This window comes from Haliotis rufescens, unplaced genomic scaffold (assembly GCF_023055435.1).
Source record: "Haliotis rufescens isolate VD_foot unplaced genomic scaffold, xgHalRufe1.0.p SCAF_1, whole genome shotgun sequence".
NCBI lineage: Eukaryota > Metazoa > Mollusca > Gastropoda > Lepetellida > Haliotidae > Haliotis > Haliotis rufescens.
In genome coordinates this window covers 68,654,356-68,726,444 of record NW_025963779.1, presented here as the reverse complement: position 1 = coordinate 68,726,444, position 72,089 = coordinate 68,654,356, and the positions used below count along the sequence as shown (strand labels likewise).

The following is a 72,089-nucleotide window of genomic DNA, read 5'->3' as shown; positions in this document are numbered from 1 at the left end:
CACCCTGAACACATGTACACTCTGAATACATATGCATTCTGAACACATGTACACCCTAAACACATATACACTCTGAACACATATACACACTGAACACATGTAAACCCTAAACACATATACTCCCTGAACACATGTACACTCTGAACACATATACATTCTGAACACATGTACACCCTGAACACATATACACCATGAACACAAATACACCCTGAACACATGTACACTATGAACACATATACATCCTAAACACATGTACATCCTGAACACATATACATCCTTATCACATATACACTCTGAACACATATACACTCTGAACACATATACATCCTTAACACATGTACACCCTGAACACATGTACACTCTGAACACATATACATCCTGAACACATATACACTCTGAACACATATGCACCCTGAACACATGCACACTCTGAACACATATACACTCTGAACACATATACATCCTGAACACATGCACACCCTGAACACATATACACTTTGAACACATATACATCCTGAACACATGTACACCCTGAACACATGTACACTCTGAACACATATACATCCTTAACACATATACACCCTGAACACATATACACTCTGAACACATATACATCCTTAACACATATACACCCTGAACACATGTACACTCTGAACACATATACATCCTTAACACATATACACCCTGAACACATGTACACTCTGAACACATGTACACCTTGAACACATGTACACCCTGAACACATGTACACTCTGAACACATATACTGCCTGAACACATGTGCACCCTGAACACATGTACACTCTGAACACATATACATCCTTAACACATATACACCCTGAACACATGCACATCCTGAACACATATACACTCTAAACACATATACATCCTTAACACATATACACCCTGAACACATGTACACTCTGAACACATATACATCCTGAACACATATACACCCTAAACACATGTACACTCTGAACACATATACATTCTGAACACATGTACAGCCGGAACACATATTAACTCTGAACACATGTACACCCTAAACACATATACACTCTGAACACATATACATTCTGAACACATATACTTCCTGAACACATCTACACCCTGAACACATATACATCCTGAACAAATATACATCCTGAACACATATACATCCTGAACAAATATCTTACCTGAACACATATACTGCCGGAACACATATACACTCTGAACAGATATCCACCCTGATCACATATGCACCCTGAACACATATACATCCTGAACACATGTACATCCTGAACACATGTACACCCTAAACGCATGTACACCCTAAACATATGTACACCCTAAACACATATACACCCTGAACACATATACACCCTGAACACATGTACACCCTGAACACATGTACACTCTGAACACATATAAACCCTGAACACATATACACTCTGAACACATGTACGCCCTGAATACATATACACCCTGAACACATATACACCCTAAACACATGTACACCCTGAACACATATACACCATGAACACATATACACTCTGAACACATATACACTCTGAACACATGTACGCCCTGAACACATATACACCCTGAACACATATACACCCTGAACACATTTACACCCTGAACACATTAAAACCCTAAACACATGTACACCCTGAACACATGTACACCCTAAACACATGTACACCCTGAACACATATACACCCTAAACACATATACACTCTGAACACATGTACGCCCTGAACACATATACACCCTGAACACATGTACACCCTGAACACATATACACCCTGAACACATATACACCCTGAACACATATACACCCTGAACACATATACACCCTGAACACATATACACTCTGAACACATGTACACCCTGAACACATATACACACTGAACACATATACACCCTGAACACATATACACCTTGAACACATGTACATCCTAAACACATATACACCCTGAACACATATACACCCTGAACACATATACACTCTGAACACATGTACACCCTGAACACATATACACTCTGAACACATATACACCCTGAACACATATACACCCTGAACACATGTACACCCTGAACACATATACACCCTGAACACATGTACATCCTAAACAAATATACACCCTGAACACATATACACTCTGAACACATGTACACCCTGAACACATATACACCCTGAACACATGTACATCCTAAACACATATACACCCTGAACACATGTACACCCTGAACACATGTACACCCTGAACACATATACACCCTAAACACATATACACCCTGAACACATGTACACCCTGAACATATAAACACCCTGAACACATATACACCCTAAACACATATACACTCTGAACACATATACACTCTGAACACATATACACCCTGAACACATGTACACCCTAAACAAATGTACACCCTGAACACATATACACCCTGAACACATATACATCCTGAACACATATACACCCTGAACACATGTACACCCTGAACACATATACATTCTGAAAACATGTACTGCCTGAACACATATACATCCTGAACACATATACATCCTGAACACATGTACACCCTGAACACATATACACTCTGAAAACATGTACTGCCTGAACACATGTACACCCTGAACACATGTACAGCCTGAACACATGTACACCCTGAATACATGTACACCCTGAACACATATACATCCTGAACACATGTACACCCTGAACACATATACACCCTGAAAACATGTACTGCCTGAACACATGTACACCCTGAACACATGTACACCCTGAACACATGTACACCCTGAACACATGTACACCCTGAACACATATACACCCTGAACACATGTACACCCTGAACACATATACACCCTGAACACATATACACCCTGAACACATGTACACCCTGAACACATATACACCCTGAACACATGTACACCCTGAACACATGTACACCCTGACCACATGTACACCCTGAACACATATACACCCTGAACACATATACATCCTGAACACATATACACCCTGAACACATATTCCCTGAACACATATATTCCCTGAACACATATATTCCCTGAACACATATACACCCTGAACACATACACACCATGACGAAAGGTACAACGCATTATACTAATGCATACATAGAGTTAACTTCTTCAATCTGACGACGATCGTGATCGTGAACGACATTGCTCAGGTATGTCGCTCTGCATGAAATATGTTTGTACTCAAAGCTTGCATCTCCGTCTTCATACATTAAAGTCGTCTTTGTAAAAGTATAACGGGCCTTCATTCACTGCAAGGCTAATATTGCTCGGTGGTCATTCAGTTGTTATATAAGATAGCTGCGCGATAAATCGCCAAGAACAATGAAGAACGAAGCGTGGTTTATTTCACGATAAACCATTGTTCTGTCATGACGTCATTTCTGGAGATACGAATATGCGCTCGCAACTTGGTGACGTCGTACATTGGAAAACGTCATTTTTGAGAAGGGAGTGTTCCCCATAGATGTGGCTGGGCAACGAAGATAAGCGCCATCGCATCCAAAAATATGCGGAAAATACTCACCTGTGCATAAAATGGACCTGTCCGACATGGCAAAGGTCGGATTCTATTGAGGGATTCTATTCAATACGGATACATATGTTTTAAAGCTTGTACATTGAATCATCATTCTTAAAGAGGCTGTACATAATACTGATATCGCATATAAGAAATAAACGTCTGCGCCTCTCATGGTTTATTCTCCCTGCAGCGTTTTATTGTACGATAAACAACTCCCATTCGTCGTTTATTTCTTAAAATACTTTGAAGGGCGAGAGGTTCATTGGCATGAACATGCTCGCTGTCTTCATCCACTTACCACTGTTTTTGGATGCATCTTGTAATCAGACTGAAGCCACCCCTTCTCCCATGTCGACTCATCTTGCAAACTCTTTAAAGCCTGTATGTTTGTAAAATTATTCAAAAGAATTATATAAATGATATATTTATATCCGTAATGTAAGACAGTAAATAAATTTAATTGCAATATTTATACATGTACTTATCATTTGTACATTTTGTATATATGTCCCAGGTAATTATTACATTAGTTTCTAATAGAAATGTGTCCCTTTGAGGATAAACTTGTCCGGAGCTCCCATGTTCACCATCAGGGGTGTAATAAGAGGACACAACAACGTAATGTGATCTGTTTGGAGTGGGTGTTCACAGTGTGCTTGTGTTTGACGCGAACATTTACAAAAAGCTCGAAGTTAATTCAAATAATGTTCAATGTTGAAATTATCGCCTTTGACGGATGTGATTTCCGATATGTGGTAAGGTACACGTGATTCTAATTGTGAAAAAATACGTACACGAGATTCCTCCAAATAGACATTTTCCGGAGAACATTCAAATTTCACGCCACGTCGCACTGTAAGGATCAGGTTCTAAAGCCTAAGGGGACTTGTGGCGGATGGGGTTGGGGTTGGGGGTGGGGGTGGGGGTGGGGGTGGACTGGGATCAGTAGGTGCTGTCTGATCACAAGGAGGAAGCTCGGTACGTCTGATGTATTCAGACACTTTAGTGTGAGACTCCTTTTCACTGGTGGAACACTGTAATCATGAGACCAATCCCACATGCTGCGTGTCAGAAGCATATTTCTCGTGCCATCGTGTTTAGTGACATGATATGGACAATACTATATTATTCGTGAACTAAAGACACACATACTACAGTTACCGTGGGAGAGAAATGAAACATATTCTAAATACATAATTGAAAAAGACCCGGTGAGTAGGCGGTAGGTGATGATGCCCCAGACACAGCCTCATGCATGTCGCAGACCCTGTGCAGTCAAACTGAACGCATAGTCAGGAACTAAGCGCATGTGCATTGCGTATTTATATATTGAATTACAGTGTCTACATAGTGAACATTCGCCATCAAAGTCACCTCTGTGTATTTATAGTCGAGTCAGTAGTCTGTCGTTATATCCATAAAAGTGACACCTAAATAAGCCGGAACCCGTGATTCCGACCAGAGCATTTGTTTGAATCAAATCCGGGCATCACTAAATGCGCTATCCTGTTGGAGTTTCTGGTCCATCACTTGATTGTCTGGTCCATCGCGTGATTGTCTGGTGTCTGGTACTGCTGAACGGCGTTAGGCAAAACCCCACAAACTTTTGTTGGGAATTATGTGATTCGCGAACACCTGGTATCATCACTGATTTTGAATCATCCATTCATGTCATTTTTACCACTACTTTTTGCCTTTTAGGCATTATCTGTTTCAGGGGATAATCGAACATGACAAGTCTCTGGTATAGACGTTTTATATGAACCCGAACTATTATAATCTTTACATCTCCCAACCGGATATATATCTTTGATGATTTTCAGAGGGTTAGTATTAAGTTTTTTACATTGATTGATACACTTGTATGAATTAAAACTGGTCGATATAGGTATGCCGTGTGTGACGAATATAAATTGAACGCAATACTACCTGTCCTCTTGCTACTTGCCGAGCTTGCGGTAAATGTCAGACAGCTTAAGAACAAACTATATGGCTGATTGCACAGATAATCCTCTAACTTTTACCAAAATTATAATGCTTTGGCCCAACAGTTGGTGACAGAAAAACAGAAAGTGTATCTACTATTGATTCCTTTACATTTTAATTCACATTCTATGATGTGATTTGGCACATTCTATAAATAGATATATGAAAATGTACAATATGTATTTCATAAATACATAATACATATTAAGAAAATGAACATATAATATGTCATAAGTAACTTAATACACTAAACATTTAGGTTATAATTAGGTTTAAGAAAATTTCATTTCATAAGTTTAATAAGAACGTTACCTTACACGGGTCATGTCATAAGTTTAATAAGAACGTTACCTTACACGGGTCATTTCATAAGTTTAATAAGAATGATACCTTACACAGGTCATTTCATAAGTTTAATAAGAACGTTACCTTACACGGGTCATTTCATAAGTTTAATAAGAACTTAACCTTACACGGGTCATTTTATAAGTTTCTTATTACAAGCCAACTTAAGCAAATGTCCCACCGCATCAAGGTACTGAATTGGGGAGATCTGGTCTTATTGCAGTTGCGTTTTGATTCTGTTTATTCAGGCCACGCTGATAACTTCACTTCGTTGTTGTTGCTTTAAGTGTTTAAGAGGTCGCCTTCTGCCTTCGCAATTTCGGTCACTCTTTGGGACTCACGTGTAGGAGTAGGGTACATATATCTATTGTGAGTGTTAGTGATATTTTGTATCGATAACATTTCCATATTCGTATTGACATGATTCGTTTTTTTATTTTTAGAATTTGATAGAATTTCTTTGGCTGCTCTGTTTATATACGTTCGAGAAGGTGTCCATCACTAAACAATTTAGTTAATTCGGCGTCTCTTGGCTTTAGATGATCTACGACAGATAGCGGATCCAACTGCATTTCTTGTTTTAACCGAGCCCGGGCTTGGCCATGGTCTGGACATTACGCTTTAATTACACTTCGTTGTTGTTTCAGATGTTTAAGACAGACAGACAGACAGACAGACAGACAGACAGACAATAGTTTATTAACGTCTCACTCCTGTACATACATAAAACACCTTTATACAACCTGACATAGATAAAATGTACAGAACCATTCAATAGAATTATGAGAGACGAATTATCACAGAATTTATACATAAATGATATAAAGATGATATAGTAAAAAGTTATCCATATAAAAGATGTTTTCTACGATGTTTTCTAAGAGGTCGCCTTCTGTCTAAGCAACTTCGGCTGACCTGCCTCTCTTTGGGACTCATTTGTGTGAGTAGGGTACACGTATCTATAACCGAGTCTGGAGTGGGCCATGGTCTTGACATTCCAATAACAAATGAGCAATGGATTCAGGTTGATTGCAAGATGGACATACCTTGTCACAGTGTGATTGTTACCGAGTCCGAGGCGTGAGATGGCTATTTCAACTTTCAACTACACCTCAAGACAGGCAACACTTATATGCGTTCCTGGAGATTTTTGTGTAATGACTATTTACACGAGTAGAGGAGATTTAAAACATTAAAGGAACCATAGTACTGGATTCACAAATTAGGTGTTACAATATTTAAACATGGCCTAACAGTGATCAAAGTCTAAGTTAAAGATTATAATCTGTGCATAATCAAATAAAGAGATTTAAAACTTTAAATGGAACAGAGAAGTGGATTCGGAAATATGAACCAAAAGGTTTTTGTTAAAATGATATGGCCTAACTAACTGACCTACGTCTTAGCTTGGATTACATTTATGTATTGTTAACTCCCAAAGCTTTCTAATATTTCCACTTAGTCAAGTTTGGGACAGTCCCATTTAGATATGGGCGTTGACCTTATTAATCCCTACTCCACTGTCTGACAGATGGTACACGGGAGTCAACCGAGCTTGCCTTCGTTTCCACTTGCGGAAAAGCACGATAGATACCGAGTCAGCACTGACCCCTTTCCGTAACCTGTTCCGCGAAGTGGCACGAATGACCTTGATACGTGTCACCCATGTGTAGGTGTGATACCCACTACGCTCCAGATCTTGTTGGCAAGATATTATTGAGCTTAGCAGGAACGTTTTTGGTTCTCGTTTTACCCTGGTGATAACCATCTCTTAATGCAAGACTTCACTCGAATGTAATCTGGTTTGTTTGTCATCTTCACACGGATGTACCGTCATGTAAACGCGTGACAGGGTACGGCAAAACATCTTACCATGGTGTACATGGTCTAGATAGTTGCTTCTGTTTAACTCTTCGATAATTAGATTTTAAAAGGGGCGAAATAATTTCAGTTGTGATTTTGAATTACGATACTCAGACAAAATTAAATTGAGCTTAATTAAATCGTGGGGATGCCGGGTTTGATTTGGTACCCAGCCTTGGCTAGCAGTACAAGGCAACTTAATAGATCAGGCTCGGTGACAGTGTGCCATCGTACCCCGACAGCGTGGATCGTTGCTCACAATATCAATCACTGGTTTGTCTGGTATACTTTTACAGGCCGCCGTCAACAGCTGATTTACAGCCGAGTGCAGTTTGAAATAGCACACAAACAAGATTTATTAGCTCGATACGTTGTTGATTTCCTAGACGTCGCATTTCGCTCATCTTCTCGAGGCAAGAGAGTTAACAGACTATAAAGTCCAGTTTCCAACCTTGCCGAACTAGGCTGGTATTATGGAATTACAATTTGGCTGTACTAACGAGAAATCGAAAGTCGGTTCGTTAACTGTTGTGCAGATTTCGGTCGATTGCAGGATTTGCAAAGCATGCGCACCGCCTACTCGTTGTCAGCAGATATTTTCCAAATCTTTTCATGTTTTTAATAAGGTGCTCACGTGATTTGATGCATTTCGCGATGTAAGACACGTTTTATCAAATATATATCTTGATTATCGATCAGATCGTCCTGACCGGGCGCCACCATTTTGTGTGAAGCAAACGCAAGTGATACGAGAGGTGGAATCTGATTGGTCCATAGGAGAGGCTTAGACGGGACATAGCCACTGGTGGCGCTACGATGGAGCCCAGTAATTCCAGCCTAGTTCGGCAAGGGTGGAAACTGGACTTTTAAAGTCAGTTAACTCTCTTGCCTCGGGAAGATGCATTTCGCTATGCCGAGATCCATCCCTTAGTCGTTCCGGGAACCGCATATCGTGGATTCAAATGCCGGAATCTGTGGTCCCGATTACGATACTCGGTCTGTCAACGCCATATTCATTCTGTCACCTTCACCTTTCCTCCCATGTGAAGCTGGCATATCGTGCTATTGCTGAAATAATGCACTACCTCCGCGGTCTTGTTGATAGGGCATCTGCCGGTCAGCCGAAGGTCGGAGGTTCAATCCCCGGCCGCATCATACCAAAAAGCTGGTACTTGTAGTTACCATGATTGGTGCTCGAAATTGAGCGGTATTCTTGTTAAACGGCGGCATGGTTTCTTACTGGGCTAGCGCGATTATATAAAACTGGCATTTAGTATTAATCCGGGCTAGTACAAGCAGTCACGCACGCACGCACGCACGCACGCACGCACGCACGCACGCACGCACGTAACGGTTACCCCGTTTTACCGTTGTAAAAATGCTGCTTTCTAGTTAACACAGTGTCAGTTTTGAAAGTGTAATGAACGGTTTATACATATGAATACCATGAGTGAGTGAGTGAGTGAGTGAGTGAGTGAGTGAGTGAGTGTGTTTGGTTAAACTCCTCTTTCCATTTCAGGTACATCATGAAGTATCAACTGGAAGTCATGCCGGTCTTTGACGCTTACCATTTTGGTGAAACTAAGGAACACAGGTACAGTGCCGACAAACCTGGAAACAATCATGGAGAAATCTCAGCAAAACCAGGCGAAATTTCAGATCTTGGATTCGAACTCACGATCAATCGTTTCTGGAACGCCTACAGAACGCCTTTGAAGACTGGACCGCCCATGCCAACCTTGGCGAACACAGAATGTGTAATATGTAATAATTTCAATAATTTATTAGTTAATCCAAAATGACATTCTTATGTAACGGGTGAGGAATAATTCATTTGTTCCGGTAATTTTGTTTGGTGTATGTATTGATTCAATGCTGAATTAGATTGATAACAAGTCATAATAACTTGACCGAATTAGCTCTCTTTGAATGTCTTTAACGTCGCTTTGAACAGTATGCCAGTTATATCACGGCGTGTCAGCTTAATGTGGGAGGAAAGCCCGAAGTGATGCAGGTCTCAGACGTTTACCACTTTGGTGATACCCATGAGCACCGGTATGGTGCTGAAAACCTAGAAACATAAGCGGGGCGGATTTAAGCCAACGATCATAGGTTCCTGGCATGCACAGGGGACGCAACTCTTCACAACGAATTGCGACTGAGCCATTTTGCCCCTACTATATATAAAGAACACATTCATGTAGGTTCGACCGACACAAAATCACATAGCGACTAGAAGTTCATTCAGTATACTCGTGGACTAAAGTATTTTTGTTGTTCTTGTTTTTTGCAAGTATGTATTATCATTTTAAGGTGTGTGAACGGGTATCTTCTTCTTGGAATTCCACCCGGATATCGTTTAGCGTTCCCTGTAACAACATTGTTATCGCCGTCAACACATACTTGTGGATTTCATGGACTGTTGAACTTTTATTGTCGTTGATAGCCGGGTAGATATATAAATAGCATCCGTGTAACCTTTAGTGTTACGACGCTGTTAATCACCGTCTTTGATGACAAATGTGAATAGTGGTTGCGGTCTAACTAACACTCGTTAGTTTCTTTACTCTTGTGTACACGTATTGCCTCTGGTGACAAATACATAAAATGCATACAAGTTTATCGTTATCACTCATACATTGACAAATACTCTTACATTTAATCTAAACTTGACATAATTTAACAAAAATCTTATCTACAGTAATCGGTGGAATACTTTCAAAATTCAAACACGAAAAGTATATGTCGCATTGATTGTTTGAACAGCCGCGATCAGAAGTGCCTTGTTGATATATGACATGGCATTAAAAGTTAAGTTACAAATAAAACTTGTTTACATGTCTAACTGTTTCATTAATTGACGGATCGCCTCCGTGGTCTAGTGGTAGAGCGTCCGCCCGGAAAGCGGAAGGTTCGAGGTTTGGTCCCCACCCGCGTCATACCAAAAAACATTTAAAGATGGTACTTGTCGTTACCCTGCCTGACGCTCGGCATTAAGGGGCTAAAACAAGGACTGGTCGGCTCGGAGTCAGTATATTGTGTCTGAGTGGGGTATTCATGTTAAACTGCGGCCTTGTATCTCAGTGAGCTAGCACTATAAATCGGCATCAGTCCGTTCTAGTACAAGCAGCCACACACACACACACACACACATATGTGCATGCACGTCGCTATATAAGTGCAATAATCTTGAACGCGACGTTAAACTCCATTTCACCTCACCATTAATTGACAATCTTTCACGGTATTATTTGTACACATAAAACTAAAATCTTTTTTCAAATAACATGAAAAATTGAAAGATAACAGTGAACGGTGAACAATATGGTGATATGTATTATACATTCAAGGTGTGTGAACTTGAATAATTATTAGTTATCTCGGTTTCTTGGAATCACACAAATACCCGGATGTCGTTAGGTGTGGGTGGGGTTGAGTGGGGTTGGGGTGGGGGTGGGGGTGGGGTGAAGTGAGATGAGGACTTATCTCGAATTACTGATGACTTGATCTTTTCATTGAATGGTTCTGATATCTGAGTAAACATGTATTTTCGACAGTCTCAAAGGATCCGTGTTAAAGAGGGATTATACTCTGGGATCTAGCTAGAGTCAAGGTCTAGACGATGTAGTTACTGTCATATCTCTTCATAAATATGACGCTACCTCTGGGTGGATGTGACGCTATCTTTAACTGAATGTGACGTTATCTCTGGATGAATGTGACCTTATCTCCGGATGAATGTGACGTAAACTCTGGATGAATGTGACCTTATCTCCGGATGAATGTGACGTTAACTCTGGATAAATGTGGCGTTAACTTTGGATAAATGTGACCTTATCTCTGGATGAATGTGACGTTATCTCTTGATAAATGTGACCTTATCTCCGGATGAATGAGACGTTAACTCTGGATAACTGTGGCGTTAACTTTGAATAAATATGACCTTATCTCTGGATGAATGTGACCTTATCTCTGGATGAATGTGACGCTATCTCTGGATGAATGTGACCTTATCTCCGGATGAATGAGATGTTAACTCTGGATGAATGTGACGTAAACTCTGGATGAATGTGACCGTATCTCCGGATAAATGTGACCGCATCTCCGGATGAATGAGACGTTAACTCTAGATAAATGTGGCATTAACTTTGGATAAATGTGGCGTTAACTCTGAATAAATGTGGCGTTAACTCTAGATGAATGTGATGCTATCTGTGGATCAACGTGATGTTAACTCTGAATGAATGTGACGATATCTCTGGATCTACGTGACGATATCGCTGGATGGATGTGACGATATCTCTGGATCTACGTGACGATATCGCTGGATGGATGTGACGATATCTCTGGATCAATGTGACGATATCGCTTGATGAATGTGACGTTATCTCTGAATCAGGATGACGTTATCTCTGAAACAATGTGACGTTATCACTGGATTAATATGAGTGAGTGAGTGGGTCAGTGAGTAGAGGATTATGCCGCTTTTAGCAATATTCCAGCACTATCACGGCGGGGGACACCAGAAACTGGCTTCACACGCTGTACCCATGTGGGGACTCGAACCCGGCACTGGATCATTGTGACGTTAGCTCTTGAAGAATATGACTTTCTCTCTGAATCAATATCATATAACGTTTCCCCTAAGTCAGTGTGACGTTGTCTCTGAATCATTGTGAGGTTAACTCTGGATAAATGCGACACTATCTTTGGATCAAAGAGGTCAATATTATCTTCTAGATTGATCTACACCTCAGGGTTAGCAGTGAACCAAACTGTTTTTTTAACGACTTCAATAAACCTTTGCTGGGGTTGTCAGTTTGCTCGATCGAGTTGCCACTGTCAACCAGTGCCATGTAGACATGGTTACTCTTTCATAGTTGCGTCCTTCAGGTGAGCAAGATCGTGGTCCAATTCCCATTTTGCCTTGATCCTGTTTCAAAGTTTGTCAGCACCATATCCGTTCTCGTGGGTTTTACGGCATGTCCATTCCCATGGGTTTCAACAACAGGGGTTTCCTCCCACATGAAACTGACATGCCGTCATTAACTAAAATACTGTGATAAACCATACTCACTCACTCACTCACTCACTCACTCACACACTCACTCACTCACTCACTCACTCACTCACTCACGCATTGAAGACACGGTTGTCAAAGATCGATGTAAATTGACCTGGACATCATGTTGTACATCGCAGTAACTGATGCCGGCGAAGACAAAAGTGACTCTTTAAGTTGTTGTTTCATTGCGATAATGGGGCACAGGTGACCCAGTCACGGTGATATTCTAACTCAAAACCCATACTTCACACCCATACAATAGTGATGGCTGCATCACTGAAAGAAGGGATCACGGGGGTCCATGCGTCTCAGAAAACAAAATTCGCTGTGCTGAGTTGTTTCCCTTAGGCGTACCAGAAACCGATGATCAAAGAGTGGAAGAGGTCTTTCCTCCCGCATCAAGCTTACACGCCGTGATATACAAATAACTGAACTACTGTTCACAGTGGAGTCGTTAAACCAAAACCCACTAAGGCGTTAAAACATTCACTCATTCAAATAAAATGCTTAATCTCTGTTTAATGGCTCACGGGGGCCTAGACGTCTTATGCAACAGAATTCGCTGTGCTGAGTCGTGCCCCTAAGGCGTACCAGAAACCCATGAATTGTGGTTCTAGCCACCTGAATATGTTCCTAGGTTTGAGGCACCATACCAGTGCTCATGAGTTTGACCAAAGCGAAGGAGGTCATGAGTTTAACCAAAGTGAAGGAGGTCATGAGTTTAACCAAAGTGAAGGAGGGGTTTCCTCCCGTATCCAGATTACACGCCGTGATATAAGTGAATTACAGTTTACAGTGGAGTCGTAAAACAATTCACTCATTCAAATAACATTTTTAATCTCTGTTTCATGGCTAGTATTTATCTCACACGCACACGACGTATGGTCGGGCCAATTGAGGTCCAAGTGGAACCATCTTGAATAGTCACAACTTGTGTACTCAGAAACCCACCAACAACCTTACCTACCCAAAGACCCACGTCGTGCCTATCCCTGCCTCCTTAAGTCATTATATCGCATACGTCCATGCGTGTTTATTTGCTGCTAAAGTTTTCTGTTTTGCATTGTCATGTTTACTTTAAAACTTTGGAAATATTTTCGAGTCTGCTGCAACAGATCCTAAAAACATTGGATTCGCGGTGTCTTATTCAATTTGTAGACGATTATACGAGTATATCATATATAATTATATTTTTTAATGTATTAGATTATGTCAGATATCAAACACGCCAACATGGGGGTGTCTGAAACTCAATACGAGTCTGTCAAGGGACGCCTTGTACGGGTAAGGGCTTCCCTGATAACTTGGTTCTATCTTAAAACCAGAATTAATACTCGGTCCTCCTGATCAATGTTATGCAACAACGTAGACGTTTTGATTATCTATTTTGACCAAGGTCCTTACAGCAACCATAATGTTATCTTACGTCCGTAGATAACGTATGGAACTTGTCCTTTAAATACAGGGGTACAAATGCTCAGAAAAAGCGCTTCTTGACTTGCGTCCGCATGTAATCTTTGTTTTAATGCTTCGGCAAATACGTGTAAATCATAGTTTATGAGATCTCGTAAGATAACAAGCAGGAAGTGAGACACGACAGCAAAAGGTGTCACTTCAGGAATGACGAGTTGTGCGCGACACCGTTCTGACAGTTGTGTGTGACGCTGTTCTGACAGGTGTGTGTGACACTGATCTGACAGTTGTGCGTGACACTGTTCTGACAGGTGTGTGTGACACTGATCTGACAGTTGTGTGTGACACTGATCTGACAGGTGTGTGTGACACTGATCTGACAGTTGTGTGTGACACTGATCTGACAGGTGTGTGTGACACTGATCTGACAGTTGTGCGTGACACTGATCTGACAGTTGTGCGTGACACTGTTCTGACAGTTGTGCGTGACACTGTTCTGACAGTTGTGTGTGACACTGTTCTGACACATCGCCTTCATATAGCTTATGTGACACTTCCTATATGTCGTCAGTATAAAACTATTCTGACACATCTTCATAATAATGTTATCACATTTCTGTTATCTCATCAGTATAAAGTTGCATGACAAACCATTCTCACACATCTTCATTATACAGTAACGTGCAACACTTCTGCCATGTCGTCAGTAAAAAGTTGCGTAAGAAATTATTCTTACACATCTTCATCATTAAGTTGAGTGTGGCATTTCTGACATTTCCTCAGTATATTATATTTGCATGCAACTCAATTTTGACATTGTCCTGATGTACCTTCATTACACGGTAGGACCTGACTCACGTAGATATAAGAGCGTGAAACCCAATTCATAGGTCAGGACCAACATTTCTCCCACATCGAGATGTGCACCTCTCGTCATAACAGGTGAGTGATGCGGATGCGGATGCGGATGCGGATGCTTCAAACAATCGCAACATAAGTATACGTAAGCAGCACGACCATGTGCAAGAAGTTGAAAGGTAAAGACGTTCAGTTTTTTGTGTCCTCCCCTCGTTTTGCGATACGAAAAGAAAAAACTCCCAATTTTGCCCCTTCATCCCACGAACCATCCCTTCTGCAGATCATTTAGTCCTCCGTACCAACTTCTTCATACAGTTAGTGTGGATAATCTTACCCAGTTAATAAAGTTTACTCCTGTGCTGTTCTGTAATGAAGAAATCAAGGGAATCTGTTGATTCCGGATTCCGAAGGTAGTGGTTTCTTCGACTTAAACCATTTTGTGATTGATATATAACTTCTGAATTATTTCCTCATGGCGGTATAACTGCGTCCAATTTACATGTCAAAAAGCACGTTCAGAAGTTAAGTCCTGGCTGAGAATCAACTGTAACAACAGCGTGAAGTCATCATAAAGGTTTCAACTCAGAGCACACGTTGTGCAGTTCATCACGACTTAGTGTTGAATAGCGCCAGGTTACTCCTTCAGGCAGGGTTCGCTCAGTCCGAAGGAACCCACGTTACTCCGTTCGACGTTACTGAGTTCGGCCGGGTCCGGCGTTACTCCCTTTCGGCAGTGTTCGACGTTGCTGCGTTCGGCAGTGTTCGACGTTGTTGCGTTCGGCAGTGTTCGACGTTGTTGCGTTCGGTAGGGTTCGACGTTGCTGCGTTCGGCAGGGTTCGACGTGACTCAGTTAGGCAGTGCTCCGCGTCACTCAAATTAGCACGGGTCAGCACTGCTTAGTTTGACACGTTGCCATGTTGGAATTTCGACATCGTTACTCATTTCGACATGATGCGGCGTTATTCAGTTCGACACGACTCCACATAACTCAGTTCGGCAGGGCTCCACGTTATCCAGTTCGACACGGCTCCACCATACTCAGTACGACACGGCTCCATGTAACAAGGTCGGCACGGCTCCACGTTATCCAGTTCGACACGGCTCCACCATACTCAGTACGACACGGCTCCATGTAACAAGGTCGGCACGGCTCCACGTTATCCAGTTCGACACGGCTCCACCATACTCAGTACGACACGGCTCCATGTAACAAGGTCGGCACGGCTCCACGTTATCCAGTTCGACACGGCTCCACCATACTCAGTACGACACGGCTCCATGTAACAAGATCGGCACGGCTCCACGTTATCCAGTTCGACACGGCTCCACCATACTCAGTACGACACGGCTCCATGTAACAAGATCGGCACGGCTCCACGTTATCCAGTTCGACACGGCTCCACCATACTCAGTACGACACGGCTCCATGTAACAAGATCGGCACGGCTCCACGTTATCCAGGTCGACACGGCTCCGCCACACTCAGTACGACACGACTCCATGTAACAAGATCGACATTACTAAGTTCGAGACGGTTCCACGTTACTCAATTCGGCACGGCTTCATGTTATCCAGTTCGACACGATTCCATGTAACAAGATCGGCACGGCTTCATGTTATCCAGTTCGACACGACTCCATGTAACAAGATCGGCACGGCTACACATTACTAAGTTCGACGCGGTTCCACGTTTCTCAATTCGGCACGACTCCATGTAATTAGTTCAGAACGGCTCTCCGTAAGCTGGTTCACGTTTCTGAGTTCGGCACGGCTCCACGCTGCTAAGTTCAACACGATTCCATGTTACTCAGTACGACACGGTTCCACGTTATTCAGTCGGATACAACTTCAAGTTACTTCGGCAAATACATGTTTTACTTTTCTCTATCATGGCAATTGAAATTTGGGGAAGTTTAATCTCGATAAAAAGCATTATTACATAGATCTAGAGGCGTTGAAATTCTCTGGACTAAGAAGATAGTTATCTAAATACAGTTTGACTGACCCGAGTATTTTGCCTATAAAACAAATTTCAACTTGGAGCTAACATCCATCAATACTTTGCTACAAAACTAGGTATCAATTCTGGAAAGAATGACTTCATATTTGGGGAACATATTATAAGAAACATCAAACAGATTTAACTGGACTTGAGGAAATCATCTATGAACCACTTGGGTTAAACCATCAATTTATAAAAACATTGGGTGAGTGAGTGAGTTGGGTTTAACGCCGCTTTTAACAGTATTCCAGTTATATCACGGCGTGTAAGGTGAGGTGAAATGGGGTTTAACGTCGCGTCCAAGATTATTGCACTTACAGAGCGACGTGCATGTACATGTACGTGTGTGTGTTCGTGTGGCTGCTTGTACTGGTCTGGACTGATGCCGATTAATAGTGCTAGCTCACAGAGATACCATGCTGCAGTTTAACATGAATACCCCACTCAGACACAGTATATATACAACAAGTACCATCTTTTAACGTCTTTTGGTATGACGCGGCCGGGGATCGAACCCCGGACCTTGCGCTCGACCACCAGACCACGGAGGCGGTCTCACGGCGTGTCAGCTTAATGTGGGAGAAAAGCCCCAAGTGATGCAGGTCTCAGATGTTTACCACTTCGGTGAAACCCACGAGCACGAATATGGTGCTTCCAAACCTAGAAACATAATCGGGGCGAACCACAATCATAGGTTTCTGGCGTGCCCAAGGGACGCAACTCTGCACAGCGAATCGCGGCGCCTTAGACGACTGGGCCACCCGTGCCCCCTCATGTCACATTAAAAAAAAACTGGTGTAACAAGTGAATGAGTGAATGTGGTTTTACGCCGCTTTTAGCAATATTCCAGCAATATCACGGCGGGGGACACCAGAAATGGGCTTCACACATTGTACCCATGTCGGGAATCGAACCCGGGTCTTCGCCGTGACGAGCGAACGCTTTAACCACAAGGCTACCCGACCGCCCCTGGTGTAACAACGGTATCCATACCATAAAAGACATGTGCACAAAACAAGGCATCGTGAACTTTAATTATCTGAAAATATGATACAGCATTCTTCTTGACTATAATAGAATGTTACCGGTAATAAATTCCGAAAGTATTCCCTTGGATAAAATGATACCCTAATCATTAATAAAAAACCTTCAAACGGTTTGTAGGAGTTTTTATTATAAATATATTGCAACGGAAAACGTACCTAATGTTTGTACAAAATGACGAGGGGGCGGTCGGGTAGCCTAGTGGTTAAAGCGTTCGCTCGTCATGCCGAAGACCCGGGTTCGATTCCCGACATGGGTACAGTGCGTGAAGCCCATTTTTGGTGTCCCCCGCCGTGATATTGCTGGAATATTGCTATTCACTCACTCACTCTACAAAATGGCGACAACATGTAACGGAGCATATTTCGTGGAACGAAATATTTATACAAAATAGGAAATGCACTAAAGATACCAAACTTCTAGATTTCCAGTATAAATTTCTATACAGACTTGTCTATACCAAGAAGGATTTACTGTAAATGCATTTTATTGACAATAAATGTTCATTCTGCAAAAATCGAACATGAATCGCTATTACTTGTATTATGGCATGCCAACATGTCAGCCAATTTTTGACAGCATTAGAACATTGATTAAACAATATCTTGTCACATACTATTGAATTTGAAATTAACTAAATTCTATTTTGCTTTACACCAAGAGTTAATAAGATAATAAGTCAAGGATGAAAATACAAAATTCTCATTTAATGGTTTTTTACATAGCTCAAAAACCTATGTATCAGTGAACAAATTTCATTGCCCCAAAAATGATGTTAATGCCGTCTATACGAGCAAATGGAACATTTTAACAATGTATCAAAATAGTCCCGTGTCTGCCGTTCCATACAATATCCAATGACTAGAGGCCCATAAAGGAGTGGTGCTCAAAGACAGCAGTAAGAAAGTGGAAGAAAAAAATAACTTATTAATGTTTTTCATTTCAACACAACTCAATGCTTCAGAGCTACATCTAATACACACTATACACTACTGAACTAAATATAAAATAACAAAAGAACGAAGGAAGAACACCTCTTACTTTCTTTATGACATGCAGAAGAAACATACCGACATCTCTTTGTGTAAATCAAGTGGCAGCTTCAAAAGATCCTAATCTATCGGACAGGCTTGTTAGAACCCGGATTCACAACACAAAGGCTGCTATTTTTACGAAATGCTGTCAACATGAATTAAACTGTTGAACCTAAGATGTACGCGGCCTTTGCTTGTCATCAGAGATGCTATCGGGTATTAAAAATTTTAAAGAAGATATAATTACAGCGTCCCCAATTTTTTAAAAAAGGGATTCAAGTTTCTCGAAAAGCGACACACACTACTCTCCTCGAAAATAGGACGAGGTACACGGATGTTACGATACTAATGATGTGTTTTTTAACAGAAAATTGTATGTACTGGTTTGAATAGATCGAGAATTGCAAGTATTTCTCCTGGTTTTGCTTTAACTCCGTTCTCTGAGTGTAAAATCTGGGGATATAGATCATTGTCTACAAATAACGATCTTCTTCCAGTGGTGGATGTGCGTCACTTTTCCCGGCTTGATCAACGGGACTTACAGAAGTCATGTATCATATGAGAGGATATATATGGGCCCTCCTTGACGCGAACGAAGCTAATAAGATGTGTTGGAATTATTGTATTATCAAGGGCGAAAATAACTGTAATTGTGTTCTTATTCACAATGTTGTTCTCTTTAAGAAATACACAATCCCGTTCTCTTTACTTTTCAGGTGTCTGTGTGTGTAATGTGGCTGAAGACAGAGCCCACATGCTCTCTAGAGATTTATAAAAAATAAACGAAAAAGAAAAATGTAAAAAATTCAAAATTCTGGACTGCAATTTTTTCTGCAAATAAATATGATTTGTTATTAGTATTACCCATTACAGTTCTATTGTAGTTGTAAGGGGAAAGAACATGTGATGTGTTTATATATTTGCAACCCAATAATAATGAAAACTGCATCAATCTACACTTACAAAGTAACTTGTGTACAAACTGAAATAAGGGGCCAAAAAAAATACCGTGTTTATTTTTGTGTAATTAAAAACTAAAAGAATGTTGACTGTTAAATTTGATTATGTTTATCTAACCAAAGCTCATTCCTGCAACAGTTTAAAAAAAAATATTTTAATGTAAAAATAGGTTGGTTTAATGAAGACGAGGGTAAGAAATGAATTTGCAACCTTATCACCCTACCATGTTTGAAACGTAAATGTTTGCCCAAAAGAGCATATGTATTGATTTTCAAGATAACGTGTCTGAGATTCGTATCTGCAGTTGTGTATGATGCGGTTTTTATATTTCTAAAAGTTTTAAATCAATTTTTTTTAAAATAAAATAATGTGGTAGTATTCTTTGATTGTCGATTACGTGCCAGTACAGTTCATTTTATTTGATATAATATCGCTAAGATTTAAGATATTTTCTACTGAAAGTCAAACATATGATAATATCAACTGAGAGGTATAGTTTCAAAGTAAATAAATATATATATAAGTAAATGTATATGAGCACATTTACTTTTACCTTTGTGTTTATCGATATGTATTGTGTTTATCATTGGAGATGGATGGATCTAGCGTCAAAAGGCTTGTACGTGGATTATGTTAGATCACCCCACGACTATATACTACATACATAAAACTGGTAGAGTTGTCAAGGTTAATATGATTATTTAAATGTTTATACAACATATGTAACTGCATTTATATAAATGAGCGAGTGAATGTTGTTTAAAGCCGAAGTAAGTATTACCACGACGCAATGTAAATACTGGACTTCAGACGAGGGAAACAAGTGATTGAAAACATGAACTCACAGCGACTGACCGGGAGGCGAGGGGAAACACTGTGTGTTTCTTCGGTCAGATTATTTTACATAATTGTGTTATGGATATTTAAGACCGCAATTGTAGTTTGTTGGGGGAGTTAGTTCAGTGTTATTTAATCTTATCTCGTTGCTCGGCCTATTATCTTACAGTTGAACATGTAGTATACACGGGGGCTGTGGGGTAGCCTAGTGGTTAAAGCGTTTGTTCGTCACGCCGGGGGTACAATGTGTGCTGCCCATTTCTAGTGTCCCAGTGATATTGCTGGAATATTGCTAAAAGCGGCGTAAAACCATATTCACTCACTCTAGTGTGCACGTTTCTGTGGTGAAACGTACGTTAGTATTCGGTGGAATATAAATCAAATAGCGCTTTTCAGATTTTGTTTTCACATTTTCAATTTATTAGGGTCTGTCCTAACCGTGAACGCTTACATACGTGTGGGCTATGATGATGTACGTAACGTATTGGTGACCTTTACTTTGTCTGTCCGAGTGAATTGGACACACCCACAGTTTCGACACTCTCAGTGTTTGAGTAGGGGTGGTTGCGTGTAAGTAAAACAGTTTTGATAAAATGTGTAAATAAAATCGACAACACACTTACCGTTAATAATAATTAGAAATCTCTGTTAAAAGCACAGAAATACATCAGGATAAAATTTAAAAAATGTTTAAACAAAATTAGAAGACTCCATCCCACCGTTGAGAGCATCGTGGGTGAATTATGTGGGTGTATTATTTCATTTAACAGCCAACCTGCCCTACGATATATGTGTTAATCGTGGCTGTTAATCGAGATTGGGAATATCGGGCTTATTAAGTTACTTTTTGGAACAAGTGACACTATACGTGATGATTTAACATACAACCGCCCCAGCAGTGATCGCCGGAAAGCAGATGTATGGCTGTATATATCTCCTTAATTTATGTTGACTGTCCAACTGATCTGATTTTATTTTTTTAATGGAGGAGAACACAGCTTTTTAATGTCCATTTGAAATGTGCAGTTTGAAGTAACTGATGATGTATGAACAATTATTGGCCATGTTCATGTGACCGACTGCCAGACTGTTCCTTTGTAACATTTACAGGTTTGGGACAAATGAGACGATCAAGAGTGTAAGTAGGATGTGACCGACTGCCAGACTGTTCCTTTGTAACATTTACAGGTTTGGGACAAATGAGACGATCAAGAGTGTAAGTAGGACACAAATGTGTGAAAAACGCCTATTTTCGAAATTCAAAATCAAATCTAACTATGAACAAGTCCGTGACATAAGCTGATTTCTTTACAGAATGAAAACTCCTGAAAAAGCAAAACCTCCAAGTCTTTTCGACACATTTTAGCCTTACCTTTAGATAAGATAGAACACAGTGAATACTCAGCTATATGAACAGTCACGTGCATGTATGATAACTTTTGTCGAGAGTTCTAAAGTCGTGCTCACTTTCAATTTTTTAAGATCCTGTTTGCCAAAGAGGCAACCTGTCATACCTTGTCCCCTACACTACACACACCCCGTGTCCATCAGCACTGGTCTGTACATTTCAGGAAGTGTTCAAAAGCGCCATATAAAGTTTTTATTCAACGACAGCACTCTTTGCTGTTGTTTCGAGTATGCTTGATATGACGAATGGGATAGGTTTATACCCTATCTGAATGAATCATTACGTTAAACATATCGAGCCGATCGAGCTTCTGATTAGCTGAAACATGACTTGTGCACATGCGAGTCATCAGACCACGTTCATCATGCGTGCTAGTCGCGATGATTACGGGATAATTTCTATTTTAAATAATGACTAAATTGTTTACCGATTTAAAAATACCAATGGAATTCATACGTCAAAATGGAAGATTATACTGCACCTATTCAAAAAGGTTTGTAAAATAAAGGTACTATATCCTCATCAAGCAAAAACGTGTATACTCTCCTCCTCCCCCTCCTCCTCCTCCTCATCATCATCATCATCAGCAGCAGCAGCATTCAGGGTTTCACCATATGATGCCACCTAAACATGTAAGATCTGCATCACTTCGACCTTTGCACATTAAGCTGACACGCCGAGCTATAACTGGAATACTATTCAAAGCGGCGTTAAATCAAACTCACTTACACACTCTTGTACTCAGTGTGCAGTTTAACAAAACAACTCATTTTTCTCTGTTTATCATGGCGGGGATCTAGTATTATAGGCATAAAAGTGTAATATATATTTAGATAATTAACAAATAATTAAAGTAATTAATAAAGCATTAAGAGACATACTGATTATATGAAAAGATCAAGAGGGGGAGTTGGGGTCGGTAAGACGGGAATATATATGTATAACACGGGCAGCTCTGGTGGTTGAAGACTACGGGAGCATGCCCGGCCATGAGCATCCAGGGGTGAGGGTAGTAGGTCGAGAGCTATACATTAATGAAAAATGATTAACCAGATGGGGAAATAGATAAAAAGGTGGAACAGAGATGAGAGGGACGGAAACGGCAGGGACTGGAGACATATATGGTATTGGGGGGGGGGGGGGGGGGGGGGGATAGTTTGAATTCCAAGAGGGTAAGAAGTGACTTCAGATCAAGCCGAATAAGGTGCTGGTTATGGGATAAGAGTGGGGAAGAACGACCTAAGGTGAGGGGGAAAAGGTGTTTGACCAATAGAATATGACAAAATGGGTAAAACCTTGACGTAAGTTTGGGGGTATTCCACTTGAGCACCACGATTTTGACCTTACCCTGAGAAACACCAGATCATACCTCCAGTATTTCGGCCAGGACTGAAGCTTCGCGGCTAAAGTCCTTTAGAACATCGTGACCAGAAGTTGGTGATCAATCTTGTGATTGAATAAAGCCATCGACTAAAGAAAACTCTTTTGTGCTCATTGGGAGAACTACGGTAATTTATCCAAGGCCCTCGGGTACTGACATTGTACCTCTCGCACATCCCAGACTGTCAGCACCAAAGAACGAGGGGATTACCGTAGTCAGGTGAAGAGGTAACAACTGTTACACTCCTGTAATTAACATCAATTAACGCCTGCAATTAAGGGGTTAAAAGTACCTTGGATACTAGAACCTAGAATCTGAGCTACTGAAGGGTGCAGGTGGGATGTCATTTCCAGATCAGTTTCAAATGTCCAAAGAAGCGAAAATGTTTTATTCTCGCAGATCGCGATACACTGCATGAACATATAAAGATAGATAGCCATGCCAGTTAGGCGTGCTTATAGAGGCTCGCCCTTGCCAGGCTTTAATTGTTTAGATATCGGTAGGTAGAGTTTCCACCCTATTTATCGCTAAACAGCAGCTCAGCGCGAAGGACAAACATTCGGCTGTGAGAAAGAACACATGAAAGGGCGAAAAATCCAGATACATGTCTCAGCATCGTAATGTAAGGGAGGCAATCCGCACTGCCCTGGACTATTGTAGTGAACATGGAGTTATCACCCTTTCAACATTCCGCTTACTTCCCGTATATGAACACGTGGGCTTGCTGTGAGGTACGTGTATTACTCTCATTAAAATGTCACACCACAGACCCAGACACATACTTGTGACGTAAAGTTTTTTTAAAAATATTTCTATTCTCATTTGTTTAAAATAGCTAGGACAAATATTGGAGATCGTTAGTTATTGAGGTACAGTAGAAAATAATTGATTGGAAACAGAAAAGAAATTAATATATCTGTAGAATCTCGACGTCGCTGTAAGCCGAACTCACTTAAAGTAAATTTTACATCAATATAGTATGGAAAGCATTTTTCAATATTTTTTTTAATAAAAATGTCTTATTATAAATTTACACAGTAACCTCAGTTGGCGTAATATAACAATGGTCATCAAAGTATCAGGATTACCTATATGTTTGCTTCTTCTTAAATGTCTAATAAGAATATGTACGTGTGCCATGGATGGCTGAACATTAAGCAATGATTAAACATACAACCGCTTACATTTCTCATCCTTTCGTGAACTAACTTCTGTATGCAACAGGTACAATGTGTGAAGCCCATTTCTGGTGTCCCCCGCCGTGATTTTGCTGGAATATTGCTAAAAGCGGCGTTAAACCATTATCACCCACTCACTGTATGCAACATTTTGATGAAATGGTTTCAAAATAAATATGTAAACATACAATGTAATAATGTTAAGTACACCGTTAAAACGCAAGAAGATAGGGTATGATAGCGGCTTAAAGTGAAAACACCCAAACACTCCTCACTCCCACCCCTAGGCGATTGCAGATTGTGGAACACATTGACCATCACCAAATGCAGCTCTATATTCTGATTACAGTTTTTTGTTTTCCAATCGCCCAAGGCAATAAAGTCATTGTCGTTGCTTAGACGTCGTGCGTGTCTTCAGGCGAAAATAGCTAATATATTATCTACATCGCTTTGAGCCACGAGGAAAAGCGTGGACATTCAGAACATACCTGGCGACTCACTCCGTGTTCGGACCCTGTGTCACTGACCCCCTGGTCCTCGCCATCTGAAATAGAATAACGAACTATCACGATTATTAATTAACGGAGATAGTTGCATGTGTGCTAATACTTATAAAGTAAAAACAAGCCATTTTGGCTCTTAGAAATATTACTTACATTAAAGACAAAAAATGCAATGTGGGACTTTTTGTTACCGATGATGTCCTCATTGAGTGTTGATCACCTGGTTGCAATCCGGCGAAGGGGTGGGAGTCAGGAGGCTGCGGGTGGACATCACCATCACGAACTGAATGAAAACAGATGTGCATATGTCGTACTTGAAGCGCTGTTGACCAAGTTCGAAATGCACACACTGCCAAATATACAACCACTTTGTCAGAACTCAGTGATGATGTTTATCGCTAGCAAAAAGGATACCACTTCGCAATTTTTGTCATTACCGTAAGTAATATTTCTCATCACCAAAATGGTGTTTCATGCCGCACACAGCCATATTCAAGCTATATGACGGCTGTCTCTAAATGATCTAGTCTTGACCACACAATCCAGTGATTGACATCATAAGCATAAGTCTACGCAATTGGGATACGATAACATGCATCAACCAGCGTGCCAGACCATCCGATCCCGTTAGTCGCCCCTTACGACAAGCATGGGTGTCTGAAGATCAATTCCTACCCGGATCTTCATTTGGGGACATGCTATGTTTCCACCCTGTATCATCATCATCATCATCATCATCATCATCATCATCATCATCATCATCATCATTATTATTATTATTATTATTATTATTTACAGATTAAAATAAAACATGCAGCAAAGAGGGTTTGGGTGGTCCTGGCACAGGCTGGTTAGACTCATCAGCTCCGGGCCATTGCCCCCTCTACACGCAGCTCAGACAGCGAATGGGACTTCTCCCATGAAGCGCTACCTAGTCGAACCCACCCAGAACTTTTCGGAGAATGTGAAGACTCCCCATCACTGCAGCCTTAAAGCTTCTGTATTACCCAGATTGTCAGAAGAGCTGTATTCCTGGCATCTAACCCGGGTACTCTCCCAGTGTCAGTCAACAGATTGGGAGGTACCAAACAGAAGGCGCCAAGAACAATGGGAAGTCGGACAACTTAGTACTTGGGATGCAACCGTGACATTTCGAAAGCGAAGCCCGAATATTTGCCATGTTTACTTGAATCTTGTCAATCACCTTAGTGTCAAGAGGGACAGAAAATTCAACAATATATTATTATTATTGTTGTTGTTGTGGTCTTCTCGCATGTATGAACCAGTTAACCCAGTAAGACTGTGTATTATATTTTGCTTATGTGTGAGGAAATATATATAATCCCATTTCAAAATGCTGACAACAAAATGTATCTGAAATCTTCTATACCTTTGACGATAAACAATCATATATTTTAATGTCATCTTTACATAATAACGAGGGGTTGCCTGCTTTATTAACATCAATTAATGTTATTTATATATTTTAGAACTTCAAATATATATTATATAGTTTCCCATTTTTATATCTGTGTTTTCTTTATATCCAAAATATCCGATAACCTGAATGTCAAAGTCACCTAGTAGTGGTTAGCGTTACTCTTCCGTCTGGACAGGGTCAGAAGTACAGAGGCCGGTCAGTTGGGTAACTTCGATCAAGGCTTGAGACATACTCAAACGTCCCCTGAGCCCTTATAGTATATACCTATAGTTACATGCGCCAATCAACCAATGCGTTTTAGTTATTTACATATGTTCAAGTGAAAAAAAGGTATTTTCTCGTTTCACCTAATTTCTTCTCATACTATTTGTTCTTTCCTATCTACTTTTCTTCATTTCTGACGCAGAACCTTAGTATACCAGACTTTTTCCATTCCGGAAACTCCTCATTCTGTGTTATTATAGAGTAAATGTGTTTTTTACCTTCCATACAACATGTTGTAAGTTTCGTCGCTCACAAGCCCCGTTTTACTGAACGACTTTGTCATATACGACATAGTCCTGGTTAAAAAGGTTCATCTGAGTCTGTGTCTTGTTCTCATCATCTTATTTTAGTGCACTTTTGTTGGACTCTTCTTTTCATCGGTCCTTGTGATCATCGTAATTTGTTGTGATTGTTTAGTCAAATCAAATTTTCAAGTGCATACTTTCTTTTGCCCGGCAGTTTATACAGACAAAGCAATGTTTCTTTCAAGCCATGCCCATGCTAATCTGGGATGTATAACACCTTTAATATGCATAGTCGAGGTGGGAACCGGGCATCGTCATCAACCCATGTCGTAACCTCCAGTACACATTTCCATTCTTCGTCCTGTACTTAGCATACGTGTAGGAGAACTTGTGGGGCACCTTTCTGGGACAAGACATACTCAACTTTCGTAAGTCCGGCCATAGCTTAATTGGACGAGGTTGAAGCTCATGTTCAAATATATTTATATGTTATACCATACACAAGAGAAGGAAGTATTTGGTATATTCTTACACAAATCCCACAACTTGTTTAAAGGTAATGTTTGAATAAGATTTGTGATGTACCGGGAGCAGATTAAAGAAAGGAGGAGTTTTTTTAAGACAATGTTGTTGTTGTCCACTACTGCTCATTGTCTCAACATATTGATAATCCCTCATAGCAGGTGAGTGGACCAGTCCATTCATTAATTAGGTGTGACCAGCATGGCCCAATTAATTAGTGAGCTAATTTTAACTGCTTTTGGGGAGGTCTGCATTTTGGAGGTCTTCGTTATGGGAGGGAACCATCGTCACGATATGGCTGAAATATTGCCGATGTGACGTTTAACTTTTACTCACTCATTCACTCAATATGCATAATCACTTACCTTGTGTGTTTCATATGAAATATATCAATATTCGTTTTCGTAATGATGCCGAAATAATTTAAACGTAAATCGGATTCTTACTTCTGCGCTCGGCAGAGATTTCTTACGAATGTGGAAAGGGTTTTGTCGCGTTTATCCCAATATGAGTATGAAATATTAATAAATTAATCCCTCAATATTTAACTTAATGATTGCATACGTAAAATTAAATGTTACTCGCTATATAGCCCAGTGAACCGTGAAAACAACGTTATGCATCGTTTGTGAATATCATTATACATCAAGAAATTCTTTACAAATTCAACGTAATGGCTGCAACGCTGCAAATGTGACGTTACATTGTTCTCACTTATAGAACCAACATGAACCCGTCGTGCAGCATAGTGCCCCCATATCGGCCCTCACATACAGGGTATGTTGTGTTTTACAGCCAATCCGAGATATAGCCGGGGGTGGGCTCTGTGGTAACATCCTACGGTCATAAGTGGTCAATCGACCCGTATCTTTGGAGGTGTTAGGTCACACACTTATCACATAATCGTCAGCCAGAATGTCCGGGTGAAGATGGAGAGATACCACGATACACGCCACAAGCCCGACCATCTGGAACTCATTCATACACATCACCCGTCAGGAGTCGGGCGTTATTTTCATCTTTATCATGATGGCGTAGTAGCATGTCATCTTTATTAATTTGGATCATATAAATTACTGGATCTGGCAACAGGTATGTTGAATTGTTTTACCCATTTTAAAGTAATTTCTATTTATGAAATGAATCGATATTAAATTGATATTTAATCACAGAATTCCTTTTCGCTTCATACGTCCTGTCAATATGTTTTTCGTGGCTTCATGTATGTATGTATGTATGTATGTATGTATGTATGTATGTATGTATGTATGTATGTATGTATGTATGTATGTATGTATGTAGGTAGGTAGGTACATATGTAGGTATGTATGTATGTATGTATGTAGGTAGGTAGGTAGGTAGGTAGGTATATGGGTGGGTGGGTGGGTAGGTAGATATGTAGGTAGGTGTATGTGTGTGAGTGTTTTCGCGTGTGTGTGTGTGTGTGTGTGAGAGAGAGAGAGAGAGAGAGAGAGAGAGAGAGAGAGAGAGAGAGAGAGCCTGCGTGCCTGCGAATGTATGTTTTGTTTGTTTGTTGTATATAACGCCGCACTCAGCAGTATTCCAGTTATATGACAGCGGCCTGTAAATAATCGAGTCTGAAACCAGTGACTGACATCATGAGCATCGATCTACGCAATTGGGATACGATGACATGCATGAACCAAATTACTGAATCTGGCCACCCGATGTATGTATGTATGCGTGCGTGCGTGCGTGCATGCATGCATGCATGTATGTATGTATGTATGTATGTATGTATGTATGTATGTATGTGTGTGTGTGTGTGTGTGTGTGTGTCTGTGTGCGTGCGTGCGTGCGTGCGTGCGTGCATGCATGCGTGCATGCATGTATGTATGTATGCGTGCGTGCGTGTGTGTGTGTGTGTGTGAACGAATATCTTAGATTGCATAATTATTTAAGAGCAGCTGACTTTGATACTTTTTATGATTCGCCATGACAAGAAAGTTACTTTCATATTTTCTCAGGACATCAACTTAACATGGATACACAATACACAGTTTCAAACAAAAGGTATAACTCCCACCATACAAGAGAAACGTTCGAACAGAACTTATCCAGGGGTGTTCAAGATCCGAGTTTCCTACGATCACGGAGTCCTAACTCGAGGGGAGGTCACTCCAATTCTCAGTCAGACGTCAGTGACGACAGACAAAGGGGGAAACCTTACCCTCGGGGAACCCTCACCGAGCTGAAACAGAGAGTGTCACCAACGGGTCCCACTGATCGCCCGGGCCAAAATTCACTCCAGAAGGTCCAAAAATGGATCGAAAACAGCGAACAAGCGGTGCCAGTTGTCGTTGTTGAGGCAGCGTCAACTGACGGCAATGACGTCACCCACGATATGCGATCTCACTTCACGTCGTCTGATGGACTACACACATCTAATGCGGTAACTACGTTTTGTTTTCTTCATCAGTGGTAGGGGCGGTCGGGTAGCCTAGTGGTTAAAGCGATCGCTCGTCATGCCGAAGACCCGGGTTCGATTCCCGACATGGGTACAATGTGTGAAGCCCATTTCTGATGTCCCCCGCCGTGATATTGCTGGAATATTGCTAAAAGCGGCGTAAAACCATACTCACTCCCTCACATTCATCAGTGGTAATGTAGCTACTGCGATAATATGATATCAATATGATCTCGACTCACAGTCCTTCCTGTTCCACACTGGGTAAGCTTCTTGCTGGGACTCATTTTGAAAAAAAAGGAGGCACGGGTGGCCCAATCGTCTAAGGCGACGCAATTCGCTGTGCAGAGTTGCGTCCCTTTGGGCACGCCAGAAACTTATGATTGTGGGTTCGAATCCCCTTTCGCCCCGAAAATGTTTCTAGGTCTGTCAGCACCATACCCGTGCTCGTGGGTTTCGCCGAAGTGGTAAATATCTAAGATCTGCATCACTTGGGGATTTCCTCCCACATTAAGCTGACACGCCGTGATATAACTGGAATACTGTTACAATCGGCGTTAAACATACCTCACTCATTTTGAAAAGCATTTTTGACCAACAGGACCAAGATAGGCAGTCTGAAGGTGGCAGTATTAAAGACGAGGACAGCACATTTTCAGCCGGCGAGTCAAATCCAAAGGGAGCTACGGATCAGTGAGTATAATGATAATATGCTCCAGTTATGTTGAGACAACCTCACCCTCTCTATGTGAGTATCATGATAATATGTTCCAGTTATGTTGAGACAACCTCACCCTCTCTATGTACAGTACCATGCGATACATTTGTATTGTTAGGAACACGGATGAGATGTATTCCCTTAGGGAACTATAGTCATATGAATAATCATCGAGTGTTCTTTAACTTCTTTTGGGTAGTATATATTTCCCATAATATACATGAATAAACAACATAACAATATGAATATTTCGTTTTTAAGGATGTTATTACAAGGTACACATGATTTTTTTCTGTCATGAAGATGTCCGATTTTCGATCACAAATGTTGATACTATTTAATTTCGTTTCTCCGACATACACGTTAATCCGACATAGTCATATGCAACCAACCGTGTCGGAATAACGGGACTTAACTGTACATAATAACATGTGTATCGTAATCTGTCAACATTTGACCTCAAGTTCACGATACGATTCTGTACAGTTGCACTGAGTATCCCTACACAACCATGAACCCAACCTTTGTCAAATTAACGGTTTGGTTTACAGCTATAAGAGTTTGAACAGTGAGTATGGAATCTAACGTCTAGAGTGAATTTATATGAATTCCAGACTGTTGTGGGACCAGTTCCAGATGATACCGAGAGACAATGTGACCACGGAAACCTCGCTCTGGACTCTCATACAGGGGATCAAACTCATAGCCTATGGTCTTCTCTTCTGTATGGTGCTGGGATGTGCTGTGGTCAACAAGCTGTCCCTACTGACCATGACGTCAGGGATAGTGAAGGTAAATAACTACCCCTACTGACCATGACGTCAGGGACAGTGAAGGTAAATAACTACCCCTACTGACCATGACGTCAGGGATAGTGAAGGTAAATAACTGCCCCCACTGACCATGATGTCAAAGATAGTGAAGGTAAATAACCGTATCCACTGACCATGACGTCAGGGATAGTGAAGGTAAATAACTGTCTCTACTGTCCATGACATCAGGGATAGTAAAGATTATATAACTGTCCCTACTCACCATGAAGTCAGGGACAGTGAAGGTAAATAACTGTCTCTCCTGACCATAACGTCAAGGATGGAGAAGATAAATAACTGCCCCCACTGACCATGACGTCAGGGATAGAGAAGATAAATAACTGTCCCCATTGACCATGACGTCAGGGATAGAGAAGATAAATAACTGCCCCCACTGACCATAACGTCAAGGATGGAGAAGATAAATAACTGCCCCCACTGACCATGACGTCAGGGATAGAGAAGATAAATAACTGTCCCCACTGACCATGACGTCAGGGATAGAGAAGATAAATAACTGCCCCCACTGACCATAACGTCAAGGATGGAGAAGATAAATAACTGCCCCCACTGACCATGACGTCAGGGATAGAGAAGATAAATAACTGTCCCCACTGACCATGACGTCAGGGATAGTGAAGGTAAATAGCTGTCCCCACTGACCATGACGTCAGGGATAGTGAAGGTAAATAACCATGATTATGTTTTCACCTTCTCCGATCAAGACATGTTTAGATGCAGACAACTAGGATATAATGTAGCAAGTGACAAAGAATACTCCATTATAACATAGACATCGACTGTTTTAAACTGTGTGGTGTGGGGCGGTAGATATTTTGGTGAAATAAAACTTATTCCAGACTGACAACATTATACTGAACGTATAGTAAAGATTCCCTTGTTTATGTCTAAGTGTGATATATTTGTTTGTTTTATCCAGAGCCTGAAGCGCGGAGGACCTAGCCCCACCAACACCATGCTACTGATCGGACTGTGCTTCCCGTACGTGTCCTGGCTCCTCACGTACTCAGCACGATCAGTGTTTGGAAATGTCGGCTGGCCCACATTCAAAATGACAATCTCGGTACGATATATATTTATATATAACAATCAACTTCTTTGAATGCTTCAACTGACCAACATTACAAGGCTTTGACAGACATCCTCCGTGGTACCGTGAATAGACCGACAGCTCGGATAGCGGAAAGTCGGTGGTTCGATCCCGACCGGGGGCTCATCATTAAGGGGATAAAAGAGGTCTGGTCAGCGCGGAGTCAGCATAATGCGTTGGTTATCCATGTTAAACTGCGGGATGGAATCTTAATGGGCTATCGCTATTAAACCGGCGTATGTCCGGACTAGTAAAAGCAACTTAACCCACACGTGCATTCACATCGCCATATTTAAAGAGAATAACCGCGGACAAGATATTACACCTAGGGCTTTGTGACACTTCTAAATACATATACCATGACACCTCGTTAGTCCGAAACCGCTGTAAAGAAACTTGACCTACCACCCAGAAATATGTTAATCCATTGACACTGGTATCCGTATCGTCCGGATTATGTTTTTATTGATTATTAATGACTCTTAATGACTCTGTGACCTTATGGTCCAGCTGTACACCAAGCTGATGATATTCTGGTTCTCACACTTGCAGGTGTTGGTTCTCGAATCGCTACACAGCCTTGGATTGTGTCTTCTACTTTTCAAAATATTGCCTGAAGTGGACATGTTTCGTGCCTTAATCCTCATCTCGTCCATACTGGTGGTGCCCTCAATGTGTAGGGCCATCTCTTCTACTGTCGAGCAAACAACGTCCAGGACAAAACGCTGCTTCATCTCCTTGGCAAACCTCTTAGCCTTCTTCATCCAGCTAGGCAGCGTGGTCCTGTGCACTGTGTCCGGCTTCACCTACAGCAGTGCAGAGAAACAGTCCATCACAGACAGAGTGCAGGGTGATGACATGGACACCGTGGAGAGAGAAAGTCTTACCTTGTGGGAAAGAATCTCCTGGGAAATCCCCGTTGCTCTGGTTCTTATCTCAATCATGACATGGGAGAACTACATTGATGGAGACATCTCTTTCTGCGGCCGCAGACTCCCCATCACCATCTGGAAGAAGAACCTCCTGCTGCTGCGGCAGCGGCTGTATATATTCGTCAGCATCTGGAAGGTCGGCATGTCAATACTCCTGGCCTTGATCCTCAGTGACGACTTCCATTTCACCTTAATCTTCCCACAAGAAACCACATCTTATACAAACGCCACAACCAACCAGCAATCGGATGATCTTCACTTCCAGCAATATGGCCCCTTCTATGCCCACCTTGTCACGTCGGTGGTGTGTTCCTATCTGGGTGGACTGGCGTGCAAGATGTGCATGCAGCGGTTTAGCTTCTCCCTGCCGCTGACACTCGTCACCCCCACGTGTGCAGCTGTGGTGATGCTGCAGTGCGAATTCAACTTCATTCTGTTCCCCGGGGACACCTTCACGTGGGTGTGTCCGAGCCAGGAAGACCCTTGGCTGAAATACCACCTAATTCTCCTGGGACTCGTCTGGCTGTCACAGGTCATCGTCACTGAGCATGTCTGGTTCCCGGATTCTAGCAGAATGGCAAAGATAGAAAGGTATGATAAAATATCTTTTTCATTATTTAATTTCAGTATGCCTGGATACCATGTGCATATTGAGTAGTTTGTTCATTGAAGAGTCCAAATCTTGTCACTCATTTGTACTGAACTATGTATTCAAGATGTGGAAATGTCATATTATATCACTTATTGGATATCATATCTGATAATATTATCATAATTATAATCTTTGATAAGACGTTATGGGTTGATATTTGACCCCCCAACTGTGCAAAGCGATGTTTGTGCTACATTTAATGAGAGTTATATTGCCGTTAGTTTGCTAAATTGCACTCCAGTTCAGTTATTTTCACATTAATGAAGGCTACACAAATATACAAGATAATAAGATTCGAGGTTTACTCGACAGGGTAGTGATTGAAAGATACCAAGTTTACCCAATGATGTCACACGCACTCTCTCTCTCTCTCTGTTTGGCAGGCTGTTCGTCACCCCTGTCAGATGCAGCGCCCTTACTGACCAGTTCCTGCTGCTACGTCGTCGGCGTGACGACCGGGATCGTATGTTGCTAAGCAACTGGGATGCTGAATCGCTTCTGGATGAAGATCCTTTCAAATCCGACTCAGCAGTGCCCCTCATCTACGCATGCGCCACCATGTGGCACGAGACAGTTGAAGAAATGACGTTGCTGTTGAAGTCCATCTTTAGGTTAGTCCGATCTCTTAGACATTTAGGGACCAGAGTGCGTTGAGCAGTAAGTGAGTTGGGTTTAGTGCTGCACTGAACAGTGTTCCAGTTACATCACAGGGTGTCTGCTTGAAGAGGGAGGAAAGCCCGAAGTGATGCAGGTCTCAGACGTTTTCCACTTTGATGAAACCCACGAGCACGGGCATCTTGTCTAAGAATCATTATCAGGGAGAATCTTGTGTTCAAACCCAGAGTATATCAGCATGCTTTTAAAGGACGCATCAGTGTATATCATAATGTAGGTTTACTTTATAGATTATGTAACAATTTCTAACGTCATGTTTTGTGTTTCTGAGCAGGATCGACATAGATCACAGTGCGCGCTTCCTGGCCCAGAAATACTATGGAATCAAAGATCCCGACTACTATGAATTTGAAGGTAAGATGTTCTCACTGACAGTGTCCTTATGGACATTATTAAAGTGTAAGTCACCGATCCCAAAATACACATTGGCGAAATAATATTATAATATATGAAATGATGACATCAAAGTTTAAATATACATGCAGTCATATTATTTTAATTATAAGAAAAGTAGATACTAATTACAAGCACAGTGTAAATACATTTCAATACCCCTGAAGATCCAGGTTAGAAAAGGTCTTCATGCTTGCCGTAACAGGCGACTATGCTCGTCGATAGAGGCAACTAACAGGATCGGGTGGTCAGGTTTGCTGACTTGGTTGAAGCATGTCATGGTATCCCAATGCGTGGATGGTTGCTCAAGATATCACTCAGTGGATTTTCTGGTCCAGACTCGATTATTTACAGATCGCCGTCATACACCTGGAACATTGCGGCGTAAACAATAAACAAACAAAGAAATAAATACATTTCTGAAGCATGAACGTACACGTAGAACAGATGCTTCACACTAACAGTGATACATTGCTTCTGACTAATGCTAATAAACTATTTCTTTGCATCCTTTCAGCACACATATTTTTCGATGACGCTATGGAGTTGACAGATGACGACAAAATGGTACCTAACACCTTCGTTGTTGATCTCATGAGCTGCGTTGACGACGCCATAAGGTAAACATCTTTCTGATCCCATATTGAAGAAGCACGTAAGTCAGGAAGATAAAATATGGTTCACGCGTTGAGCATGGTGATATATAATTTAAAGGCCAATCTTGACATTCTCTCTTAATTCAATCATTTAAAATGAAAGGCTTGTTTGATAGGCATTACTTAGAAGTTGGCGGATGACAAGATAGACACAATTTTATGGATAACAACTTCTTTAATACTGTAAAAAAGCGACGTTTCGGTATAGATCCTTATACCGTTGTCAAGCAAGACTGAATGAGGGACATAGTGCAGAATATATATAGCAAGTGGAGGATTACCAGTTGAGGATTACCAGTAGAGGATTAACAGTAACAACAAGGGCATACATGAGTGGGATAACATAGGTAGGTGTGACAACAAGGATGATGCTATCACAACACGATGGACAGAAAAACACATAGCTAGAAGCCAATGGGGCATGAAGCTAATAAACAGGTGATTATTGTTTGATGAGTTCATAGTAGGCGGATGGGATGAAATAGCCTTGATCTCTGTTGATTGATGGGTTGTGGCGGCGAATGTGGACTGCTTCTGTTAGTTTTCTTTTGGTGAAATCATGGAGGTTGTTGGCAAGATTTGGACGTTGTCCCAGTTGATGATGTGATTGGGACAGTTGATGATATGGTCCGAGATGGCTGATTTGCTGTCGGATTTGATGGTGGAGGTTTTATGCTCTTTGATTCTAGTGTTGATTGGGCGGGATGTTTCACCTACGTAAGATTGCCCACAGTTGCAGTCAATTTTGTAGACAACACCTTTAACCTCTTGCGGTTTAGATGTGTTCCTGCCCACTCATGTATGCCCTTGTTGTTACTGTTAATCCTCTACTGGTAATCCTCAACTGTTAATCCTCCACTTGCTATATATATTCTGCACTATATCCCTCATTCAGTCTTGCTTGACAACGGTATAAGGATCTATACCGAAACGTCGCTTTTTTACAGTATTAAAGAAGTTGTTATCCATAAAATTGTGTCTATCTTGTAAAGTAAATGAATACAGCTAGTATCAGTCACGCTGTGCAAAACCCCTACATATTCCTGTGACAAGGGGTTGTGGAACTATAGTGTTTCATGGCCGCGTTGCTGAGACAGGGAGAACGGACGACGAGGAGAAGGGCTACGTGGGGAGACATCTGTTGATATTCTTCAACAGTTGTTTATGTTACAGCTCTGTACACGAGCGGCAGATAACCCTGGGTCCCCCGATCCGTACCCCGACTCCGTACGGAGGGCGTCTGACGTGGAACCTGCCTGGGGGGACACAACTCACCGTTCACATGAAGGACAAGGCTAAGATACGTCATAAGAAGCGGTGGTCACAGGTCAGTAAGATCTTAACAGTCGTGTAATTCCTGGGCCGAGGTGTTGTAAGTTCAGGATAACCATGTCCTCGTGTTACATGTCCAGACGCCAGTATCAGTAACGTCTGATTATGTCCAAGCGGCCATGACCTTCAGATGTCCAGGTATGTATCCGTCCTTAAAGGAGCAGTCATGTAGGAAAACTAAAGTGACTGAGTGAGTATGATTTAACGCCGCTTTTAGCAATATTCCAGCAATATCTCGGCGGGGGACACCAGAAATGGGCATCACACATTGTACACATGTCGGGAATCGAATCCGGGTTTCCGGCGTGACGAGCGAACGATTTGACCACCAGGTTACCCGACCGCCTCCAGGAAGACTAAAGGGCATTAATGGGGTATTGGGTGGGTAGGGATGATGGTGGGTTGAGCGGAAGGGAGGTGTATTGGGTTGGATATTTTAGTACAAAAATTGGGTTAGTTAACAGTGGGGTTGGATGAGGTTGGGTGAAGGTGGGGTTGTTTTTGGTAGGGTGAGGGTTCCAGTTGATAGAGCTGGGCTGGGTTTGGATGGGGTTGGTTGAGGATGTCGTTGCTAGGGTTTAGATGGGCTGTGGACGTTGGTTAGGGCGATAGAGGGGTGGTGAGGGTGCGGTTGTTCGGAGTGGGGTTTGATGACTGTTAGTTTTTGTATTAGTTTTACGGTAACCTAAGAACAGATCTTTTTCTTCAACCCTTCAGTCCCTCAGAGATACAGTCCAACGTTACTTTGCTTAAAACCCTTCTTATCCATACTTATACATCACCCCGGTCACGAGGTAGATAAGGTCTTCAGCAACCCATGCTTGCCGTAAGAGGCGACTATGCTTGTCGTAAGAGGCGACTAACGGGATCAGGATGTCAGGCTGGCTGACCTGGTTGATGCATGTCATCGATCCCAATTACGTGAGTCACTGGATTGTCTAGTCCAGACTCGATTATTTACAGACCGCCGTCAAAAAGCTGGAATATTGCTGCATGAGGCGTTAAACAATAAACAAACAAACACGAGGTACGTTTATACATTAATTTTACTAATTACCCCCACCAGGTGATGTACATGTATTATCTGCTTGGGTTTCGAATACTTGCCCAAAATGACAACAGCAGTCCAGAAGATATCCTTGGTGACAAAAAGACGGGCCAACCCGTGGAAAAGGCCCAGTTGACCGCAACTCAACTGCGCAGGCGTAGACGATGTGCGCACTTCACTAGGAGTGTCATCTTTAACAACGTCAGCGAAGATGTCCAGACAAAGGTACGGCGAATTGATTATGGCGATGGAACCCTGCATCAGCAGTTGCATAAAAACGTCTTAAACAATACAATTCCTCAAATATTAAGAGACCCGTGAAGACCCGGGGTAGAATAGATCTTCAGCAACCAATGCTTGCCGTAAAAGGCGACTATGCTTGTCGTAAAAGGCGACTTACGGGATCGGGTGGTCAGGCTCGCTGACTTGGTTGAAGCATGTCATCGATCCCAATTGCGTGGATCGATGCTCATGATATCAATCACTGGATTGTCTGGTCCAGATTCGATTATTTACAGACCGCCGTCATATTGCTGGAATATTGCTGAGTGCGGCGTTAAACAACAAACCAACCAACCAACCAACCAAATATTAAGTACTCTTGCATGAAGACTATTTCATCATCGTTTCGTAATTCAGGGAGTGTGAACACAGGTGGTACACACGGCAGTAAGGGTCATTCTAGACATATCCCGGCGGTCTGTAAATAATCAAGGTTTTGTCAAGTACGCATCATCCGTGATCTTCGCGGTCTGGATGTCAGACACTTTATGAGTGAAGCAACACGATGTGACAACCGATCCTCATTTTGTCGGCTAGGAATCAGGAATCTCACAGTATGGATGTGTAATTCACCCTTTATTTCCCGTAGGCGGAGAATACATTTATTCTAGCCCTGGACGGTGATGTGGACTTCCGCCCGGACGCTGTCCGTCTGTTGGTGGACAGGATGACGAAGAATAAGAAGGTCGGGGCTGCGTGTGGTCGAATACACCCCACTGGGTCAGGTACGCGTTCTCTGGAATCTTTGAATTTAGGATTAAATGTGCACTTAATGCACAGATGGTGATTGTTTGAAATATAGCTTGTTTCGTTATTACTGTTTCCATATGTAATATCTCCTTTTATCAGAAATGATTTATGTTTGTTTGGAGATGAGGTGAAGTGAAATGGGGTTCCAAGATTATTGTACGACGTGTATGCACGTGTGTGTGTGTGTAGGCACGTGTGTGTGTGTGTGTGTGTGTGTGTGTGTGTGTGTGTGTGTGTGTGTGTGTGTGTGGTTGTACTTGTCCGGACTGATGCCGATTTATAGTATTTAACATGAATACCCGACTCAGACACAGCATACTGACTTCGAGCCGACCAGTCCGTGTTTTAGCCCCTAAATCCCCGAGTGCCTACTGAGTAACAACAAGTACCATCTTTTGACGTCTTTTGGTATGATATCGGCCGGGGATCGAACCCCTGACCTTCCGCTCTCTGGGAGGACGCTTTTACCACTCGACTGTTTGTTTGTTTAGAGACAAATAAAGTATCTAGGTACCTGTATTTCTGTTTTCAACATTGTCTATGTTTTCAGAATTCATTTCGCCATTACTAAAGAGTTCATCCTAACTTTAACCTTTCCCTTGCCCGCCAGGTCCCATGATCTGGTATCAGATGTTCGAGTACGCTATCGGTCACTGGCTGCAGAAGTCGACCGAGCACGTGTTTGGGTGTGTCCTGTGTGCCCCTGGGTGCTTCACATTGTTCCGAGGGTCCTCCCTCATGGATGACAACATGGCCCGGACATACGCCAAGCGGGCCACCCAGGCAGGCCACTATGTTCAGTACGATCAGGGTAAGGAACCTTCCACAATCCATAGTCACTTTGCACACAGCAATATGCAATATTATACATTTATCAAGGCCAATCACTATTCACGCATTGTGCCTATTGGAGGAATCGAACTTGGGTCTTCAGCTTGACATGCAGATGTTGTGACAAGAAGGCTATTTCACGGGCCAATAGTGAGTGAGTGAGTGAGTTGGGTTTAACGCCGCTTTTAACAGTATTCCAGTTATATCGCGGCGTGTCAGCTTAATGTGTGAGGAAACCCCAAAGTGATGCAGGTCTCAGACGTTTACCACTTCGGCGAAACCCACGAGCACAGGTATGGTGCTGACAAACCTAGAAACATAATCGGGGCGAACCGGGATTCGAACCCAAAATCATAGGTTTCTGGCGTGCCCGAGGGACGCAACTCTGCACAGCGAGTCACGGCGCCTTAGACGACTGGGCCACCCGTGCCCCCTCGCGGGCCAATACTAGAAGGTGATAGAGTTGCGAAGAAGTATATCAGTGGATAATATGATTGATTATGTAATTTTTTATTCATATGTAAGGATCATTGATAAAAGAAATGTATTTATCACGTCTGTCTAACTGGTAACTTATATTTTCAGGCGAAGATCGCTGGCTGAGCACACTTCTCATTCAACAAGGCCACAGAATAGACTACTGCGCAGCCGCGGATGCTTTCACGCATGCGCCTGAAACCTTTTCCGAATTCTTCAACCAACGTCGTCGATGGGGTCCTTCAACTCTAGCCAATATCATCGATCTCTTGTCCACGTGGAAGAGTGCAGTAAAAATCAACGACAATCTCAGCTCCCCCTACGTGTTCTACCAAGTCGCTCTGCTAGTCTCTACAATCCTTGGCCCAGCTACAGTGCTGTTGATGATGGCTGGCGCATACTCGGTGGTGTTCAAGACGTCCATCCTGCAGTCCCACGTTATATCCCTTATCCCGGCTGTGCTCTACATCCTTGTCTGTCTGTACACCAAGTCCCACACACAGCTGCTAGTGGGAGCCTTCCTCAGTGCTGTGTATTCTATAGTCATGACCATCGTTGTCGTAGGCACTGTGAGAACAGCTATAGATGGTACCATCACCAGTCCTAATGTCGTCTTCCTCATAATGCTGTCATTCATATTTCTGATATCAGCTGTACTCCATCCCGAAGAGTTTGGTTGCGTGTTGCCAGGACTTCTATACTTTATCTGCATCCCTGCTAGTTACCTCGTCCTCAACATCTACTTCCTGTGTAACCTCAATGTGGTGTCCTGGGGAACCAGAGAAGCCCCAAAGAAGAAGACAAAGGAAGACGTTGAAAGGGAGAAAATTGAACAAGAAGAGAAAAAGAATAAGAAACAGAAACATGGTGTCCTGGGATGGCTAGGTTTAAAGAACATTATTGGGGAACTTGGTGAACTGTTCAGACAGATGAGAACAGTCATACACGAATCCTTCAAAATGAATGATGAGTCACAAAAGAAGAAGACAGATCAGCTGTTGGAGGAGCTGATCCTTGAGATCAGGAAAGACAGGCTGGATTCAAGAAGTTTCCAGCAAAGCATAGACACGTCTTCTTCATCGTCGGAGAGTGTTCATGACTCTGATGGCTCGGAAGAGCACGCGGCATCGCTGTCAATAACTCCGGCTCCTCAAGAAGCAGTTCCTGAATCAGTGAACGGAATCCCGTTATGGTTGAAGAAAGAAGATCCCGAAAATCCCGGTTGGCTTTCGAGTCCAGATATTGGAGATGGTCCACTGGTTTATCTTGATGACAATGAAAACATATTCTGGAAGCAGTTAATCAGGAAATATCTCCGACCAATAGCCGATGACAAGGAACACAAAGACAAAATGTCAGCTGCTCTCAAATCCTTGAGGGATAATGTTGTGTTCGCATTCTTCATGGTCACTGCATTATGGGTTGCCTTCTTCCTTCAACTGGAAATTCTTCAAGATGAGCTTAAAGACTATCTCTATATCAAAATACCTAGGTTAAATTCAAATGAAGAGCCTTTAACCTTCCAGCCATTTGGACTGGCCTTCTTTGCCTTTTTCGCATTTCTGATTATATTCCAGTTTCTGGGCATGCTTCTTCATCGGTGGGGAACGGCGCTGCATCTCTTGTCCATTACCAATATCACATTCGGACAAACCTTTACGGAACAAGACAAGGTAAAGGATATAATACTGAAAGTAGCAGAGCTCCAGAAGATGCGGGATATCGAACACGAACCGGAACCCGACTACGATGAGCCTATGCCAGACTACGAGGGAGAGAACGACATGAACAGGTCCTACCCTGAGTCAGTTCCCGACCGCCCCCCTCCGTCCTACCACACCCAGGATATCCCAGTGCCCTTCTCCCCGGCACGGACTAATGGAACAATGAGACAGATTTTCAATCATCAGGGTCAACCCACGGGTCGGACACTGCAGAGCGCGTTTGAGAAGAGATACCGCAATGAGGTGGTCAGGGGGCGAGGGCCGACCTCCCCGTACAGTCCTCACTCTGTGCTGCAGGTACCCGAGTATCCAGAGCCGGACTATGCCAACTATTGAGCTTCGAGTCTTTAGGAAGCCACCATAAAGTCTAAAACAACGTCAGCTTGAGTGAGTGAATATGGATCTACGCCGCTTTTAGCAATATTTCAGCAATATCACGGCGGGGGAACACCAGAAATGGGCTTCACACATTGTACCCATGTTGGGAATCGAACCCGGGTGTTCGGCGTGACGAGCGAACGCTTTAACCACTAGGCTACCCGAACGCCCCACGTCAACTTGAAACGCCATGGTCCGGACATAACACTTTCGAACGAGTATTGTTAGAAACACGAACATGTATGTGAAGGACGTTACGCCGTAGCAATCGTTTGGTAAATTCGGAAATTACGGGATTTCACTGTAGTTTTCTGAAAATGGCACGGATTTGACCTCGTAAACATATAGCAGTCCCCATGCCATCTGTTTTAAGTTGTAGTAGTAGACGAAACAGGTATTAAAGTCACACTAAAGTGTTATGAGTGATCCTGGCATAGTCAGGACAGGCTGCACATATGGAGTGAGTGGGAAGGTGAGGGGGTAGGCGTGCGGGTAGGCGTACGGGTGGGCGGATGAGTGTACTGATGAAATATAGGCAACTTCCACCTGTCATCCATACGATCATCTCATCTTATTGCCATTAAATACTTTGTCAAATTCATGTTCAAAACTTTTGAAATCCATTTTCCTTCACAGTTAATAAATTATTTAATAAATTACTTAAATTGAAATTTATATCATAGAAGTATTTACAAAGTGCTTCTTAGGAAAAAACTGTGTAAATTATTTTAATGGGAATCTAAAAAAAATATTTTTCTCTGTTTCTGAACTGTTTTGAATTTGACAGATCACATAAAAACAAATACGATCATCTCATCTTATTGCCATTAAATACTTTGTCAAATTCATGTTCAAAACTTTTGAAATCCATTTTCCTTCACAGTTAATAAATTATTTAATAAATTACTTAAATTGAAATTTATATCATAGAAGTATTTACAAAGTGCTTCTTAGGAAAAAACTGTGTAAATTATTTTAATGGGAATCTAAAAAAAATATTTTTCTCTGTTTCTGAACTGTTTTGAATTTGACAGATCACATAAAAACAAGTGTAGACACGGTAAGGAAACCGATAGATTCCCGATATTTCTTGAAATGTGTTTTTTTCATTCTTCAAACGTATCCATTATACAAAATGCTTAATGTGGTCTATGATTTTATTACATTGTTAGATATCTATTATTTGCTCTACATTTATAAGTGTATCTTATGAAACGACTGCATAACTGTGTCAAAAACACATGATATTTTGTTTTGTGTGTGTCTGATGATGTTTTGTTTGTGGAGACATGTCTGCAATGTTAGACACACTTGGTTACTGTCATATACTTCAAATATATATCAACACAGCGCATTTATTTATCTATTTATTTATTTTCTGTGTATTAATTCTGTTTCATGCATTGTACATTTTTATTTTTGTTTAATGGCCTCGGGCGCAAGGGGTCAGTGACTCGTATTTAAACCCTGTTTCAAAACAGCTGTGCATAGTTTGAATACATTCCACAGACCCTATCAGAGAACATCGCCTTAACCTTGGGATGTCGTTACACTACGCAAGATAAGGTTTTCTTTGATTGACAGCCCGAGGTTATCCATTGCGCCATACATTTCACATGTCATCGCCTCTATTGACATCATTATCACCCATAGCGAGATATCAACAATCACCATCGCAGGTGCTCCCAGTGTATATTGCTCGAGGTGATGTAACTATATCTGCGTATGTGGATTCCGTCATGGTTGACGGTCGTGTACTTGTACTTAATTCTCATGTCATTGATTGTATTGCATAATGAAATAAAGTCTATGAAATGCTATAAGTAGTTGGTTGTTATGCAGAAGTACAGTTCGTCAATATACACCAGGGTGCTGTTGTACAAAGTGATCTTAGCGCTAAGGTGATCGTAACTCCCGCACTTTAACATAGACTTACGACAATCGTAGCGCTAAGGTTTTGCTCAAGGGTATCCTGGTCCGTTTACAGGACATACTCGTGGTCTCCATTTCAAACTCCTGCTGTCCTCATTGATTCTCCACATCGACTCAATTGTTCAGTAAAGGGTTAAAAAGAGGAAAGCGGATTTGGGATAAAAATAGTTCATGTCAGGTGTGGCGCAAATACATTCATAGATGAAGATTAAATAATATATACAAAGCGCACGGAAGACATGTGAGTGGTGTACACTTGCATCACGACAATGTCATATAACATATTGGTTGCCTGCTTCCCGGAATTTTAATGGTACAGCGATTGAGCGTATTCTCTCATGTTATAATTCACATTAGGTATTGATAGTTTTCTTTGGGTTTTAAACATATTGTCACACTCTTGGGGCCAGTCTATTGGTTTTTGTGAACTGATGACTCGACCCTCGAAAATATTTCTACTGCTTGCTGTTTCAGGCATCTTCTTATTAGCATGTGTTCGCATTTTTTTTTTTATTTAAACATATTTTATTCAGATTGAAATGGATTTGGAACAAGTTATCCAACTTAGGACTTCCTCTCCATGGTATTTACAAAGCTTGTACAGTAAATCATATACAAGGAAAACAGAAAAGAAGATGAATGTAAAGATAACAAGAAATGTAAAAGAGAGAGACTAGTATATGTACATTTAAGTGTTACCCAAATCTCTTTGTATGACTTATAAACATTTGCACTGCTTTAAAGATGTGTGGATTTTCGATAATGGACAAACATTCATTTCCGTTTAACATCAAACTTAAATCTAATTTAAATTTTTGTTCACGGCGTTCTGTAAAATGTCCCGAATTATTATTAACATAGTTTTTCTTTGGTGGACGTACAATGGACACTTTAATAAATAATGATTTGCGTTTTCACATGGATTACCACATTGACACATTGGATCACATTTTATCTCTATTCTGTATAAATCGTAATTTAACTGGCTTTTCATGTATCTTAATCGAGTATGATAAATATTCAACTTTCTAACACCATAGGAAAAATATGGAGGTGCAATGACTTGCTCTTTTGCATGTATGTCCTGAATTGGGATGTAGATGTACAATTTCTACCTGCTGCAGGAAAAGTGTTCCATAACCTTACAGTTGATAGATGTTCGCATGCTGCCGCGAGTGAGTTATATGTCGCATAACCTCAAAACAGATCTGTGTCTAAGTTACAAAAAGCGAGATCGATGCATTATTCATTGCAGTAGAGTTCATGTATACGTGATGCCTGCATTCAGACAGTAACAAAAAGCAAAGCTGCTGACGCGCAGTGTGTTATGATAATTTCGTCAAGCGTATGTGTGCACAAGCATCTCAAAATAAACTGGTTCATGGTGATTGAGTGCGTATTTTACGCCGAAGCTCTGACATATGTACATGTATGTCATGTTTTGTTGTTGCTGTTGTTTAACGCCGGACTCAGCAATATTCCCGCTATATGACGGTGGTCTGTAAATAATCGAGTCTGGACCAGAAAATCCACTGAGTGATATCATGAGCAACCACGCACGCAACTGGGACACGATGACAGGCATTAAGCAAGTCAGGAAATCTGACCACCCGATGCCGTTAGTCGCCTCTTACGACAAGCATAATCGCCTTTTACAGCAACGTGGGTTGCTGAAGACCTATTCTACACCTGGTCTTCCCTGGTGGTATGCCATTTTGAGCGTCATATATATGTTTGACAAAACCTTTAAAAAAATAGAAAAAGTCAAGCGCTAACACAACCATGTTTACTGGTTTTTTTTACGCCACAATCAGACAATCAGACAATTATGACGGCGGTCTGTGAAAATAAAGCTGTGTTTAAGCTCAATACACACAGTCCTATAAGGGAACACCCGAGGAGTAAGCAACCCTCAAGTCATACTGGAACTGAGAATGGGGTGGGAGTGAGTGAGTGAGTGAGTGAGTATGGTTTTACGCCGCTTTTAGCAATATTCCAGCAATATCACGCCAGGGGACACCAGAAATTGGGTTCACACATAGTTCCCATGTTGGGAATCGAACCCGGGTCTTCGCCGTGACGAGCGAACGCTTTAACCACTAGGCTACCCGACCGCCCCTGAATAGGATGGGTATAGGCCAGTGAGGTGAGATGTTTGTGAGCGTGGGATGGAATGTAGGTGGTTGATTTATTAAATATATGCTCTGGGGAGTGTAAGTGAGACAATAAACAACCGAGTCTAGACCAGAGAGTGGTTAATATGAGCAATGTCGGGGAACGATGACACGCATTCAAACAGTCACCGACCCAGACCTCGTGCCAATTTTGCCGCCTTCTTAAAGGCAGTTGAGTGCAAGCCTCCTGTTAGAACCGGATCTCGACAGGGCCGAGTTACTGTAGTAGCACAACGTACAGGACAGTATTCCCTACCAGTGTTCGGTGCTCCAACATACAGTTCTTCATCAGAGGCGGGCCGGGATGTAGTAAATGGGGGATGAAGTAACCTGGCTGAGAAAAAACAGTGTTGTTATTTAAAAGTATATATCTACAAAATAGAGGGGGGGGGGGGGGGGGGGGGGGGGGGGGGGGGGGGGGGCATAGGTGGTGGCACCCTCATAAACCCTTATTTTAAATGATTGAACCTGTGCAAATTTTGGATATTGAAAGTTGAAACACAACATGATATATACCTGTATCCTCATAAGGCAAGATATAACTCTTCTGAATCGTCAGGCTACAGGTATTCATCAACTTGTGTTTTCCCAGGCTGTCAACGCGTTAAATCTCCCGCCACGTTGACGTCAGCACGTTTCGGGGAAACCCGGAAGTGACCCTAATGTCATTCTGCGAGTTGTGTAAACCGAAAGCGGATAGCTGTAGCGAGGGATACGAGAACGGCTTTCACCAACCTTCAACACTGACGACAGCATGGCAGCGGCGGCCGTTCCTGCCGACGGGTCTTGCAGCCAGGAAAACGACAAAAAGGTATCATGTGTTACCCTTTACCCTTGCACCGCCATTCAGAGTCCTCGCACCCTTTTCTGTAGAACACACCCGGTAAAAGACAGTAACAACGATCGCTAAGATTAGCCAGGTATTTATTGCCGACTGTTGTATTAATCCACCAGACAGCGACGAGGCTTGTGGGTTCTTGTTTTTACTGAAAATAGACATGAAGATTTGCTGACTGTGCCTATGAAATGCCTCGCCCCTATATTGTACATATCTCCATGTTTGACCTCTGTCACGTGGTTGCTGCATTGACCTCGCCAGGCATGTCCACAGACATGTGTAATCCGCAATGCCATATCTCCCACTTAACTGCATATCACCGCACAACCCTTGTTATAACACTGTTATGACGCGACGCCCCTACCCCGTTATACAGCGACGCGGTGGTATAGCTTGCTACAAGTGTCAAGTACTACGTAAATACTGGTTGCGATATGTGGATCAAGTTTCAATACACAATATGTGTATTTACCAGCCGTTGTCACAGATCTAGGTCTTGTTTGCTGTTGGGTCGCTTTAAATCAATATTTTAACTGCAACGTGGTAAAATGACATTCATAGCTTTACAACATGCTCACGTCACTGTCGCTGTGGTTCCCAATAAGATGGACTTGAGAAAGCAGTAATGTTGACTTTCTGAAGGTCTAATAAAACCCAACCCTTTACGTTCTAGTGAAATATGTTTTTGAATAAGTATCTTAAATTTTTTCATATACAAAATGAATGTTCCACTTCTTAATGTAGCCAAACATGTTTTCAGATGCAGTGAATATATTAATTGGTTTTATTAATATACTTTCTTGATCCATGTTTATGAAGTAGAGTTGAGAGAAAAAATTGCTATATTTTTATATATCCTTCCACACCTTACTGGCTAGTGGTCTAATATTTCATAACACAACAGATTTACCCGTACTAAATATTAGCGGTTGAAATGTTTTAACATGTTTTCCGATGCAATGAATGTATTAATTAATTTTATTTATATACTTTCTTGATCCATATTTATGAAGTAGATTTAAAAAAAAGTTTTTGTTATATGTTTTTAATTTATTTTCACAACTTACCAACTCGAGGTCAGACTAATATTTCATAACACGAAAGGTTTACCCATACTAAATTAGCGTTTGAAATGTATTAACTGTCAGTGTCACAGTCTATTGAGCTGCTGAAGCTGGTTACACACCTATGATAATCAAGCAACATTGTTTGGTGCCATATTTATAAACTAAGTTATTCAACTTCTTTGAGAGGCATTTAGAGGTGAGGTGAGGTGAAATGGGGTTTAACGTCGCGTCCAAGATTATTGCACTTATATAGCGACGTGCTTGTACGTGTGTGTGTGTGTGTGGCTGCTTGTACTAGTCCGGACTGATGCCGATTTATAGTGCTTGCTCACTGAGATACCATGCCGCAGTTTAACATGAATACCCCACTCAGACACAGTATACTGACTCCGAGCCGACCAGTCCTTGTTTTAGCCCCTTAATGCTGAGCGCCAGACAGGGTAACAACAAGTACCATCTTTTAACGTCTTTTTGTGTGACGCGGCCGGGGATCGAACCCCGGACCTTCCGCTCTCCGGGCGTCTCCGGGCGTCTCCGGGCGGACGCTCTACCACAAGACCACGGAGGCGGTCGAGAGGCATTTAGAAGTTGGCGTACTAAGTAAGGATGTAAGTATGGATGAACAACTTGAAAATTGGAATAAAGAAGTTGTTTCATCCATATATCTTATCCTCACTAAGTTGTTCAACGCTATGTTGAGCTATGAGGAGTCTGAGGCTAAGGGAATACGTGTGTTGACCAGAGACCGTTATGTATTCAAGGCACGGAAACTTCAAGAGTTGTTCCGAGGTCGCTTCAGTGAGAAGGAGGCTATGGCCGTCATCCTCGACAAGAAGGGAGACATCACCGCTGCAGTCGACTTCATCATGAAAGGTGAGATTTGTCGACCTGTCGCAGATTGACAGACTGTTGAGACACACACTACCTACCCCTGAAGATCGGGTAAGAATTGGTCTTCAGCAATCCATGCTCAGGTAAGAGGCGACTAACGGGATCGGGGCGTGAATTTGTTTTTAGAAACCCTCAGATACCTAACCCCCGTCCCCATCCTCCAAAAAGATCCGGGGTAGAATAGGGCTTCAGCAACCCAAACATGGTGACTAACGGATCGGGTGATCAGACTCCCTGACTTGGTTAATGCATATCAGCGTATCCCAATTGTGTAGATCGATGCTCATTTTGTCAATCACTGGATTGTCTTGTCCATACCAGATTATTTCCGCCGTTATAAATCTGAAATATTGAGTCGGCGTTTAGCAACATATAAACAAACAAACAAACACACACGCTAACTGGGACGTGACGTGTGATGTTTCCCACTCGATCTTCACGGGCGTTAGGGGAGATTTTCAAGACGCTTCCTTCAGTTTTATAAGTAAAGTGTTCATTAATGTTCCTGATGTTCTAGGATATAGTTTGTTTTGAAACAGGTCGTTTGATGTTACAGCTCAGTTGATGGAAAAACATAATTTTGCCCAGAGGCGATCCATGATTTCAAAAAGGGGGGTGAAAGTGTGGAGGAACAGTGAATGGTGAAAAATGGAGGTGTAGTCGACCGCACACACACACACACACACACACACACACACACACACACACACACACATAAACCCACCCGCACACGACATACGCACACAAGACAATTGTTTTGTCGTTTCAGCAGTAATGGCATTCTGCGGTTTCATCAGTGTATTTATCTTCCAGGGCCTCCAGAGCAGATTCGGAAGTTTATACATGACAGAGATCAGGTCAGTCAACAATCTACTCTGTACTCTTCACGCATCACTATTCGTCCGAGCAGCTGGGGTCGCAGGCCCCTCCTGACAATAGTTCAGAACACGGGGTAGGGTTGTTATGAATGAGCAAAACCCAAAGGGACAAACTCAACTGGGCACTTATAACTTTTGTGAAATTAACCAGCAACGTTTTGGTTCTACTAACGCCTATTCTCTGAAAATAGATAATTTTGATAAAAGCAACCACATTTAAATTGAAAAGGAGCCCCGGTGAGATTGGAGATTCGAAATCTGAACCTGTGGAAAATCTAGACTTGCTTTATTTAGGGATGTAGCATTGCAGTAGGGCCTGGGCGGAAGAGAAAATAGAATGGTTCAGGGACTGTTAGACAGACTACAATTTGTTCCTGGAAATCAAAATCAGAATATTGTCACCGAATTCAGAATTTTCTGTGATGTCTATGCTCCATAACAGACTTCCTACTTCTATTATCTACCCCAAATATATTAAATAAGATGAACATGATATTGTTTGCATCCTTCTTTCGTCCTGCCGACAATAATAATATTTTCAGTGAAAAGAAAATCACCAAAGTATAGATCTCGATGTGGGAATGGCAGTGACTAAAGCGTATCATGTAGATAAAGGTATACGGCTTACAGAAAACACACGTCACGGGCGCGAGCCTGACTACACAATAAAGCCTACAAAAGGATGCTGTCCAAGAATAAAAGACACGTGTTTTTGTTGTCACCAGTTTATATCGTTTATCATGTTTTACAGTGTATCACTATCATCGTTTATCTTGTGTATTATATCTATATTCTATTATGCTGACTTGGTTGATGCATGTCATCGTTCCTAATTACGTGGATCGATGCTCATTATATTAATCACTGGATTGTCTGGTCCAGACTCTATTATTTACAGACCGCCGTCATATAGCTGAGTGCGGCGTTAAACAACAGACAAACAACTGTTATGGTAGTTATCCTGGACCCATCTGCTGCTGTAATTCCTTTTTAGAAGTGACGTCACCGTCTCTGTATCTCCCCATCAGTTATCTCCCCTGGCTTGTCTCGCTAATGAGCGTGATTTGATTGGACTGCTACTTTTAGCGTTGTTTGACTATTAATCTACGTTATATACGCCAGACACTTGTGCAAGAACTACAGAGAGACTCTACCATCATCAACAAGCACCTGCGGAGTGGCCTCCCCTACACAGTCCGCCAGTTTGGGTGTGGTCCGTGCGACAATTTCTGGTGGCAGAAAGTGCCGTCGAGGAAGGAGGTCAGTAACCTCTGCACAGTACATTAGTCAACTCCAGGTGTAATGAACTACTGGGACTTTAATGTCCACTCGTTATATCCGAAATTCTGTCCTTTTTAACAATAACATTACAGGCCGAAGTGTGAATATATATAATCATGTTCCTCTGTCCGAGTTAACATGTCTGGGTCGCTTGGCAACCCCGGACAGAAGTGGTTCCCAGTGCTCTATTGCTTGCCGTTAAAGGCGACTAAGTTGGATGGTGAAGCTCGGAGACTGAATTGGTTGCCTGCGTGTCAACGTCCCACGAGGTGAGAGCACTGCCCACGGAGTCTACTCGGCCGCCGTGATGTAGCAGGAATATTGTTGACTGCAGCGCGGATAATATTCTCTCACTGTGTGATTATTATAAACTGTTATTGGACGTATTATCGGTAATTGCTAACGTCAGTATGGTAGACGTCTATTGGTGTGTCATTTATGATTTACGTTCACAATGAAACTTTCTTATCAACCAATCATTGTGAATGCTTGTAAATTCTCGATACGAGCCAGCGAAGCATTCGGAGGAGCCTATGGCATTTTCTGTATCTCGAAAGCCAATTTTAACGAATGGAGAATAATCAAACAAACTTAAAAAATGTCAATGTTCTGAACGCCTTTTCCATCTTCACCAAAAGGATGCACTATAGACTGTATTATTTCTGTTTTGTATTGGTTTTCTGTTGTACTTATTTGAAGCCTAATTATCTTCTGACATCAGATTCACTATTAAACTCACTCATCTTACGGTAGATTGACCAAACGTGACCTCTGGAAGATTTGTCAAAGCTTGATGATTTTAATGAAAGTGTGTGCAAATAAAACTATGACCACGTGTACTGTATTTCTTATCCACCCGTTTCACTCACTAACTCTGGATCTTGCAGGTGAGCTCATGCAAGAAGTGTAAAGTCAAATACGACCCAGTCCCAAGGGGCCATGAGTGGGGATGGGCGGAGTTCAAATGTCCCTGCGGGAACGAATTCGGGTGAGTGTGTCCCACACGTTACATTCTAAAGTGTAAAGGAAATATATTGTAACAGTTGCCTGTGTATGGCTCATCCGTATTGATATTTAAACTCAGATGAAGGATAGCCACACGTGGGCTCTGAGTTGATCCCCAGTACGACCTGCTTGTCATAAGACCCGACTGATTACTGTTGGGGGTGGTCACGATGTGGAGCTCAACTGATAATGTATCATCGTACCTCGGTCGCTGCTCATACAGTCCACCACTGGTTTGCCATAACAGTCTGAATTATTAACAGCCCGCCTTTATGTAGCTGAAATGTGACTGATAACATTCACTCACTCACTCTGACGAAATGGCTTTGGCAAGCAAGATGTATCTAATTGAACTACGAGGCCTTTGGTTATGCTGTTACGAAACCATGTTCTACAAGATTTAGCTACTGTCGTCGGTGATGTTGCAATCTTTTTTTACAGTTCCCGCTGTTGCCATAGTTTCCATTCTATTTCAGTGGGTTCGGCCAAATGGGCGAGACTGGCAGTCCCTGCTTCAAGTGTCAAAGGATGAGTTTTCCTCTCAAAATTCAGCCCCCTCGTAAAAGCAACCGACAACGTCGCTCCACCGACCACGCGTGCAACGGGGCCAACTGTTATAACGCCGGAATGTTGGGAAGAGGGGGCTTCGGAGGAGGGGGTCGAGGACGGGGATGGGGAGGGGGAGGCAGGGGCAGAGGTGAGGAGGGCAACGCCGATTACCTTGACATTCACCTCAGACAATGTATGATATGGATTTACGTGTAGTAACTTTCTGTGTTAGTATATTTAACGGTCATTGGCCATCAAAATCGGGGAGGGTCGCTTTTCGGAAGCATACAAAATAGACATAAACGAATAAATGTTAATGAGTGAGTGAGTTCAAATTTTCGCATTGGCATTATTCAAGCCATTTAACGACGAGACCCAGTTGATATATTTACAATTGAGTTATGAATGCAAAGTCATATTTAAAAACACATTTTATCGAACACATTTGGGCATAACAATATCATGTATACAGTTTAAAACACAGGCTATAGGCATGCTAATAAAGGATTTGGTAATAAGAGTTCAACAAAAGTAACACGACAAAGAAACGCAAATAGCTTCGCGATTTATTTGCATTCAACTAACATGTTATATGGGCAAATTGGCTGTAATAGCAAGCGGGATTCAAGTCCACTATTTTGTTAGCTGTTACCTTAAATCGATTATATAATATTATTATATACATCTGTGTGCCCAGTTTCGCTTGCTACATACATGTATTGTTGTCCCAAACAGGTAACCGCAACCCTCAATGCTGTCATCCCCGTTCAATACGAGCCTCGGGGGGTAAGGTTGTGTTGTACCCAAGCCAGCCGCACAGAAGCACAGGCTCCACAGTCGCAACCTTCTTAACGCAGGACGATCTCGTCTCGCACGCCGGGACATTCGTCTCAAGTCTCGTTGATTTGCGAGAAGATGACGAAGAGGCTTTAGCCGGAAGTGATCACGAAGACAGCGATGGCGGCCCAGCGGACGATGGCCAGTGACCAGTGACAAAACTTATACTGAGATAGGTCTGTCTGAATTAATTCCAACTAGAACGAAAGACCAGTTCCCGAGACTGTCTTCATTAAAATGCAGAATAGGATGTATGAAAATTTGTTCTGGTAAACAATATTCAATTCTTGATATTACATTGCATCATATTTCAGTTATGTGGTGAATGTTCATAGCTTACAAAGTGAAATTGTTATCATTGGCTTACAGTGATGGGTAAATATGTACACATTCACGATAGCTCAAAACAAACGAGTCCCGGTCGAGATCTTGGAGACGTCCGTTTGTTCGTTACAGATTAAATATAACTGACAACGCCCTTTCCATATTGATAAAAACATCTCGGTTAATAACAGAGTCGACTGTACGATTCAGTCTATATCATGAGCATGTGTCTAGGAATCACTATCAAATAGTGATGATACCAGGTAAGCGTATCCTGCCCCACCGCTGCCACACCTGAAAATAACGTCTCCCAAATTGCGACCTTGATGCGCAAATGTCTCTCTCCATTCGCGGTCGAGGAAAAGTTATTTTTGAACACGTTTTAATATTGCATAATGTGCCATAAATATGAGTGATACTGGTTACAAGGTAATACTGCCTTATATGGAATGCTGATTATATAACTTCCCGAAGTTGTCAAATGTGTGTTATTTTAATTGCACGTATTCATCAGTTGACTCAAGCAGACAATAAACCCACGCGACCCATAACAGAATTTGTCGCCAGGAACGTGTTACAAAATACATGTAACGTCAGCCGTTTTCATTTTATTTTCCTGTTCGCTTGGGTAGATAGATTAAATATAAACATCATAATCCAACACATAATCTATATGTGCGTATTGCTAAAGGTTGAGTGACTTCAAAGGTTTTGACGGCATGTTACACTATCACAAACTACCAAGTTTTTGATAAAAGTTTGTGATAGTGTAACGGGGGTAATAGGTCAGTGAAAGCAAAATGACGTCATACTACTGTATTGTTGCGAACACTAGACATGACCTCACACAACAATAGGTTGACACTGACTTTTCTATATATGTTGACATATCATTCATAATTGTAGATATTCTTTCCTGAAACGACATTGGGTTATATGTAGAATAACCTAACCCAACTCGGAATTATTGATGTGTGCCGAGTGATTGTCCTGATTGGCGTGTTTTTTTAATTCTCAATTCTTCACCTTGGGTCCCGTATCAGGAAGTCCTGTCACTTCAGCGACTTTTGCATCACCCTTGCTTTAACATAGACTTAAGGTAGTATTAGCTTCGTGATTTTCTATTGTATGACTGTTGTTCTGGGATGAATATAATGAAAGCATATAAGTGTATAGTTGATGACTCGTACAAAATGATGACGATGAGGTGAGGTGAAATGGGGTTTAACGTCGCGTCCAAGATTATTGCACTTATATAGCGACGTGCATGTACGTGTGTGTGTTTGTGTGGCTGCTTGTACTAGTCCGGACTGATGCCGATTTATAGTGCTTGCTCACTGAGATACCATGCGGCAGTTTAACATGAATACCCCACTCAGACACAGTATACTGACTCCGAGCCGACCAGTCCTTGTTTTAGCCCCTTAATGCCGAGCGCCAGACAGGGTCTTTTGGTATGACGCGGTCGGGGATCGAACCCCAGACCTTCCGCTCTCCGCACTGTTGTGCCTCTGATGATTGTGTGCTTGTGATCATTTGATATAATTCAGCTGTGATAAACCAGTCGTGTGTAGGCAGAGTTCTGACCAGGAAGTGTTTTACGTGTCAGTCTAAGTCTTTTTTTGTCACCACATATCTTTGTAATGTTTACCTTCATTTTGAAAGACATGTAGCGTGAAATCATATAGATAGGTAACAAAAGTATAAAAGTTTGATTTAATCTTATAAAAACGTTCGTCTGCAGTTAGTGATAAAGTCATGTTCATATATTGCTGAGATCTCACACAGCGGAATTGATGTAATAATGTTCTTCTCCTTCTGTTTGTATGATAATGTGCCGAATCACACCAAACAGTGCCGCTCAAGGACCAACCATTTTATAGTCAGGGGTGAGGGTCAGCGTGGATGCTGGGAGCTTGTTAGTATATTTTGTTACGGATTCAAAACACATCTATGTTTCTCTGAAGGAGGAGCTCAATTACTTAGGGAACACCACAGCACAATAGAGACTGAGACTGAGGCCAAAATATTCTGCCAAACATTTTCTGGAACACATATTTAACTCTCTTAACTTCAAAGATCATGGAATGGACGGTTGCTTGTCATGCAAGAAATACTATCAAAAAGAAGTTAAAAGAACACTCGATTGTTTTAATGACAGCTTTACGATAGTAACATCAAGGAGTCGGTGCTGTTTAACTTGTTTTGAATAGTACACATATCATTGCTCCAATATACTCCCGATTTATTTCTCCGTTAAAGATTATTCTGTAACGAAAATGTCTTCTGTTTATTATTGGGTTTCATAGCATTTCATTGCTTTACATTGTAAATGCTTCGTTTGTTTTTATTGAAAGTTGAAGTATAATGTTATAAGTGTTCGTGCCAATGTTTACAAGGGACTGTACATACAAAGTTTATTTGCATAACGTGCATCCGCAAAGGCTGCATTGTATCAACCTTATTTTCCCCGTGATATTAGGATCAAGTGATGTGTGGTCAACATGGTATTTTGTACATTCATAATATGTGATATATTTAAATATGCTAATAAGTCCTAAATAATTTCACTGTGCCAATATACTGAATCGTCAATGACCATGATCACTACTTGCATGATGTGCATAAAGTTGGTTCTTGTGAAAAGGAATCCATCGTTACGATTTGGCTGAAGAGAAGGTACACAGGTAGTGTTGAAGAAATGGCTTCGATCACCGAGTCTCTGCATTGTACCACTAATGCATAATATCATTACATTTTGTTTAACAAATACACGTACTGTGATAGGTGAGGACGAACTGAATAAATTGCCATATGCCATGAGAAACTATTCAGATAAGATTTTCTCAAAGGCTGATCCTAAATATTTAACTGTTGTCGGGGTAGGGCTTTTATTTTTGAAATTTTACCTTTGACTGGGAGGGGGTTCTGTGTATCTACTTACACTGTTGGATGGTGGGTGGTTGGGTTCCACGCGTGTTTATAAAAGTAGAAGGAATTCTGATGGGCGTTTTAGGTCATTGGGGTACAAATGGTATTAACTAAAAGGGAGTTTGAACTCCATGACCCCCTCCCCGAGACCAGCCCGTTCCTGATCTTGTTGTCACAGCGTTGCTCCCATCTGATGTATTGTGCACACGTAAACTGAGAGACATGTATCCATCCACCCACGTTGATTGTACATGTGAATGACGTGGAAAACTATTTTTATATTTGATTATAGTCTACACCTTTCTCCCCCCCCCCCCCCCCCCCCCCCCCCTATGACACGCATGGTGCGCCTCGCGGAAGCAGCATTGCAGAGATGCGGTTTCTAATGCGCCCTCAAATCAAGAACAATAACTTCAATAATTTTATTGCTGTTTCTAACAGTTTATCATACTTCCTGTACAAGTCTTGACATGATTTGTAATATTTGTGCTATTATTTACTCATTTATTTTATAAAGTAGACAGTATTTATTAATAACAACTTCTTTAATTACTGTTAAGGCGACTTTTGGGTATTGATCCTTATACTGTTGTCTTATACCGCTTTACCACAGTGTTAGGATCTATACTGAAACGTCTCTTTAACAGTAATTAAAGGAGTTGTTATCCAGTAATTGTGTCTACTTTGTCATTCGTCAAGTTCTAAGTAATACCTATCAAATAATTTATTTTTATTTTATTTTTGAAACTCCATGGAAGTCATAGTCTCTTATTGATATTATTTTTGTGATATTAATTAAATTCGAAATGATATTCGATCATGGACTTTTCAAATTTATAAATAATTCGACCATGTTTTAGGCTCGTTAAATGTTTTGTTTACTTGTTTGTGACGTTTTATCAGCGTAGAGATATCCTTCTCATGCTTTATCTTCACAAATATTTACGATCTATATGTTTGTGTATAAATCTAAGTATTTGTTTGCATAATTTGTGCACCACATTTGCACACACGAAGATAATGACTTTCACTGCTGGACGCATATATTATGTGATGCTTTCTGTTTTGTAATTACAAATACATAAAATTAAAAAAGTCATTGCTACTGACATTTTGTGTTTTCCCTCATCAGGACCAAAGGACAAAATGCACGTGGTGTCTCCGTCCGATAACCTTAGACTTGTACTCCGGTTGAACCGCTGGAGAGGGTGCGCCCTTGCACAGTCTGGCACAAAAATAACACTCAGATTTGTTAATGGCTTTAAACATTTTCCCGATGCAAGGGAGTGTAAAAGTCCAGTTCCCACAGTTGATGTAAACTTTTACTCTCCCTTGCTTCGGGAAGATGTTTAAAGCCATGAACAAATCTAAGTGTTATTATTTTATTTTACAGCTGATGTGGATCCGTGAAGATCCGGGGTAGAGTAGGTCTTCAGCTACCCATGCTTGTCATAAAAGGCGACTATGCTTGTCGTTAGAGGCGACTGACGGGATTGGGTGGTCAGGCTTGCTGACTTGGTTGATGCATGTCATCGTATCAAGAACTGTAATGTGACGTAGATAAATTTCATTGCGAAACACTGGCAAAAAGAATACTTAGTCATGTTCCTTTTCGATGTTCCTATTCTTTAACTGTGGTAGATAAAGTATGGTATCCTTTAAGAAAGCAAATGGCTGAGAGAGCCTACAGTTCGGGAGCTATTAGTGGCTAGACCAATTACAGGCTAGCCAGTGGTTGACGGTGTGAGCAACCTTTAGAGTCCCAAAACGTCACACAAAGTCACACGCTGTGACCCTACTCCCCCTGTAAATAATCACGTGTGGACCAGACAAATCCGACCTCACTAGTCGGTTTGCATGAAGAACTGGGGACATGTACATTCCGCCGCGGGGATTTTTTCAAGAGTAATTAACGATTGGTACTCTATATGAAAAAAGTAATAGTATTACGCTTCTTTTGGAGAAGCCAAACACGTACCTGTATTTTATCCTGTGCTATCATACGGGAAATTGCAGTGCCGGTTGGATGATGTAAGGGAGACAACTCCGAGACCCTTAACATGAAGTCGTGCAACATTGTTACCACTACCATCTCTACTACTACTACTACTACTACTACTACTACTACTACTAGTACTACTACTACTACTACAACAACTACTGACCCGCGAAGATCCATGTCGCCGTATAAGGCGACTGTGCGTGTCGTAAGAGGAGACTAACGGGATCGGGTGGTCAGGCTCGCTGATTTGGTTGATGCATGTCATCGTATACCAATTGCGTGGATCGATGCTCATGATGGGAATCACTGGATTGTCTGGTCCAGACTCGATTATTTACAGACCACCGTCATATAGCTGGAATATTGTTGAGTGCGGCGTTAAACAACAAACCAAAAAACAAACACAACCACAACTACTCCTACTAGCTCACACGTTTTATATATGTACACTCGACAAATGGTTAGGCAGACCCAGACTACTTTCACTGGTATATCCGTAATCGGTGAATGCAGGAATCTTTTAAATATAATTTTAGTTATTTTCGCCATTTAACCTCCAAGTACTGAAATTGTTTTTTTCATTCTCACAAAGAATTACTATGTTTTAGCAAGATCAGTACCAGACGCATATTATGTGTAGGCGAAACCCTGAACCTACGATACTCGTGAAGATCCGGGGAAGAATAGGTCTTCAGCAACCCATGCTTGCCGTAAAAGGTGACTATGCTTGTCGTAAAAGGCGACTAACGGGATCGGTTGGTCAGGCTCGCTGACTTGGTTGATGCATGTCATCGATCCCAATTGCGTGGATCGATGCCCATGATATTAATCACTGGATTGTCTGGTCCAGACTCGATTATTTGAAGACCGCCGTCATATATCTGGAATATTGCTGAGTGCGGCGTTAAACAACAAACCAACCAACCTGAACCTACGAATCACCCGTGAACTTCAAGGCAGTTGTGTATGGCGGTGATACGCTGGTGGTTTTGATATCTGTGGAGTTTAGCTAAAATAGTGAGAAAAAGAGGAATATTTGTTATGTTGTGAGAACATGCTTGTGTTACACCGTAGGTTTTGTGTTTGAAGAATAAAGCTTATTATGCGTACTCCATTTTACAAATATATTACATAGGACATGCATGCATGATGTATTCTTACCGCTGTTTATAATTACAAATGTTATTATTTCATATTTGCAAAAAAAGAATTTGTCATCGTCGCCCACAAATGGCTTTATAAGGGTTCGAACGTGTGGTCATTACGATACATCTTGAACCGTATAGAAATAATTGCTTGATGTTAACTTTGCAGTAGCAAGAGTAGCCTCCCTTTAATCATAGTTGGCCGCGCAACACTCATTGCATTTTAGGTAAGAACCAGTTTTGGAACTATGTGGTACGTGTTACAAGTGCATTAGTCTTTATTCGTCTCAATAGTACATGTTACAAGTGCATTAGTCTTTTTTCATCCCTTGTACATGTTACAAGTGCATTAGTCTTTATTCATCTCAATAGTACATGTTACAAGTGCATTAGTCTTTATTCATCTCAATAGTACGTGTTACAAGTGCATTAGTCTTTATTCATCTCAATAGTACGTGTTACAAGTGCTTTAGTCTTTATTCATCTCAAAAGTAGGTGTTACAAGTGCATTAGTCTTTATTCATCTCAATAGTACGTGTTACAAGTGCATTAGTCTTTTTTCATCCCTTGTACATGTTACAAGTGCATTAGTCTTTATTCATCTCAATAGTACATGTTACAAGTGCATTAGTCTTTATTCATCTCAATAGTACGTGTTACAAGTGCATTAGTCTTTATTCATCTCAATAGTACATGTTACAAGTGCATTAGTCTTTATTCATCTCAATAGTACGTGTTACAAGTGCATTAGTCTTTATTCATCTCAATAGTACATGTTACAAGTGCATTAGTCTTTATTCATCTCAATAGTACGTGTTACAAGTGCATTAGTCTTTATTCATCTCAATAGTACGTGTTACAAGTGCTTTAGTCTTTATTCATCTCAAAAGTAGGTGTTACAAGTGCATTAGTCTTTATTCATCTCAATAGTACGTGTTACAAGTGCATTAGTCTTTTTTAATCCCTTGTACATGTTACAAGTGCATTAGTCTTTATTCATCTCAATAGTACATGTTACAAGTGCATTAGTCTTTATTCATCTCAGAAGTACGTGTTGCAAGTGCATAAGTCTTTATTCATCTCAATAGTACATGTTACAAGTGCATTCGTCTTTATTCATCTCAAAAGTAGGTGTCACAAGTGCATTAGTCTTTATTCGACTCAATAGTACGTGTTACAAGTGCATTAGTCTTTATTCATCTCAATAGTACATGTTAGGGGTTGGTGGGTCAGAGGGAGTCAGGCAGGATCCCCAAAAATATGATAATCACTAGGGGAGGGTCACCAAAAATATGATAACCACTAGGGGAAGGTTATAAAAAATAATACACATATTTGGGGAGGGGCGTGAACTTGTTTTTCGAAAAACTCCCAGACACCTATTCCCCGTCCCGACCCCCCCGGCCGACCCGTGAAGATCCGGGGTAGAATAGGTCTTCAGCAACCAATGATTGTCGTAGGAGGCGACTAACGTGATCGGGTGGTCAAGCTCGCTGACTTGGTTGATACGTGTCATCGTATCCCAATTGCGTGGATAGATGCTCATGATATCAATTCCTGGATTGTATGGTCCAGACTCAATTATTTACAGACTGCCGCCGCATAGCTTAAATATTGAGTGCGGCGTTAAACAACAAATAAACAAAGAAATCCACCCCGACCGCTCTAACTAGTACATGTTACACGTGCATCATTCCATATACATCTCAGTACACGTTACACGTGCATCCTCCCTTATTCATCTAAATAAAGTGACAAAACCCTTTCCATATCCAATAGAAATCTCTGCATAAAGCAGAGTCGATTGTACGATTCCGATTATATCGTTAGCATCTGTTTATAAATCACTATCAAATATTTAAAGATACCAGGTGTTCGCGAAAAGGTGAGCGTATTCTGCTCCACCGGTGACACCCGTCACAAACACATGCAAAGGCAATTCAATTGTTCACCTGAAAAAAACCATGGGAACATATGTTACAACTCAAAATAGGGAATTGCATAGGACAACATTTTTTTCACTGATGCGTCAAATTTGGAAATGTTCTCGACGTATCTACCATAACACTTTCTGAAAGCTTTACATTTTGAAAGTCGTATGACGCTCTTTGAAATCTTGGCGGAAAGAACATGCTCGATTGTTTCTCAAAAGTTGTGAAATTTAAACACCAAAGGCTGGAGCTGCAGGAATATTGCTCTTCGTGAAGGGAAAGTTGACTATTGGAAAGTTGAAGTCATCCCTCTTGTCATACAGTCTTGTGGAGAGCGTTTTGTCACTCTGATGTTTCGTGCATAGATCTAAATATGAAACAGATGAGGCCTCCCTGGTCTCCTTTATTTCTAGTTCCGGTGGGTAAATCAGTGGAAGGGAATTGGCTATTGGTACATGTTTCTTGTGCATCATTCCATGTGGATCTAAGTAATACAAGTTACACGTGCATCATTCCATTTTCATCTCAGTAGAACATGTTACACGTGCATCCTTCCAAATTTATGTAAGTAGAACGTTGCACGTGCATCCTTCTATATTCATCTAAGTAGTGCATGTTACACGTGCATCCTTCCATGTTTATGTAAGTAGTACGTTGCACGCGCATTCTTCTATATTCATCTGAATAGTGCATGTTACACGTGCATCCTTCCATGTTTATGTAAGTAGTACGTTGCACGCGCGCATGTTCTATGTGCATTCGTAATTAATCAGTTGAGTAGTGCATGTAACACGTGCATCCTTCCATGTTTATGTAAGTAGTACGTTGCACGCGCATTCTTCTATATTCATCGAAGTAGCACATGTTCTATGTGCATTCGTAATAATTCACTTGAGTAGTGCATGTAACACATGCATCCTTCCACGTTCACCTGAGTAATGCATGTTACACGTGCATCCATCTTTATTCATCTCAGTAGTACTTGTTTTCATGTACAGATCTTTATCCAATAAGAAAGTCCACTAGCTTACAACATACGAGTTTAGTTACGTTATGGACCTTAAAGAAAAAAATGCTGTTGTATTCTTGTGAGATGGGCTACTGCTGATAGGGTATTGATGCCACTATGAAACAGATGACTTTAGTATCCTCAGCGGGATGATCTGCCTATAGGCAGACCTAGTCGCGATCGCGGCAATGGATTTAAATTTCACGTCTCCAAGAATTTACACTCGCAAACCAAATTGTTCTCGCTTTCACCGGGTCTGCCAATATTCTCGGGCTTAATAGAAAGTCAATCACGGGCATTTTCCGACGTTTAAATAAAGTTTGGACACCGAAATGTACTCAAAATATTCTCTCCATTAAATTTGTGGAAGATTATTGCAGTCGCAGTGAGGCGGTTAGTGGAGTTACGTGGCGACGGCTCCCACACACGCCAGTGGACCGGGATGCGAGCCGGGAGGGCTCCAGTAGACGTGGGCTACTTCCGTGACCCGCAGAACAACGGGAGGGAAGGCAATTTCGTATCAGCCAAATCAGAAATTGAACACAGTCCTAGTCTAGCGACCGTTTTTGTTGCCCGTCAAATATCGCGCAATCAGTATTTGAACGTTGTTGTGATTTGTGTTAAACTGGAGCTATCAGTTCGAGATAAGTGCCAGTACCAGTGTTTTCATTTTGTATAATTTCAATCATCGGAGGTTTTATCGTCACCATACGATTTTGGGCTTACTGTATTCAACAACACACTTCGCACGTTTTTGTCAGTGATATATAGCATCACATATCAATTGTAAGTTCAAAAACCTGTATACTCAGATCGCTGCAGGTACAAGTATTCAGTGCGGAATAATTCCCTTGATACACCAAACAAATATAACTCTGTGATATATACATTATCCAATACATCCCTGTGATGCATATATCCAACATATCCCTGTGATACATATATCCAACACATCCCTGTGATACATATGTTCATCATTGCCCTGTGATACATATCCAACATATCCCTGTGATACATATAGCCAACTTATCCCTGTGATATATATATCCAACACATCCCTGTGATACATATGTTCATCATTGCCCTGTGATACATGCATGTATATCCAACATATCCCTGTGATACATATATCCAACATATCCCTGTGATACATATAGCCAACATATCCCTGTGATACATATATCCAACATATCCCTGTGATACATATATCCAACATATCCCTGTGATATATATATCCAACACATCCCTGTGATACATATGTTCATCATTGCCCTGTGATACATACATGTATATCCAACATATCCCTGTGATACATATATCCAACACATCCCTGTGATACATATGTTCATCATTGCCCTGTGATACATGCATGTATATCCAACATATCCCTGTGATACATATATCCAACACATCCCTGTGATACATATGTTCATCATTGCCCTGTGATACATATATCCAACATATCCCTGTGATACATATATCCAACACATCCCTGTGATACATATATCCAACACATCCCTGTGATACATATATCTAACATAGCACTGTGATACACATTATCCAACACATCCCTGTGAGATACATATATCCAACATTGCCCTGTGATGTGTATTCCAACATAGCGCTGTGATACATATATTCAAGATATCACTGTAATATTAATTCCAACTCATCCCGGGGATACATATATCTAACATGTATTAGTGATAGATACATCCAAGATATCACTGTGACACATATCCAACATATCTCTTTGTGGCTACAATTCGCTGTACAGAGTGTGCCAAAGTCTATGATGATGGGGTTCGAATCCCACATTCACACTCAGATTGTTTCAAGCATCATACCCCTGCAGATGGGTTTCACCAAAGTGGTAAATCTCTAAATCCTGCATCACTCCGGGATTTCCTCCCACATTAAGCTGACACACGTAACCTAACTGAAAGACTGTTCCAGGTGGCGTTAAACCCAACTCACTCACTCTTTGGTGTCATTGTGCAGTATTGTCTGCTTATTTCAACCACTGAGTCCTCATAAGCCTCGAAGCAGCGAGATTATCCCGATTGTTTCTACTGGGCATGTCACCACACAAAGTATCATCACTTTCAATCGCCACTAGACAAAAATCGAAATTGCACCGCTTTAAACTTTAATTTGTCTGGCTTCTGTGATAAAGATTCCGTTTAATTGAACATTTTCAACGCCTCTGGGAAAATAAGAATTCCACGCGGAAGCGAGTTCGTCTACCTCGGTAAATTAGAAAAATAAATAACACATCTTTATGCACTTAACTAGACGAATTAAAATCACAACTAATTGTCCTAGTTAGCCATAAAATTAACCCTTAAATTCGCTCATCGGGACAGTCAACGAAAAAATTAATTCCGTAAGCTTCTCCAAATGCAAATGTGTTTTATCGTAGCTAACGTTGTAAATTTCTTCATCGAATGGCAAACTAATACAACCGTCTCTGTCTAGAAGCTAGAAGAAATATTAAAATATTTCCAGAACAATTTGCATACATCACTGTTTTCTCGTATGATAAATGTTCAAAATAGAGACCTCTATCATTTGATTTCTGTATGTTTGTTCATCTAATTCTAAATCACGACACTCTCCCTCACTCACTCACTCACTCAGTCTCCCGCTCCCTCTCAGTCTCTCGTGTCTCTCTCCCTCTCTCTTTCTCTCACTGTGTGTGACTATGTCTCTCTCACTGTGTGCGACTCTGTCGCTCTCACTGTGTGTCTTTCACTCCCCCCCTCTCTCTCTCTCTGTGGCTGTCTCTCTCACTGTGTATTTGTCTTTCTCTCTCTCTCTCTCTCTCTCTCTCTCTCTCTCTCTCTCTCTCTCTCTCCCTCTCTCTCTCCATCTCTCTCATTTGCAACCACTACGTTCTATTTATCTCACCCCCTCTCTTTAGGTCAGTGTAAGAAAGAGCGTCCTCTTGATTTACTATATTCTCTGATGTACTTGGTGGCGCGAGTCCAACCACAAGAGTTAAAATGCGAGCCTTTGGTGTGAACTTCGTAACTCACTACGTGATACAATCAGCGCATCTACAGGTTCCGAGGATGCGTGGCCCCTAACTTAAAGAAAAAAGCTACCAAGTTTAAATAAATCTACATAACTGCCGACATTCAATTTATGCCGCCACATGAAGTGCCTATCGGTAGATATATCAACATGAACGCTATCGATCACATTCCCACAAGTAAAGAAATTCTCTTGCAATGAAACCCCGTTTATCCGGACCCTCCCGTTTTCAGTACAATCCTCTGGATAAACGAAATCCCTAACAAAAGAATCAGTGAATTATGTTTATTTGTCTTGATGGTGACGTTTCAACTATTATAATAAACCTGTGAAAGGAGGATGTTGTGAATAATCGGGGTCCGGACTAGCGAGGTTTCTCTATACATAATCTCATTATGTACTTAGAGCCCACGGACAGTGTTCGATCATCCCACAGCTTAAGTGGATCATTGTAGATAATCCTATTTTATTGTCTTTTAAGTCCGGATCGTTACTCCTGTTAAATAATTCATTCTAATGACACTGACTGTAGCCTCTCATAGCCGCGTACATACATCTATAAGAGCTGTAGTTTCATCTCGTCCCAACTGACGTGAGTCTCGCTACCCTGACGTGGCAAATGATGTTACCTCTTCGACCCCACTCATTTCTTCAATAGGTTTCATCGCCAGAGTCCGATGGCAAAAGTCAGTCAAATTAATTAAGCGCGGATTTAATCTCCCCGTTGTGCCCAATCGATGACGAATCGAACTGGGAGTTTGGCACGGTGTAGCCAAGCCAAATGTAAAAATTGCGACGGGAATATATATAACCAATAGAGAGCTCCTCCGTAAACAAATCTCAGCTTGTAAAATTGAAGAGCTCTTAGGTTTGATGGTTTTGCGTTCGACCCGACGGTGACGGGAATGGTATTAACAGGAGAATTACAGAAATCTGTGTAAATATAGAATTTTTATGTAGCCAATTTAGCCAGGTTTTTAATTACGGAACCGTCGCTATGCCATCCAGAGAGTCGGGGCAGAAAAAGGCCTTAAACTGGCGAGTTCCTCGTAAACGTGATGGAAAGACGGGAATTTTGGATAGGAAACGCGTAAATTGAAAAGATGCGTTTTTATTTCGGGTCTTCAAACTTTGTGATTCCCAGTTGTTGAAATCTGTGACTTGATTGATGGAGATTACGGACCATTAAATTTAACCCTTTTAACCTTGCTACAAATACACGCGTTTTATCGTCTTCGTGACATTTATACATTGATCGAGGCATGGGCCTCACTTCGTTTCATGCGAAACTTCAGTATTTAACTAGATGCAGGTTTTTTTTAACGAAAAGAAAATATTCCAAGTATGATTTAAAAATGAAATTTGTTCTTTAGTTCCTGGAATGCATCGATGTTCCGATGATCACTAAAATAACCATCTGAAATGAAATTTTTGTTCTGTGTTCGGTTCAATTGAAACATCAAATCTTTTATTGGGTTAGCTAATGCTGGGCTATATGGCTGCGCTGCTAACTGTAAATACGTTTAATCCATCAGCAGGATGTGGATGACCTTTCTTCAACTGGACCTGTGTTCAGTGTGTCTCCTTAATATCCTTAGAATAGTCTAATCTGGTTATTCATCACAAACGTTATCGTGTACATGTATGGGAATTAAAATATTTATAATATCTATTTCCATATTGATCTGACGTCGTTTGCAATTTCTTTTCAGAATAGTGTATGTTGTGTTTAATACACACCTTTGTTGAAAGCACCGGGTCTCTGAAAGCATGTAGTTGGAGAGTGTATGAGTTGCCTTTAACGCCTCTTTCAGTTACATCACGGCGTGTCAGCTTGATGCGGAGGAAAGCCTGACGTGATGCAGGTAGTACGTGTTTACCAATTTGGTAAGACCCACCACCAAGGACATGGACCTGTCAAACCAAGGATCATATTAATCTAGGATTCGAACCGTTGATTACAGGATCCTGGCACAACTAGGGGAAGCAATGGTACTGTTCAAATTGAAAAACACCGTTATAATTAACAAATATCCACTTTAACGAAGTAATAACTGTCAATGTAATGATCCGAATTAGAATTTGTCTTCAGCAACTAATTTTGTTGTCGTTGGATGCGACTAACGGCATTGGACGGTCAGGGACGCTGACTTGGTTGATGCATGTCATTGTATCCCAATTGCGTAGGTGTATTCTCATGATGTCAATCACTGGATTGTCTCGTCTAGACTCGATCATTTACAGACCGCTGTCATAGATCTGGAATATTCCTGAGGGTGGCAAACAAACAAACAAACAAAGGAACAAAACTATCGAGGCGTTGAGTATGTATCGATAAAGACCACCCTACATTGGTAGTCCGCAATGAAGAGTTTCCGGGATAACGGCGTCCGGTTTATGGGGCTTCACTGGATGTTCACGATAAACACGCCAAGGTACCCGAATTGGGGAGATAGACTCACGGCGTTAGATGAGAGCGAGAGACAATGGGAGGACCTGGAAAGGCAGGGGTTGGTGTAGGGATGAATAATAACACATTCTGACACTAAAACTTGGTTACCCTCGAGAATAAAAGATTTCCTTTTAATGCAGGAGACTGCTGAGAGTGATATCCTTGTCAGACCTTAATAAATTTTCTATGTTGACCATTTGTGTTAGCTAAAAGGCTAATCTACTAAGTACAGCAATTCATCTTCAGGGAGATTCTGGAACATGCTTTCTCCCTAGAGGTGATTGTTGTGCAAAGTCCACTGGTGTACTAGGAATAAATCTAACATGTCTATCCCCTCCCCTCCCGCTAATGGCCTGCTAGGAATGCGTGTAGCACGGTGATGTATGCCCGAAACATGCATTGATAGTGTTGTTGTATCCATGGCACAAACTCCAACTCAGATCATGTTTACAATGAAACCCCACTTCCCGTTATACTTTCAGAAACCAAACTTTCAGGAAGAATATTACAACGAATATACAAAGGACCTACTTCACGCCGGGGATTCAATAATCCGATTATCTAATTCCTGATGCATGAGCGAGTATGGTTTTGTGCCACTGTTCTAGCCATATCATGACAGGAGACACCAGAAAAGAGCCTCACACACTTTACCTATGTGGGCAGTCGAACTCAAGCCCTCGGCGTGACGAGCTAACGCTGTAACAACTAGGCAACCCCACCGACCTTAATTTGAACGATTTCACTCAGAACAGCTCCGTCCGAATTAACGGATTTTCACTGTATAACATTCAATTATAGTCCGTGAAATTCTGAAATGTTCCTGACCAAACCAGAACTGAAGCGGTTGTAAGGTACGACATGCTGTTCGTCCACAAAGGTTAATAGGATTCTCCTTGATTCGCAAGTCATGCAGAAGTTCCTTCCACATTATGTCATGGTAAGACACGTTACATCAAGTAGGCGTCCCCAGAGTTGTCGCGCCTACACATTCCAAAATCATTTGAACAAATCAAAATTATAGGCGACTCCAGAGATAAAATTTTAATCTACCTCTGATTCCCATATGTCATCAACGATCTGGACTCGATCCGACACTTATGTTTGTCTGGGTTAGTGATTGCATCATGAAAAAACAATTAGTGTTAGGTTAAATTTGTCTGGGCAGGTCTCCGGATATTGCAGTAGACTATTAGTGATAATCTAATACGCCCCTTGTCTTTGGGGAGGTATCGCAGAAGTCTCAGGGAAACACGTCTGGGCCGAAGGTTTTGTATAACGTGAACGCGTTTGTAGTTTGAAAGGTATTAGTTAAGTCAATGAACTAAAAAATGGGAACGTGTTAAAGAAAAGGGGTTTAGAAAAAACGATTCGCTCAGTTAAATAAGACTGTTGAAAATTGTTAAACACCTGACCAGATTACACAAGGGAGAAGGAATTCAATACACAGGCCGGCCCTTCGGATGGGTGCTTAGTGAACTTGCGAGTACATATTTGGGTTATTTGCTGAGCTTTGGGGGGTTTGAGGGGTGTGTGGGTGGTGGGGGTGGTGGTGGTGGTGGGGGGGGGGGGGGGGGGGGGTGGTGTGTGTGTGTGTGTGGATGGTGGAATCGTCAAGGGGGTGGGGGGGGGGGGGATGGTGGAATCGTCAAGGGGGGGGGGGGGGTTGAGGTGGGGGTGGGGGGGTGGGGGGGGGGATGGTGGAATCGTCAAGGGGGTGGGGGGTGGGGGGGGGGGTTTGGGGGTTGGATGGTGGAATCGTCAAGGGGGGGGGGGTTGAGGTGTGGGGTGGGGGTGGGGGGGTTTGGGGGTTGGATGGTGGAATCGTCAAGGGGGGGGGGGGGGGCGTATTGGGAGGTAGAGGGGTGGATGTGTAGGGAACGAGCAACCATCTCCTGCAACCATTTGTAAATGCTGGGGAATCTGTCTGAACCGACTTGTTCGTAGTCCCATTCTGTCTAGACCGAAAATACAATTCACTTCAGACAAATAGGACATAGGCCGCCACATGAACAATTGCATGTCTGTGTTAACCAAAGGATAATCGGCACGTAAAGACCTAAACGTGTCTCTTTGTGATGGCGTTCAACAAGAAGGGAGATAACTCTAGTCAAGGTTGGCCATTAGTCTTCTGTAGCATTATGCCCCTGAAACGCCGCGTGATCCGCTTTGCTGTTACATCCAGCACACCCGGCACATATATCGTCCTACTTAGTCCTAAGTCACGTAAATAACTAAAAAGAACCCGTCGCTTAGGACCGATTTGTTGCCATTATATAGTTCCCCGCCATCTATCAGCCGGGATGTACCCCTCCGCGGGCCTCAAATCAGCGTAATGCGGTCATTCGCTGAATGATCAAAACTAAGACGGTTGTTATTTCTTCCGATTGTGGGACAATTCCCCGTCTAATTGTAGGGAAATTGGCCATTAGATAAATGGATCAGCCCTCGCTGCCACTTTAACTTTCCCTACAGAAAATGGGTACGTTTGCAGCCAAGTGGGGCCGATTAGCTGCAATTGAAGGGGACGACAGGGGACGGCAGAGAACAGCGATTGCAGGGGAGGATGTTATTTGTGAAAGTGAGTGGTGTGTTAAGATGATGACTGTTAGTACCAGACGGTAGCTTGTCGTGTGAGCTTCGTTTCCATTTGGATGGCAACGATGAGGGACAGGACAACCCCGCTCTCTGTCCGTCTC

At 41.6% G+C, this 72,089-nt stretch overlaps 2 protein-coding genes across 4 annotated transcripts; both read left to right on the top strand.

Moving 5' to 3' along the window:
- The first annotated feature begins 29,779 nt into the window (after positions 1–29,779).
- Positions 29,780–43,899, top strand: LOC124134079 (chitin synthase chs-2-like). Of its 2 annotated transcripts, XM_046498720.2 has the most exons (13): positions 29,780–30,322; positions 30,939–31,030; positions 31,670–31,847; positions 32,808–32,951; positions 33,531–34,501; positions 34,946–35,173; positions 35,512–35,591; positions 36,148–36,250; positions 37,460–37,613; positions 38,685–38,891; positions 39,538–39,673; positions 40,309–40,509; positions 41,115–43,899. In XM_046498720.2, exons 1-13 carry the CDS (start codon positions 29,912–29,914, stop codon positions 43,064–43,066), a joined length of 4,857 nt encoding a protein of 1,618 aa, XP_046354676.2. In that variant the 5' UTR covers positions 29,780–29,911; the 3' UTR covers positions 43,067–43,899. The 2 variants fall into 2 exon arrangements, with proteins under 2 accessions (XP_046354676.2, XP_046354677.2); XM_046498721.2 differs by lacking the exons at positions 29,780–30,322; positions 30,939–31,030; positions 31,670–31,847 and adding an exon at positions 32,508–32,552.
- Positions 43,900–47,873: 3,974 nt separating this feature from the next.
- On the top strand, positions 47,874–58,920 carry LOC124134080 (shiftless antiviral inhibitor of ribosomal frameshifting protein homolog). 2 transcript variants are annotated; one of them, XR_007222280.1, is made up of 8 exons: positions 47,874–48,025; positions 49,881–49,992; positions 50,824–50,867; positions 52,011–52,148; positions 53,057–53,157; positions 53,651–53,871; positions 54,459–56,147; positions 56,330–58,920. XR_007222280.1 is itself a non-coding variant. In XM_046498722.2 (7 exons), exons 1-7 carry the CDS (start codon positions 47,969–47,971, stop codon positions 54,707–54,709), a joined length of 924 nt encoding a protein of 307 aa, XP_046354678.2. In that variant the 5' UTR covers positions 47,874–47,968; the 3' UTR covers positions 54,710–58,920. The 2 variants fall into 2 exon arrangements, 1 of the variants encoding a protein (XP_046354678.2); XM_046498722.2 differs by having other exon boundaries at positions 54,459–58,920.
- The last annotated feature ends 13,169 nt before the right edge of the window (positions 58,921–72,089 follow it).

Bases quoted from the DNA above. Each gene is read 5' to 3' on its own strand.
- LOC124134079 (XM_046498720.2), top strand. From the start codon at position 29,912: ATGGATACACAATACACAGTTTCAAACAAAAGGTATAACTCCCACCAT. The intron at 36,251-37,459 runs GTAAACATCTTT...TTTATGTTACAG, and splicing joins TGCGTTGACGACGCCATAAG to CTCTGTACACGAGCGGCAGA. The intron at 38,892-39,537 runs GTACGGCGAATT...TATTTCCCGTAG, and splicing joins GCGAAGATGTCCAGACAAAG to GCGGAGAATACATTTATTCT.
- LOC124134080 (XM_046498722.2), top strand. From the start codon at position 47,969: ATGGCAGCGGCGGCCGTTCCTGCCGACGGGTCTTGCAGCCAGGAAAAC. The intron at 48,026-49,880 runs GTATCATGTGTT...TATGTATTCAAG, and splicing joins GCCAGGAAAACGACAAAAAG to GCACGGAAACTTCAAGAGTT. The intron at 53,158-53,650 runs GTGAGTGTGTCC...ATTCTATTTCAG, and splicing joins CCCTGCGGGAACGAATTCGG to TGGGTTCGGCCAAATGGGCG.